This window comes from Dryobates pubescens, chromosome 26, assembly GCF_014839835.1.
Source record: "Dryobates pubescens isolate bDryPub1 chromosome 26, bDryPub1.pri, whole genome shotgun sequence".
Classification (NCBI taxonomy): Eukaryota; Metazoa; Chordata; class Aves; order Piciformes; family Picidae; genus Dryobates; species Dryobates pubescens.
In genome coordinates, this window is record NC_071637.1 from 12,882,972 (window position 1) to 12,954,173 (window position 71,202).

At 48.1% G+C, this 71,202-nt stretch overlaps 1 protein-coding gene across 1 annotated transcript; it reads right to left on the reverse strand.

The window, feature by feature from the left end:
* Positions 1 to 33,663: 33,663 nt before the first annotated feature.
* GATA5 (GATA binding protein 5) lies at positions 33,664 to 46,713 on the reverse strand. The gene is made up of 7 exons (XM_054173519.1): positions 46,646 to 46,713; positions 45,356 to 45,958; positions 43,052 to 43,218; positions 37,146 to 37,271; positions 36,171 to 36,258; positions 35,481 to 35,605; positions 33,664 to 34,315 (listed from the first exon to the last, which is right to left on the reverse strand). Exons 2-7 carry the CDS (start codon positions 45,873 to 45,875, stop codon positions 34,160 to 34,162), a joined length of 1,182 nt encoding a protein of 393 aa, XP_054029494.1. The 5' UTR covers positions 45,876 to 45,958; positions 46,646 to 46,713; the 3' UTR covers positions 33,664 to 34,159.
* Positions 46,714 to 71,202: the final 24,489 nt, after the last annotated feature.

Sequence of the window (71,202 nt, forward strand, 5' to 3'; positions counted from 1 at the left end):
AGAACGTGGGATGCTGGGCTGAAGATGTTTTATATGCTCACTTTAGGCTCTGACTTCAAACTATTTCCCAAATGAAGGATCCCTACCTCCCCTACCTCCCTCCTTTTCCGAGCAACATTTTTGACCAAAGTGCAGAGTTCTCTAGTGGAAATGGGTTCATTTTCTGTCCCAATTGGTAAGACCACTGCAGAACCATTCTTGGTCTTGAAGCTCATTGCTTATAGAGAGACTTTGTTGCTCCGGCTTTTGCTTCGTGCAAGTCTCCTGCATGCACCTTTGTTTGGCTGTTCTTGGGTCTTTGTGTCCTGCAGATCTTCAAGGCTTTGCTACAAGCTCTTTTAGCTTGTTCCCTTTTACTACTTCAGATATTAGGAAATCTTGGGTGGAAGACATCTGCTCAGTGTCTAATGCATTTAGGATCCTCATTAAAGTGATATTCCCCCTGTTATCTTGGGTCTGATCTATGGAGAAGGATGCTGGTCTCTGAACCACAGGCTGCCACATCTCACTAGAACCCCACCACAGCACAGGCTGTACCCCTCCCCAGCCTCACACACCCCTGGGACCTGCCCCTGTTTCCTGCCCTGGCTAGGACAAGGCTGGCCAATGCTATAAGCTGAAAGCTCCCTCACAAGCCCGTGTTTAATATTTTATTTTGCTTCACTGTTTAGCCTTTTAATGTGGTTCTGCTTATTTTTATAGGTTTCCCAATCTGCCCCCTCCCCAGATTGTTTATATTTTTGGAAAGCCTTCTGTTTAGTGCCTGTAATACCCCTGACGTCCTTTAGCTGCAGTGGTCTTCCCTTCCCCAGCTCCTCTGCCGGGACTTAACTGGGATTTGTTTCAATGCTAATCTCTCAAACTGTTTATTAAGCCACCTCCTGATTTATCTGCAAAAGATTTTTCTTTAAGTTATAAAATTTCAATCAAAATTCCTCCAGGCATTTCACATTCCCCTCTTACAATCACTAAATCCTATTTGTTCTCAGCGTGACCCCCCTTGGCTCGCAGCCCGGGCTCGGCCCCGGCGTGGCTAGAGGAGGAGGTGATGGCAGAGAGCGCAGATGCGCCGCAAGAGAGCAGCTCCAGTTAGAGCAGCTCCAGTTGCCCCCCTGCCCCAGCAACCTCCCGCCTCCAGACAAGGAGACTTGGAGAGTTGCTCTGCTGAAACCATTCTTTGCTTTCCACCTCCAGCCTTAGCTGCTAGCAAAGCTTCCCCCTTAGCAGGAGTGAATTTTCCTTGTTGTTCCATCCCCTCGCACCTAGTTCCAAGCCCATAACATGCTAAATAATTCCTCTTCCACCTTGGTGTTTACATTCTTCAGATACTTTCCACTGCTTTTCATGTCCCGACTCATCTGGCCCTTTGCTGGGTTATACCCAGCTCCTTTCATCTTAGCCTGGGGAAGCAGCCTCCCATCCCTTGCTCCCTTCAGCACACCCAGCTCAGAAGTGGCAGCACTGGCCAGGCTGCTTTCTGCCCCCCCAACAAAAAGCCTCATGCACCCATCTCCCAGTCCTTCCAGGATGAGGCTGGCCCAGAGGATAAGCTCATTCCTTGTGCCTGGATCCCTGTTACCCAGCAGCTTTCCCAGCCAGCTCACTCCTTTCGGTGTAAATCAGGTGTAGATAGCACCAGACAGCATTTTATACCCATTTCTCACCCCACAGGGAATACAGCTGCTTTAATTCCTGCTTTGAGAGGCAGCCCATGAAAGCACATGGCAAAGCTTCATCCTGCCAGACCCAACTGCTCTACCCCATCTGGGACAAAAAAAAGCATTTGGTCTTCAGACCTTCTAACAGCTTTTGGGCTTAATTTACAGGAGGAAAACCCTCTAAGGGTCTGGGCCCCTAGTAATATCACATCAAGGGTTCAAACCCTTTATGACTGTATGTTTACTGCAGCAAGGGATTGCATATTTACTACAGTGAGTCAGTAATTGGAATAATGCAGCTCTGCAGAGAAGTGAAAAACCCATCTGCTTAGTTTAATACACTCTATTTCCCCCAAAACACAACTCCTGACTGAAGTGGGCCAAACCAAACAGTTCAGCTACCATACGCAGGACACTTCAAAGGGAAAATGAAGAGAGGCAAAGCCAACATGGGAGGATGAGGAATCCCAGTGGGTCCTTATCAGGATCCCTTTCAGTGGATGTTCCCATGTTTTAGTGGAAAGAATAAAAGGCAACAACAACAGAAAAGCCCTGGGAGCGTGAGGCTAGGCGGCTGATAGAGGGTTTTCCTCTGGCTAGACACCGAGGCTTTAAAAAAGCTGCGGCAGAGTGTGGGATCATTAAACACCTTCGGATTCCTTCCCCACTGCCAATCACGGCATCAGCAACCGCCCTCTCCGAGGCGTCTGCTGATCCCACTTTGAAAACCTCCCCATTTATCACCGCTGGGAGAGATCCTGCTGAGACCGCTGGAGCCTGCTGCTTGTCAACAGGGCACCTTATCTTCTCCAAACATTTACTTAACCCTTTGTCTGGCAGGCCAGGAACAATGGGAGCCCAGCCGTGGCCCCGCACTGGGGATCCCAGTTCCAGCCCTGCCTTGCGCAAGAGCTGCTGGCTCCTGCCTGCTCATGGCACTGGCGGTGGGCTGAGTGAAAAGGATGTTGGAGACCACAGTAGAACCAGCCTCCACCTCCATGGAAAGGTCACTTGCAACACATTGGGATAGAAAATTCCTTTTTAAAGTGTTTCCTACCAGGAGCAGAGGTACAAGGAGCTTTTCAAGCTCTAAGCAGGCAATGAAGCAGACCATCAGTCATCATCAGTAATTCTAACAGCCCCCAAAATCAGCTACATCAGCCCTCAGCTGAGCAACTCTGCTTGAAGGAGTCACAGAATTAAACACTTGTTTTGTCTAGAATAGACCTTTAAGATCATCAGGTCCAAGCAATAATCCAGCACTGCCAGGTCACCACTAAACCACGTCTGTCAGCACCACATCTACACAGCTCTTCAGTCTCTCCAGGGACTGGGACTCCACTACTGGCCACACATTCCAGGCCTTGATGACCCTTTGGGGGAAGACATTTTTCCTCATGTCCAACCTAAACTTGCCCCGATGCAACTTGAGGGCATTTCCTCTTGTCCTATAAGTTTTCACTTGTGAGAAGAGACCATCATCCACATCAGCCCAACCTCCTTTCAGGGAGTTGTAGAGAGACAGGAGGTCTCCTGACAGCCTCCTTTTCTCCAGACTGAACAAGCCCAGTTTCCTCAGCTTCTCCTCACAAGACACATGCTCTAGACCTTTCACCAGACTCATTGCCCTTCTTTGGACACACTCCAGCACCACCTTTAGAAGATGAAGCTGTGGCTGTGTGCCACTCTAAAAATAATATGAATTCACCCTGTACTCATTGCAGAAGATTCCAGATGTGTCTTCATTGAACAACCCATTTCAGAACAGGTTTTCTAATAAACACAGGAGTTTTGGAAGAGCTTTCCTGCAATGTAACAAGAAGTCACAAGGTTCCAGTGGAAATGGGTCAGACACTTGCAACAGGAAAAAACCCATCTCCACTCTTGACTTTCAATGCAACAGGAAAGAAACCCATTGGCCTGGATCCCAGCAGCACAAAGCCTCTGATGTGCACCCAGTCCTGCTGTGCTAGCACTTGAAGAGCTGAACGGCAATGATGAGGTACATGCTGCTGGGAAGGATGCTTGTAAGGACCCACATGAGAAATGTTGCCATTTTTGCATGAGGAACCTCAAAGTCTACACATCTTCATGTCATGACAAGCCTTTAACCAACCCCACAGTAGCTGATGTCAGATACAAAGACACTGTCCAATAAATACAGCACGATAACAAAGGAAGGAAGCTGTAAGGAACCAGAGGACATGGAGGTAGCTCTCACTGCTCAGTTCTCCCGTTATGTGAACAACCTGCAGCAGGCTGGCTCAGCAGCTGTGCTGAGGACAGTAACAAATGGCTGCATGTTTGAAGCTGAGTTTTAAGTCTTTGTTCTGTCATTGTAATGCTTTGTGCTGTTATCTGAGACAAGAGCCGGGGGTTCTCATCTTTATCTCGGAATAAAGATGCACAGATCACAGCAGCAGTTGATGGTATGACAGCCTTGGGAAATCTGGAATGGGGTTAGCAACAAACAACCCTTCCAGCAGAGTCCTGGGGGCAGGCTGATGCTCCTTTCTGAATCCCAGTCTGGATTATGAGATTCCTGGAAGTGTTTTAATGAATTGTCCTTCATGTGGTTGCTTAGTGGAGCTGGGAATGAGGTTGATATATGTTTATGTGCTTCCTAGCACTTCAGCAAGTAACACTATACAGGTGATCTCTCTAAGCCATTTGGGGGGCAAGATCTTCATGATTCTGAGTCATGTATTTGTTATATCCATACTGCCACTTTGTCACATACTTAATTAAGCACATATTCATAGAATCAAAGTTGGGAAAGGTCTTCAAGATCATCCAGTCCAACTGTCAACCCAACTCCACCATGCCCACCAAAGTGTGTCCCAAAGCACCACCTCTACACCCTTTTTGTACACCTGCAGGGACAATGACCCCACCACCACCCTGAACATCCCACTCCAATGCCTGACCACTCCCTTAGTAAAGAAATCTTTCCCAATATCCAAACCAAACATCCCCCAGTGCAACCCAAGGCCATTTCCTCTTGCTCTATCACTTGTTCCATAGGAGAAGGAACTCCCAGTCTTGGGGGTGGGTTCCTGTGTTCTCAACATTGGTGCCACCTGAGGACATGAATGAGTTAATTCTTCAGCAGTGAGTATTTATGTTGAGTGCTAGTGCTGACAAGTGACTCACACTGTTTGTGTAACTATGGCCTTGTGGACACCACACTATTGTTACTGAGACGCTGGCATGGACCTTCAGTAAAGGAAGGGACTCCTCAAATACAGCTTAGGATGCATCTGTGAAATCTGCACTCTCCCAGCCCACGGGAACAAGAGGGGAACAAGAGTGACATGATCAGCCACTGCAGAGCAGAACTGAGCTTAGATATCTAAAGGCCCTCCCTTTAGGACAGAGGACCATGACAGACAGTAAGAAATCAGCAACATGGGCAGGGAGTGTAGAGGCACTCATGGGCGCACATGCAGAGAACGCTGGTGGCCTCGAGGACACTTGCTCTTCAAACATTGCTTACAGCACAGCAGAGACCTGGACAGAGTTAAGCTGCATCCTGAATTTAAGCAAGTGCTTAAATAATGCTTGGACTGGTCTAAATGTCACTGACCTCGATGAGGACATTGCAGTGACAGGTAGATAGGAAAATGGCTTGAACTTTTTCTAGTAAGAACTAAGTCCAGTTCTGGGCCCCTCAATTTAGGAAGGACATTGAGACACTTAAATGTGTCCAGAGAAGGGCAATGAGGCTGGTGAGAGGCCTTGAGCACAAGTCCTACGAGGAGAGGCTGAGGGAGCTGGGATTGTTTAGCCTGAAGAAGAGGAGGCTCAGGGGAGACCTTATTGCTGTCTACAACTACCTGAAGGCAGCTTGTAGCCAGGAGGGGGTTGGTCTCTTCTCCCAGTCAAGCAGCACCAGAACAAGAGGACACAGTCTCAAGCTGCACCAGGGGAGGTTTAGCCTGGAGGTGAGGAGAAAGTTCTTCCCAGAGAGAGATGTTAGCCATTGGAATGTGCTGCCCAGGGAGGTGGTGGAGTCCCCATCCTTGGAGGTGTTCAAGAGGGGATCGGACATGGCACTTGGTGCCATGGTTTAGTAGTCATGAGGTGTTGGGTGACAGGTTGGACTTGATCTTTGAGGTCTCTTCCAGCCTTATTGATTCTGTGATTGTAAGTCCTTCTACATAAAGAAGAGTGCTTTTCAGAGCCATACAGCTCCTCAGAGAGCTAACGTGCTGGTCTTAGACCTGTAGAAAAGTTTAGTGCCAGTTTCATACCACTTTTCATCATTTTTTGTGGACAGTGAAAGTACCAAGCTACTCCAACTGTTATTTTTTTAAACAACTGTGACCAAGAGGTAACTTTTACAGAGCCTCCCCATTTCCCCCTGCTTATGCAGTTTTGGACAAGAAGTGCAGAAGCTTTCTACTGATAAAAGAGAGACAAGATTCCCTTGTCTTATGTCATGCTTTTTAATGGATATTGTGACAGTGAGAGAAGCACATAGAGGCAGGTCAAAGGAGTCGTGTTACATTTTAAATGATGTCTGAGAAAAAAGCACCCACTTCTATCCATTTGCTAAAAAGTCCAAAACAAGAGGAATCCAGGATGTAAGAGGCTCAGATAGCTTTGGATCTGGAAGGGGCTTTTGATGGGGAAGGAAAGCAGACTTTGGATGCGGCTCGTACAACATTTATCCTAAGAAGAGTTATAGGAATGTGACATGTATTTAGCCAGCACGCCTTGAACTATAGAGGACACTGCTGTGTAACTCATGACTCCCATTTCCTCATGTTTTTTATTGAGAAAGGCTCCCTGAAATTGCCAGACATCTGATGCATTTCACTGGGAGTGAAGATAGTTCTTCTGGCACAGAGCACTCAACCTTTTATTTTGCAGAGCGTCGCAGGACTGGCTGGTGAAGTGGCTGTCACGCTGCCATGGCATGCTTTCCCTGACTTAAGTGACATTCCTGTGCCCTTGGCAGCAGCAGACATGTTTCTCCTGTGGTGGAAGCGTTGGGAGGAAAGCCCCGCGTGCTTTGGCAATGCCAGATGGGTACCTGGCAAAGATCACTCAACACCACCTGCCCTTCCTCCATTCCATGGTGCCTCCACTATGATAATGGGAGCCTGCTAGCATGCTTCTCCTAATCCCAAAAAGGAAAAGTGGAATGACATCAATCTTAAGGGAGGAGAAGGACATCACTTTCCAGATGGATGAGTTACAGTATCTCCTGTCTGCATCCTAGCTCAGTGATGGAAGCAGGGCTGCACAGCCACGACGTTTCAACGTGGGCAGGGGTGATTAGATGTGTTGGATACAACTGAGCTGCTAATGCACATCGAGTAACCACACAGTGGGCCCATCAGTACAAACACAAATTTAACAGCAGCAGCTAGAGATAGTGGGGTTTTCTCCACCCCACCCAGCAATGGGCAAACATCTAGCACTGGGTTGATCACACCCCCAGACCTTTGCTGCTGCTTGGAATCACAGAAACATTCAGGTTGGAAAAGACCCTCAGGAACACCAAGTCCAACCAATAATCCTGCACTACAAAGTTCACCCCTAAACCATATCCCCAAGCACCACATCCAGAAGACCTTTAAACACATCCAGGGTTGGTGACTCAACCACTTCCCTGGGCAGCACATTCCAAAGCCTGACCACTCTTGCTGTGAAAATGTTTTTCCTACAGTCCAGTCTAAACCTACCCAGTCATAGCTTGAGGGCATTCCCTCTTGTTCTATCACTAATTCCCTGTGAGAAGAGACCAACACCAGCCTCTCTACAATGCCCTTTCAGGTAGTTGCTCAGCAGATCCTGTGGTGTCTTCTTTAGGTGGAGCAATCAAGCACATATCTGAGCTCCAAGTAATAGTGTAAAGATAAGGAAAACCCCTTTGGGGTCATCAGAAGTACTCACATGGGTTTTGGAGCATGCATGTGGAAGCTGTAGGTCTATGCTGAGCCCTCTTCCTTTCCCTGGAGCTGGTTCTGCTGGAGCAGCAAGCTACCTGCAGGAAACCAAGAATTTACTGGTGATGTGATGGCTGACAGGCCTTCTATGCTATAGCACAGCATGCCTGAAGAGCTAAACTGCCCTCAGGCACTAAACAGAACAAGAGGTCTTTTTCCTCATTTGAGCTCTTTTTGTTTAACTCAGGGAAGAAGATGGGTATCAGGAGGAAACAGCCATGGTACTGGTTTTTTCCCCCTGCAGCTTGCATAAGTTAAATTTCCTCCTTAGTCTTTCATTTCATAACAGATGTATCTACACCAAGACAACCAAATCAAAAACTGGTTTTTGAGTCCAGACCCCTTTTGTCCCAGCCTCAGCTAGAGCAGCAGGTTGTTCTCATGGTTCCAATACCAGGTAACAAGCTGGCTGCTGTGTAAATATCATGAGTCTCACTCCAGCTTGCTGGGTCTGAGATGAACAGAGTGGAATAATAGACATAAAGCCTATGAAATATCAGTGAGGACACCATGGGGCCTTGCCAACCAGTAATTAACTGGCTGCTAGAGTCCAGAAGACCAGACACAGTAGGTTAGTATCCACAAATACTGGCTTCCTGGCTGTTAACATGGCTTTGAGAGGAGACCTGATGGTTGTTCTACCCACCCAAAATGCCCTGCATTATGAACTTAATTTCTTGGAAGATGTTTATGAAGTGAGATGAAACAAAACAAGATACCCAAGACCAGGGGCCATGGGAAGGGTTGTAGCAGAAATAATCCCTTGAAAACTCTCAGCTGCTGCCACAGCCAAGATGGTTTTTAGCTAATGACGCAGACAGGAGTGCCCAGTGATCCCAGAGACAGATCAATAGCTGCAGGTGAAGCTGAATAGGAGGGCTGCTCTGGGCCATGTCCTACCAAACTTGAGCACAGAAACTTTTAAGTGGCATGTCCTCAACAACAGTTTGGGAACATGAACAGAGGGGTCTCAGATCCAGGTCTCACTGGGGGAGGAAGAAGATTTCAAGCCTCTCAACTGATGAATGAAACACCTCTGGCAGAAGCCAAGATTCCTTCAGACACTGAAGCCACATCCCTGAGACAACACAGCAGCATTTAACACAGATGGTGTCTGCTGGGTGCCCAGGAGAAGCAGGTCCACTGCTCTCACTTGTCCTGGGCTTGCTTGGACTTTGAGCCACATTTACTGTACCACCACCACCGGATTGCAAAGCAAAGCTCTGAGAAGTGGCTGATGGATATGCTGCAGCTGGGGGTGGCTGGGGGTAGTGCCTACCCCTCCTTTGGGCCACACAGTGTTGACAGAGCACCTTCTGCTCCATGCAGGGAAGTGCAGAATGAGCATTTAAAGCATAATTAGTCATTTTTCATTCATCATTGCTTCTGTGAACTGGCTCCAGTCTGCTGGAAGGGTCTAAAAACATTATTTCAAGCTCCTCTGCTTTTCATGCATTTAACATTTTTCAAGACACTCTTCCCAGTCCTTACTCACGTTGCTCCTCTACCTATTGTGGTCTTCTTTAAGGCATAATGTAGCTATCTTTTACTTTAATCTCAAAATGGTGAGGAAATGCTACACTGAAAAAAAACCCCAACAACCTAATAATGGGAAATAGGCCCAGCAAATGGAGTTAAGGAGAGATAGGAAGGAGCTAGGGTCTGTCAGCTCCCCAGGGCCCTGCAGGATGCCTGCAGATCACAGACAGCATTTCCCCTGTATCAGATGAGGCCAAACACATTTCTTGATAAACTAATTAAGTAAATGTGTTGAAACAGTGTGAGTGTGACTAGGACCCTGCTCCTCTGCACACTGGCTGGGGATGCTCCCGGGGCAGGAGGCAGTTCTGCAGCAGCTGAGTGGAGTATGGGAGGGGGTGAAGCTTCTTCCTTCCAAGGAGACAGGACCAAGAGGAGTCCGGTTTGGGAGTGGGCTATGTTCAAGGTGTCTGTTGTCCCTGGCCTGTGTCTGCTCAAGGGAAGCTCTGGGGGTGCTCATCCCTGGGGCTGTTGTGGCACTTTGTTGGGTAAAGGTCACTTCAGAGGGTTTGCCTACTATGAAGTGGGGCTGTTGAGGTGGGCTGTGGTTACACCATAGTCCTGGTTAGCTGGAGTATAGAGTCACAGAATGCTGGAATGGATGGAAGAGAATCTTCAAATGGCATCTAGTCCAACCTCCCTGCAGTCACCAGGGACATCTGCAAATAGAGCAGATTGCTCAGAGCTCCACACAACCTGACCTGGAATGTTTCCAGGGATGGGGCTTCTACCACTCTCTGACCAACCTGGGCCAGGGTCTTACTACCCTCAGTGTAAAATATGTATTACTCTCTCTAGTCTGGATGTCCATTTAAATGCAACACCCCTTGTCCTGTCACAACAGGCCCTGCTAAAAATACCATCCCCAGCTTTCTTACCAGCCCCTTTAAGTACAGAAAGGCCACAAAAATGTCTTCTTGGAGATTTCTCTTCTCCAGGCTGAATAACCTCAAGTCTCTCAGTCTATCTCATAGGAGAGAGAGGACACTGCTGCCCTGGGGTACGCTGAGCTCATGCCCATGTCCACTATTCAGTCCCTGTATCGATCCCTCCTCCTCAGCTCACACACCCATACCAGACCATGGCCATGGCATGTTTGTGCCCTTAGATCTATTCCTTCATCCATCACTGAGTTCAGCACAACATCCCTAGCATTCTCTGCTGTTATTTTTCCTGCAGCCAAAAATACTGAGCAGATTCTCAGGAGAGCGCTGCCAGAGCTGTGGAGACCACAGCTGCTCTCTGCCCAGGCTGGGGACTCCCTTCCTCCATCCGTTCAGGGCCAGACCCCTGGCAGCAGCAAGAAGAAATATTCCCAGCCCACATGCTTGCTCACAGGATGAAAGATTACATCCTATCCTTCCTTCTCCTCCCTCTTGGTCCTCCACTGCTTTCCCAATATGATGTTGGGCTGTGTGTATCCTGAGCAGCGCTCCTCAGACACGACAACCTGGACTTGACCCCTGAGGTTCTGGCTCCACTGAGTCTTCCTGGCCGTTTCGGGCAGCAGGAACCTCTGTCAGCACTGGTGATGGATGGGTTCAGTGGGAGAGAGGCCTACAGACATAAAGTCTCACAAACACAGTGACAGGCAAAATTAAAATAGAGCCTGAGCAGCAGCTTGCTATGAACAGAGCTCATGGTTCAGAGCCACAAGAGCCATTAGTCCTTGTGACTGGTTGCCACCATCCTTTTGTAGCCTAGCCTATGCTGTAGATGCAGAGCTTTTTCTCTTGTCCAGGTGTATGTTGGCTTTTAACCTTTCTCACTCTTCATGTTAACCATCAACAGTTGGAAATAAAACAAATAACAGCAAATGTGTATCTACTGTGTTAGGAAGCAGAGGTGTGAGGTTTCCAGGTGGAGGAGCGCTGTGGCAGACACAATAAATGCCTGAGGCTACATTTCTGTTTACTCACAACCAAGGTCCCACAAAAGCTGATGGTCCATGATGGTATCTCCAACTACTTGTTGCAATCAGCCTGGCTTGACTGGAACATGATGACTTCTGGGCAGGCTCCATATCCCCAGGACTGTACTACCTGCAAGCTGTCACTAAACTAGAGGTGCTCTGGAATCCCTGCCCAGCACCCAACCCTTGCAGCTGCCAGTATTCTGGGTTGAGGATTTGCAGTGCAGGAATCCTTGGCGAGACAGCCCAGGGACCAGTCTCAGAGACATCAGCCTCTTGATTTGCCTCTGCAGTGCCTGAGCAGCAGCACAGCCAGAAGAGGAAATGAGGGTAGAGGAGAGAGGATCTGACCTTGTGTTTCTGCCTCCTTTTCCAGATTACGTTGTTTCCCTATAAGAGGCACACACCCTGCAGTCCAAATATTAGCTGAGTTTCCATTTCAGGCAATGCCATCAGCAGCAGACTCGATCCCAGCATGCATTTGTGCCCACTCCCCATTTCATGACATTTTAACATTGAAAGTCTGTTCATTTTTTTAAGACCAGGCTTTCCTTTGTGCGTCCAGGACAGAAGGCAAAGTCATCCCGAGCACCAGTGATCTGTGAGCACTGGACTGAGGGAACATGCAGCTTGTCCCTCCATACAACTGGAGAGACAAGTCACAGCACCCTTTTGCTGCTGCCCCAGCTCCACATGCCAGGACATGAGCAGAGCAATGCTGCTCCTGGGGATAACTCAATTTATAGAATCACAGAACTGGTTCAGTTGGAAAAGACCTCTAAGATCATTGAGTCCAACCACCAGTCTAAGACCACCATGGCCATTAAAACAAGTCCCAAAGTGCCACTTCCACACATGTTGCCACCACCTCCCTGGGCAGCCTGTTCCATTGCCTGGTCACTCTTGCAGGAAAAAAATCAATAAATTCCTAATATCATAGAATCAATAAGGTTGGAAAATACCTCCAAGATCATCAAGTCCAACCTGTCACCAAACACCTCATGACTAACTAAACCATGGCACCAAGCACCACGTCCAATCCCCTCTTGACCACCTCCAGGGACGGTGACTCCACCACCTCCCTGGGCAGCACATACCAATGGCTAACAATTCTCTCTGTGAAGAACTTTCTCCTCACCTCCAGCCTAAACTTCCCCTGGTGCAGCTTGAGACTGTGTCCTCTTGTTCTGGTGCTGGTTGCCTAAACCTCCTCTGGTGCAACTTGAGGCCATTTCCTCTCACTATTACTTGATACTAGGGAGAAGAGACTGACCCCCGCCTCACTCCAGCCTCTTTTCAGGGAGCTGCAGAGAGCAAGGAGGTCTCCCCTAAGCCTCCTCTTCTCCAGCCCCCAGTTCCCTTAGCTGCACCCCATGAGACATGTTCTCTAGACCCTTCACCAGCTTTGCTGCTCTTCTTGTGACCCTTCTTACTCCACCACCAAAGCAGCAACAAGAGCCACGTCGTACAAGCCATTTCCTTCAACCAAGCACAGGAGCTGAAGCCTAATCCTTTGGGAACCCTGATTCTGCCCAGGGAATAGGGGGTGCTGTCAGACAAGGCCTGCCTGTGCTCCTTGCCCTCCTTGCCCTCGCCCCTCATTCACCTGGTGGTTTATGAGGGGTTATGCCAACACACATGAAATTTAATTTCCGGCTATTAAGCCACGCAGCAGTATTGCTGTTTTCAGAGAAATTACTTTGCTTCCAATTAGCGCTGCCCTTTGGTTTATGGTATGTTGTTTTTCTTCAAAACCTTTGAACCAGGTTGCACACCAGCTGAAGGGCATTCTGGGGCTGTTAATAAAGATTAACTCTTTTGAGCAAATAGGCGTCCCCATTCACTCGTGAGGGTTGTGCTGTTGCAAAGGGAAGGGATCCCAGGACACAACAGACATCTCCTTGCTTTCCCTTCCATTTTCTCTATATAGATCTTCATGTTTTCCTCTTCCTGGGGTCCCATTTTTCGGCCTTGCCAAAGGAAATGCCCTTCTGTCCATCACAGGATGTTAGGGGTTGGAAGGGACCTCCTGAGATCATCCAGTCCAACCCCCCTGCCAGAGCAGGGCCATAGAATCCAGCGCAGGTCACACGGGAATGCATCCAGGTGGGTGTTGAAAGTCTCCAGAGAAGGAGACTCCACAACCCCTCTGGGGAGCCTGTTCCAGTGCTCTGTGGTCCTCACAGTGAAGAAGTTCCTCCTCATGTTGAGGTGGAACCTCCTGTGCTGTAGTTTATATCCATCGCCCCTTGTCCTACCACAGGGTGCAATGAAGAAGAGCCTGTCCCCTCCCTCTTGGCCCCCAGCCCTCAGATATTTATAAACATTTATTAAATCCCCTCTGTCTTCTCTTCTCTGGACTAAACAGCCCCAGGGCTCTCAGCTTCTCCTTGTACAGCCGTTCTCCTGTTCCTTAATCACCCTGGTAGCTCTCTGTTGGACTCTCTCAAGTAGATCCCTGTCCCACTTGAACTGGGGAGCCCAAAACTGGATACAATATTCCAGGTTATGGGAAAGTAAGAGCTGCCTTCAGAAAATGGATGTTTAGCAACCACTGTGCTTCTGCTAGAGAAAGACTTTGGATGGGCTTTGTCTAGCTTGCACAGAGAAGAGCAAAGTTATGACACCTATAGGAGGGCAATGGGGCTTATTGTCACCTAGGAAGAGGACTGCAATCAATTTGGTATCTTGTTCAGCCTTGACTCTTCCCATCTCTCTGCATGCTTTTAAACTGCAGTAGGATAGATTTAGGTTAGACAAGAGGAGGAAGTTCTTCACAATCAGGGTAGTGAAACACTGGAACAAGCTGCCCAGAGATGTGGTGAGGTCCCATTCCTGGAGACATTCCAGGTCAAACTTAATGGGGCCCTGAGCAACCTGACCTAGGTGCAGATGTCCCTGCTTACTGCATGGGGGGTGAGGCAAGATGACCTTTAACAGTCCCTTTCAACCCAAAGAATTCTATACCATGACATTTTGTGACTCTTATTCAGCTTTGGTCTGCTTGTTGGGTGTCATCTACCCACATCCTTAACTTCAGACTACCCATCTCCACTACAAATCCAAAGGCAAAAGTGCCCTCAATATTTATGTTCACTCTGACTGGCTTTCAGCTTACATTTATTATTACACTACATTTCTATCTTGCTGCTAAAGGCTGTAGTCTCCCCTGAGCCTTTGTTTTGTCCTTTCATTGGACCTTTCCCAGTTAAAATATTGAAAGTCAAGGGTAGAAAAAAAGAAAGACAGACAGACCTTAGGAAATTTAGCTTTTATTCCTGACTTTCAGCCAAACACTTCCCTAGACTCCATGGGAGAAATGTGGTTTGCAGCATGGGTGCTTGGGCCATACCTCTTCCCTGCAGTGTGATGGGTTTTAATCCAAGAAGGGTGAGAATCCAGAATATGTCATTTTTCCTTCAGTAGATCTGTTTGTATGCTCAACACCTGAATTTTATACACACAACCTGTCCTGTTGTTCTGTACATGGCAGTCTGCAGCTTTGATTTTCCAGCGAGACCACTAGAGGAGGAGATTGTTGGTGTTTCTGATTAGCTCATGGCAGGTTTTCTCTTAGGGCCCTATGCCAGTGAAAGAGGTGATCCCACAGCTAACAACTGCCACTGCTGCAACCTCTCAAAACAATGCTGGTTGTTTATTAGCTTGTTACCACCCGGGCTATGACCTGATGTTAAGCAATAAACAACATCTGGTGGATCTGAGCCACCCACCAGTATGTCTTTCATCTAAAACTCTTAGGATTTCCCCTGGCTCCATTTTTTTCCTCCTCTTGTTGTGTCTGGATGGCATGAAGCATAATTTTACACTTCCTGGGTGCTTCCAGCATTGGTGTTGAGATCCCAGTGCCTGTATTACCCTATGGATGCCCAAGAATCTCCAATTTGGAGTTCCAGAAAAGGATATGGCAATCTGACCTTCATCTTCAGGCTCCAGGGAGACACAGACATGTTGTATCTCTGAAAGCCTATGTCAAGTTCCTGGGGTGCCAATGTGTAGATAAATTAATTATTATTAATTTCAGGCAAAAATAAGTGGGAATTAGACCCATTTGTGAACAAGTTTGACATTTAGAAGGACAATGTGTACCTGATTCTGTTGAAGATGTCCCTCCTGCTCACTGAAGGGGTTGGACTAGATGAATTTTAAAGTACCCTTCTAACCCAAACCATTCCATGGATTCTATTGCAATTCAGGGGCATCTCACCCCTGTTCATATGCAAGCCTAGGACAAGACCCATGTGCCAATGCATTCCTTAATCATACTCATCCCTTCTGGAAGTGTGTGCCTTGTGCTCCAGCTAGTTGAACAGGCTGGTTTAAATAGAACAGACCAGACCAGGTTGGAAGAGACCTTCAAGATCATCACGTCCAACCTATCATCCAACACCACCTAATCAACTCAACCATGCAACCAAGCACCCTATCAAGTCTCCTCCTGAACACCTCCAGTGATGGTGACTCCACCACCTCCCCGGGCAGCCCATTCCAACGGGCAATCACTCTCTCTGTGTAGAACTTCCTCCTCACCTCCAGCCTAAACCTCCCCTGGTGCAGCCTGAGACTGTGTCCTCTTGTTCTGGTGCTGGTTGCCTGGGAGAAGAGACCAACCTCCGCCTGGCTACAACCCCCCTTCAGGTAGTTGTAGAGAGCAATAAGGTCTCCCCTGAGCCTCCTCTTCTCCAGGCTAAGCAACCCCAGCTCCCTCAGTCTCTCCTCATAGGGCTTGTGTTCCAAGCCCTTCACCAACTTTGTTGCCCTTCTCTGGACACACTCCAGTAAGTCAACATCCTTCCTAAACTGAGGGGCCCAGAACTGGACACAGTACTTGAGGTGCCCTGGGCTAACACCTCTGAAAGCTGGTTGACAAAGCAACAAGTCCAAGATCCTGAGTGGGAAATGCATTGAGCTTACCTATTTTCAGTCTGGCCAGAGATCTGCAAGGACACGTGGTGAGCAAAACCACTGCAGCCTCGGTGGGTCTGTGGACATTTAGTGTGAAAAAGCAGCTGGAGAACAATTAAAGTAATTGCTCTGGGCTGGTGTGTGTGTTTCTAATGAGTCCCACTGAAGAGGGACTTATTCCACACGTCTGCATTATTTACACAGGACACCACTATCAGTGAAAGGCCTTATTATCTTCCCTGTATTTGTTTCTGTATCTTCCAGTTTAGCAGCTCTCAGATTCAGTGTGGGTTGGTTTTTTAGGTTGGGTTTGGTTTTTTTATTATTTTTATAGCTTGTTTCCTCTTTAGTGATATTATCATGGAGCCAATAAAAGTGCCTTTCTTCTACATCTGGTCAAGAAAAGATTTTGCTGGGTACAGGAGTTATATTTCTGAAAATGCCTCTGAGTGAATATAAAAAGCTGTTGGAAGCAGTTGACTTTATTGTTGCCTTATGTGCTGTCATTAATTAGGAAATAAAGCAAACTGCATTTTATATCACTTGTAATCAAAATGTTACAGGCTTAATGTGAAGTCTTCAGAGTGCAGAGCCTGAAAGCAGGCTCTGTCCTTGCACAGAGGAGCAGAGAAGAAAAAAGACACAGAGCTGCTTAAAGATTTAAACCCCACAGTCCAGATTTTCAGTGTAAGAAAGGCAAGAGGAGAGTAGCTGCCCTGATGGGGTGGGCAGGCAGAATACCTGCGCCTTGTAGCTGCCCAGATAATCCAGTGGTCACTGTGATTTATTCCACCACTGCAGCAGCACAGGGGCTGTGGTGTCTGAGCTGTAGCTCATAGTCCAGCTCCCATTCTTGGGTACACAAAACACCAACAGCTGAGTGAAGAGTGCAGCCAGCAGGTGGAGGAAGGTTCTCCTTCCCTTCTACTCTGTTCTGGTGAGGCCATATCTGAAGTACTGTGTCCAGCTCTGGACTCCTCAGTTTCAGAGGGATGGGGAAACTACTGAGGAGAGTCCAACAGAGGCTACAAAGGTGTTGAAGGGACTGCAGCATCTCTCTAGGGAGGAAAGGCTGAGAGATCTGGGGCTGTTGAGCCTGCAGAAGAGCAAGAGGAAACTTTATCCTGCTGATCAATATCTGAAGGGTGGAGGTTGTGAGGATGGGGCTGGACTCTTTTCAGTGGTGCCCAGTGACAGGGCTAGGGGCAGCTAGAACACAGAATGTTTCACTTGAATTTAGAGGAGAAACTGCTTTGCTTTGAGAGTGCCAGAGCCCTGGACCAGGCTGCCAGAGAGGTTGTAGAGTCTCCTTCTCTGAAGACTTTCAAAACCCATCTGACATTGTGATCCTGAAGCAGTCAGCTCTGGCTGTACCTGCATTAGAAGGGGAGCCAAACTAGATGATCTCTAGAGGTCCCTTCCAACCTGTTCTATTCTATAGGCTGGGCAGGGACTGTCTTGAGAGCAGCCCTGAGAAAAGGATTTGAGGGTGCTGGTGGATGAGAAGCTCAACATGAGCCACCAGTGTGCACCTGCAGCACAGAAAGCCAATCACATCAAGGAAAGCACAGCTAGCAGGTCGAGGGAGGTGATTCTCACTCTGGTGAGACCCCACCTGGAGTATTGCATCCAGTTCTGTAGCCCCTGTTACAGGAAGGATCTGGAGGTGCTGGAGCGTGTCCAGAGCAGGGCCACAGGGATGATCAGAGGGCTTGGAGCACCTCTCTTATGAGGACAGACCGTGGGAGTTGGGGCTATTCAGTCTGAAGAAGAGAAGGCTCTGAGGAGAGTTTCTTGCGGCCTTTCAGTATCTGAAGGGGGCCTACAAGAAAGCTGGGGAGGGACTTTTTAGGGTGTCAGGGATGATAGGACTAGGAGGAATGGGGAAAAAAAAATAGAATTGGGTAGATTCAGACTGGATGTTAGGAAGAAATTTTTCACCATGAGGAGGGTGAGACACTAGAACAGGCTGCCCAGGGAGGCGGTGGAAGCCACATCCCTGGAGTTTAAGGCCAGGCTGGATGTGGCTCTGGGCAACCTGATCTAGTGTGAGGTGTCCCTGCCCATGGCAGGGGGGTTGGAACTAGATGATCCTTGAGGTCCCTTCCAACCCTAACAATTCCATGATTCTCTGAGCCTCTACTGTTCTATGAATCACTCTTTCCCCTTGCTTTAGGTTAAATAGATGTATTTGTGGTCCCCTAATTTTGTTTTCACAGGGTTCGGAATTTTCCCGAGCCCTTTTTCCTGCCTCCCGCTTCAAACCACCGAGCAGGATAAAATACAAATAATAAAAGAAATACAAACAAAATCCTTAAAAAAGGATTTTTTTTTCCTTCTTCCCCTCCCCCCCCCCCCAGCCTTTCACACTAGGTGCCTTTGTCAAGTCCATTAGGACCGTATCTGCACTTTCCGGAGTTTGAATGCTTTCATATATTTGGCTCCATATGAACAAACTGGTGGAGCAAACATATTAGTAGATCATTTGCCATGTACATGATTCAGATACCCAGACATGTACAAAACCCAGGCAGGGATTAACCAAGTCTGACAGCGCTGAAGTGACTCCAGTTCTCTGTATGTATAAGCGATAATGAACCAAAGGCCCTGTTTGCCTTCAAATAACACATAAAATGATTAATTAGATGGAGGGCATGAGTAATAATCACAATATTATATGCTCTACCATAATGGAACACTGCTCTCTTCTTGCTTTGTTCCTCTAATCTCAGAGAAGCAAATATCCACAGGGTGTTGCCAGCAGAGCTGGAGGCAGATTGCAGTCGCTCACAGTTTATAAGCAGCACTTCTTTCCCATTGTGATTTTATACCCCTGGGACACACAGAAAACCTCTTTAGAAAATGCACGTGGTTGCTAAAGGATTAAAAGGATCTCCAGTGGAAAAGAAAGCAAAGGGCTCTAGCTGCAGATTACAGACTTGAACATGTTCCCATTGAACTCCACAGCAAAGCTGTCTTCAGTTCAAGGTTGGTTCATAACTGAACGTTTTGTCAAGATTTTCTTTGGTAAAAGCCACATATTTTGTCATAGAGATCCATAAAAGTAAAACCCAACAGTTGCTCAATCCCCCATTTCCTGTTTATTCATCAACTTCTGACGCAAGACAAAGCTGCTCTTTTGGCTATTTCCCAAAGCAGCTCTTCTGGTAGAGCGTTGCCACCCTTGAAGATGCTCATGGTGGGGTCAGGCACAGGTACCAGTTGGTACCCAGGCCCAGAGATGGCCCAAAACCAAACCTTTTGCTCTTGGCTAGAGTCGGCAGAGGGAGCAGCAGCCTTGGCTTATTCACATCTCCATGTCCCTTTGAGATGCAGGGTGGATAGCAAATTTCCAGCACAAACTGGAGAGCAAAGAGCAGTAAACAGCCACCTCACATGCTGCTCCATAGCCCACAGAGCCAGGCAGCAGCTGCTGCATGATCCTGCTTCTAAATTGCCTCTGCAGTCAGAGCCCTGTCCTGTATCCCTTCTGTGACCATTTGAGGCTGTGCCTTTAAGAAAGGGACAGCGCTGGCTGGGCCTTCTCTCTCAACCCACCACACCTTCCCCTTACTTCGCTAAACAGCGAACTGAAAGGGGCAAAATCCCCCACCAATACTCAACACCTCTACAATGACCTGTACTTGCTCCTCCAGCTCCTCTGGGAAGCCCACACATTGTATGGCTCCAGGCTACATGCAGAAGGGTACAATGCCCCCAAAGGGTGATTGGTTTCAAAATGAAACCCACATCAAATTACTCAGCTAAACAGCCACTCTATGTTTCCCTCATTTAAGGAACAGGCCCCATTTCTCTCTTTTGCCTATATATAGTTTTGCCATCCTCCAAGTTCAAACATATTCTAGGCAAATGCCAGGTTTTACCTATTTTTAGTTGCTACTGTGCACTCGGACACTTTGGTGTATGGTATTGACTTGGATGTGGCTGGATCTGCCAGAGGGTTTTTCAGTAGGAAGTGGCCAGGGAGCAGGAGCTGTGATACATTTCTGCATTTTGATTCATTAATTAGAGCTCAGCCCAAAGGAAACCAGTGCACTTCCTCGAAGTACCACTTTATCTTCTCCCCTCAGAGACCTTTGGGTTTGGAGGCTGCAACAAAGTGATTGCACTGCCTGCGTGGGAACCAGCCCAGACAATGGAGATTCCCAATGCAGATTTGCTTCTTGCCCCTGTATTTTCCTCCTTCAAATGACTCCCACCTCTCTTTGCTCAGAGATGGCTTGGTGTGGGGGTGCACTTTACAAGCAGGCTGTGTTCAAGTGGAAGCAGAATGAAGTTTTTCAGTCCCCAGAGCATTTCTGTCTCAGCAACATCAGTTTCTGCTGGAGAGTTTTATCTAGGATTACAAAAGGGCTTTCTCTTTCATTCAAAGTAAGCTGTTTCCACCACGACCTCTTGGTCCAACTCTGCCTTTGAAGCACTGCATGCTGGCCATTGACAGACAGTAAGTGGAGATGAGATACCCTCACAAGCTGTTCAAAGCTCTTGCCTGGGTCAGAAAGACCTCAGCAAATCAGAGTGAAGGTGTTCTAGCCTACTCCAGGAGCACTAGTTGGATAAACTTGGCAGAACTGGTCTAACTGTCCTTGAAATAGTTCTGAAGTGCAGAGCCAGACAACTCATGAACATCAGACTTCCATTCACCATTTTTTGACCCACAGCACCCCATTCCCATTGAGCTTTGCCCACCCATCACCTTCCCTTCCCCACAGCCTCTAAAGCACCTTGCACCGATAACCGCATTGCCTGCCAGCCCTGACATTGACACAGACTCCTGTGACTGACCTTGGCAAAGTTGGCTTCTGATGCAGAAGGGAAAATATTCCCTTCACTTGACATACCTCCCTGTTAAAATGAAACAGGCTCGTGCAGAGGAAAAAACCTCAGCCTTATCAGTGTGACATTGTGGAGTCTCACGATCATAATCCAATATTAGTGTGTGATAGGGATTCTGCTGGTGGTGCAGCCTGTAGCTGGGGGGAGATTGGACCTTGCCAGTGACCTCTGCCTTCACCTGCTGCATAACCCCCAGCATGGCCCTGCTCCAACACGGGCTGGTTTTGACTTTGAGAGGAAGGTCTGGGAGCATTCCTCCCCAGCCATTGCCCTTCTGTAAAGTGGTCTGTAAGAGGAACCAGTCATCAGGAAAAGGCAGAGGATATCTGGGTCTCCATCGCATCAGAATCTTCCTGAGCTTACAGCAGGAAGGACTGTGGGGAACAGGGAGAGCGCTGGGGAGATGCAGCAAGGCTGAAGAGCAGCTTGGAAGCAAATCAATGACTCTTCCCATGTAGTCCTCCAGATCTGGCCCTCTCCTCTGCCCTGGAGGCAGCAAACTCATTTGAGTTCCTGCTCTTTATCTTACACTTTCTCAATTACTCCAGTTTTCAAGGACCTCACCTTTTTAATGCAGCAGAGAAGGTGTGGGAGTGCTATTATCTGCACTTGATTCTGCTAATACCTGTCCCCCTTCAGCTTAGGGCAGTGGCTCTCAGGGGGACAGGTCAGCTCCCCTGCTTCCCTTTCTGGGTGCAGAAGGAGGCATTGGGAACCAGGCAAGTTTGTCTCCAACAGACATCACTGAGCTCACCCTGCTCCAGGGTGGCTCAGAGCCTCAGCTGGATGCTTCCCTCCAACACTAACATCTTAAATTGGCAGTGCTCACATCTGAGGCTCCATCTCAAGTCACTGGACCCATATGATCCAACTGCTCTCTTCACCCATGGAGACAAGACTTTTTAAAGCACAGGCTGAGCTGTGATAGACTGAAACCAGAAACAGGGTCTTTAAGGAAAAAAAGAAGTAAATCAAATATTCTGAGTCTAATAAATCATTAAGAACCCACTGAACTGCAGCAAACCAGTGTGGATTTGCACTGCAGAAGCTTTTTGCCCCCCCCTAATAATTCAGGCTTAATATCTGCAGCCACTGCTCAGACTCCAGGCGACAGAAGTTCTGTGGTTCTGTGAAGTAGAGGTGGGCCCTGCTCCTGGACAGGGATGTCAGTTAGAAGCAGGCAGCTTTTCATGGTCACTCTCTCCTCAGAGCATGGCATTGCTTTGCTAAGGAGTATGGAGCCAGTGAGCTTCTACATCCAGAGGGGCCCCATGGGAATAAACTTTGCTCCCTCATGATGCAATCAAATCCCAGCCAACAGGACCCAAATAGAATCACAGAATCATTAAGGCTGGAAAAGACCTTTAAGATCATCAAGTGATAGACGTCAAAGTCATATACTCTGATGTGAACCTGAGCAGCCCTGTGCCAAATGAAGAACTTTGGAGCACTCAAGTGATATACCCTGCAGGGAGGGCTGTAGCTGAGCCCTTCTGGCACACACCAAGCCAAATGAAAAGCCCTGCCCATGGCTGGCAGAGCCAAAGTGGCCACATGTGCCTTTTCATCTGTAATCTCTCTAGCTCAAGGAAGGACATTTAACCTGTTAATTATATTCCCATTACTGCAGCAATTCATTAGTGCAGTGGAATGAGATTCTGGGAGCAGCCTTCTTGTAGGAAAGGGGAGGAGAACAAGGCTGGGGAGGTCTGCAAGGTTAATACAGTGGGGAATTGCTTCATTTTTCAGTTCAAGGCAGATTTGCCTGCGTGCCAACTATTTAAAGGAAAGAACAATTATCCTGGGTGCTAACACACTGCAGAGACAAGCATAACTAGGGGCTGACCTGAGTCATACCCCTAAACCCAAACCAGATTTCACTTTTGCCAAACTAGGGGCAGGAGAAACAGGCCAGAAAATTAAGGTTGGAAAAAAACCTCTAAGATAATTGAGTCCATCACCACCACAACCCCTAAACCATGTCCCAAACTGCCATCCTTGCAGTTTTAACACCTCCAGGAATGGTGGCTCCACCACCTCTCTGGGCAGGCTGTTCCAATGTCTGACCACTCTTGCAGTAAAGAAATTGTTCCTAATGTCCAGTCTGAACTAGTGCTGCTCAGCCAGGCAGCCATATGTCACTTCCCCCAGTTGTGAGATCTAAACCTGAAGTTTACAATGACAGTGGTTAGATAATGCTAGAAACCCTCTTTCCCCCTTTAAACCCACTTGCAGCTCTGCCTGCAAAATATAGCTACAAGAGGTTTGGTTTACAGAATGCAGAATTAACCAGGCTGGAAAAGACCTCGGAGATTATCAAGTCCAAGCTATCACCCAGCACCATCTAATCAATTAAACCATGGCACTATGTGCCTCATCCAGTCTCTTTTTAAACACTTCCAGTGATGGCGAGTCCACCACCTCCCTGGGCAGCCCATTCCAATGGCCAGTCTCTCTATCTGTGAAGAATGTCTTCCTAACATCCAGCCTAAACCTCCCCTGGCTCAGCTTGAGACTGTGTCCTCTTGTTCTGCTGCTGGTTGCCTGGGAGAAGAGACCAACCCCCACCTGTCTGCAACCACCCTTCAGGTAGTTGTAGAGAGCAGTAACATCTCCCCTGAGCCTCCTCTTCTCCAGGTTAGACAACCCCAGCTCTCTCAGCCTCTCCTCATAGGTTTTGTCCCTCCCCAGCTTTGTTACCCTTCTCTGGACATATTTGAGCAACTCAACATCTTTCTTAAAGTGAGGGGTCCAGAACTAGACACAATACAGGAGCAGAATGACCTCCCTGCTCCTCCCGGCCACCCTGTTCCTGATAATTCCTCTTTCTGACAAAGATTTCTATGTCCTATCCAACCCATCCCCAAACAGCAGCACAAGCAGCAGCCTGTTGCTTACCACCTACACCACCAGGGATGCACATGTGAGCTGAAAACACCACCTTTGTCCCTGCCTTACGAGCATCCCTGGTCCAGCCTTGAGGCAGAGCCACACGTGGCCGCTGAGAGCATCCATTTATAAACTGGAGATCCCCGCTCAGCGCTGCGGCAAGGCTCGGCCCCTCATAAATTGTGTTTAAAGGCCCTTTCAAGAGGACAGGCAAATTTAAGAGGGCAGTTAGCTTCTGGCACTTAGATGCATAACTTTATTTGAGTATTCAATTTCCTCCTTCATTCATAAAGTAAACATCTGAGTTATCTGAGAGTGACTGTATACTTACGCAGTGTTTTCTTTAAGCGAGTCAATAGGAGCGAGGCGACATAAAAATGCTTCAGGGAGCATGACACAGGAAAACACAAGCCTTTAAATTATACACATTCAGGAAACGGTCGAATTCAGCATTTTGGATGGAAAGGTTAAAATGTTGGTGCTGAATTGTATTAAATCTTTCACCAGTAAATCCTGTAGGAAGCAGAGCATTTGAAGGAGCCTGCCTCATTCCCAGTGTCTAGGAAAGACTCCCAGAGTTTCAAAGGAAAACGTCCATTAATCTCCTTGGACAAGTGCAATCTAATAAAAGCTGTTGTTAAATTAAGGCAACGCTGTTATTAAGCCTTTTCCAAATTTAGTCTGCTCCCCACCACCACCAAAATCCCTTTTTGTTCCAAAATGGAGCAGCTTTGCTGCCTTTCAGCCTCAAAGGCTCCCATTAGGGTGTGTCCAGTTCTGGGCTCCTCAGTTTAAGGAGGATATTGAGACCCTTGAACGTGTCCAGAGAAGGGCTGGGGAGGGGTTTGGAGTGCAGCCCTGCGAGGAGAGGCTGAGTGAGCTGGGGTTGCTTAGCCTGGAGAAGAGGAGGCTCAGGGGAGACCTTATTGTTCTCTACAACTACCTGAAGGGAGGTTGCAGCCAGGTGGGGGTTGGTCTCTTCTCCCAGGCAACCTGTGACAGAACCAGAGGACACAGTCTCAAGCTGCACCAGGGGAGGTTTAGACTCAAGGTGAGAAGAAAGTTCTTCACAGAAAGAGAGATTGGCCATTGGAATGTGCTGCCCAGGGAGGTGGTGGAGTCACCATCCCTGGAGGTGTTCAAGAGGGGATTGGATGTGGCACTTGGAGCCATGGTTTAGTTAGTCATGAGTTGTTGGGTGATAGGTTGGACTTGATCTCTGAGGTATTTTCCAACCTTATTGATTCTATAATTCTATTTTTTTTTAAGGCAGGCTCCTGTACCATGGAGCTTCACCTACCAGAGATTGGAAGTTCACCTATTAAAGAATGTTTTTATTTGTGACACATCTGCCTTTAAAGGCTTTTGATATAGCTAGATGAGGTTTTGTGTTGGGTATCACCTTAGTGGTATAAATATCCTACTGACCTTTACACAGTGAACAAGGTCTCTGCAGCTTTGAGAGAGCAGGAGTCACGCTCCAGCCCCGAGAGGGCACAGCACAGTGTTGGCAGGGATGGTCAAGGCTAATCAACAGCACCTCAACTACATTCCAGAATGGAGTTGCAGATTCAGGTCCATCAGCAGAACTATCCCATGCCCACTGACTGCCCCCAGAGAGGGCTGCACTTCTCAAACACAATCTAAGCTTTACTAATATGGATCGTAGTTACTCCAAGTCCATGGCAAAAACAGAGTCAAGAAACCAGGGCCATTCCTGTCTGAGCTTTGCTTGTTGTATCCCAGCTCCAACACTGACAAAGTGCAGATGGGACAGATGACCTCTTACATGAAGATGACACCAGAAAGTGCCCTCATCGACACAGGGTTAAAGGTGGGAAATCAAGCTTGAAAGTCTGCTAGAGATCACACCTTTTACTGATGTTAAATCAAAACAAAGCTTTCAGGGGAAGGAAATCAACTGACAACAGGACAGCAAGTTCACAGCCTCCTTCCAAATTAGAACTGAATTAATACTCAATTTCAGTGGAAGACTGGAAAAGGATAGTTACGTGTTTGATTTGTGGGTGCTTTTTTTTTTGGTTATTTCCCCCCCCCTTTTTCTTCTTTTAATAAAAGGAATGTAGCACTTCTGGATCCTGCAGAGCCTGACTCTCTGAAGCCCTGTAACTCGTGGGCTTCTCTGTGGTCATTACAAACTTGGCTGGGAAGGGAAATTCTCAGCTTTCTTACAAAACAAACTAAAAGCAAAACAAACCACTTTTCCTGGTGAGACATTCATTCAATTCTGCAGACTCAGGAAGCTCACAAGATAAGCCTCCACTCTGAGGATACACTCCGAGCCGGCTAAAGCCTAGACCCAAGCTGGCAGTAGCAGGAACACAACACACTTAGTGAATCCGTACCCTAGGCAGCTTGACTCAGTAGGGAAAAGTAATCTAAATCTTCAGTGTTTTCTGCTACCCACTTGTGCACCTCAAAAAGGCAACAGTGATACCAAAAAGCACGTTGGTCTCCCCAGGAAACCCCCCAAGGAAGTCCCCAGATTTCCCATTTCTGAGCAGGGCTGAAATCAGGGATTTCTGACTTGCTTTCTCCCCCACTCCTAGTTTTGGTTCTCAGTGGGAAATTCAGAAGCATTCAAAACCTGAGTTAAGAAAAAGCCTATAAACCTCAAATCAGATTCTGGTTTTGTTTAGGTTTGGTTTCTTATAAAGAGATAAGCAGATTCCTGTTCTATCCAAACCAATTTCCTACTAATTGTGGACTGATCCCTAGCCCATTTTGCTTTCAATAGTCAAAATTGAATGTCATTACCAGAGCAGAAGGCAGCTATTTGAACTGGAAAACATGGATGCTATTGTGGTTTTGGTTTTGACCTCCCACAAGTACAAGAGGCTTTGGCTGCCATTTATTCAGGCTGCCTTAAAACCAAAAAAGAACCACAAAAGAAGCTCCATCCCCAGTGGCCTCACTCAGCATGCTCCAGATGTAACTGATTTTGTGGTTATGCTACAAGCCCCCTCGCCATCACTGTAACTAAAGTGATTGGTGATGACAGACCAAGCCAGAAAGGAAAAGCAAGGCAGAAAAGGAAAAGTCATGAGGAATCTTCACTTCAGGGCAACCATAGGCTTCAAAACATCTAAGAAAAACCACTGTGAAAGGACAGAGACCCTCTGGAAACCCAGAGCTCCCAAAGAAGTGCCAAAATCAGTGCCAGCTAGTGGTAACTCCGATCTGCCCTGGCTGTCATCCTCCCAAATTGTGCACAGCAGTGCTTTTCTTGTCTGCAACTTTGGTGCTGACATTGCTACAAATTTCAAGGGATGAGACAGAGACAAGGGCAAGCCAGACACTCCCTCCCCATGAGCATCTCAGGATGCTGCCCATGCTTTCCTAACCATCTGACTAAGGTGATGGGGCAAAAGCATCTACTACCCTCCTCAGGGTTATTGCAGAATAAAATCATAGAGGTCTTTTCCCACCCTAATGATTCTAAGATCAAGTTCAACTATCAATTCAACCCCAACATGCCCACTTAACCATGTCCCAGAGTACCCCATCTACATTTTTTTTTCTTCAAAACTTCCAGAGGTGGTGACTTCACCACCACCCTGAGCAGCCTGTTCCAATGCCTGTCCCCTTCTTCAGTAAAGAAATTGTTCCCAAAACTCAATCTAAAGCTCCCCGGCGCAACCTGAAGCCATTACCTCCTGTCATATCTCTAGTTACCCAGGAGAAGGGACCAACACCCACTCACTACAGCCTCCTTTCAGGCAGTTGTGGTGTCATAAGATCTCCTCTTTATGGCTATTAACTCTGCAAAGATAACACCAGCTCTAAAATGGTATAGAGGAAAGGAAGCATCATGAGGACCAGCTCCTCGTTTTTGTCTAAAGAGGAGGGCAAGCAGCAATGTCAGTGTCAATAACCTCAGAGCAGAGCCTGTTGGTGAAGCAGCACTGTTATTAAGACTCACTGCTCAGAAATGAGCTATCCATTATTAATACTTTAAATTGCTAAACCCTTTCTAATCATGTTTTAATATGAGGCAAAGCTGTACCATTTAAAAGCAAAGCTCAAGCCACTGCCAATCACTCCAGGGCACGTGGCAAAGCCTGCTGCAAGAATACTGATGAGACCAACTTTCCTGTAAGGAAAGATACTTTTGGAGCAGCTTTGCTAAATCCTCAGCCTCCTCCAAGAGAAGGTGTGTGGGTCTTCATATTTTGGGACTCTCCTGGGAGCCATGGGCACTGCAGATATGTTTACCCTGAATGCAAAGCACAGGGCCAAACTGGCACACAAGGCTCATGTTCACAGACTCTCTTCTGTAGATCCAAGGATGGACTTAGGAGCAAGATTTGCTGTGTACCAATAGAAAACCATCCAAGAACACCATCCCTTTACCTTTTGTTTTTAACATGAACATTCTACAGACTCTTGTGAAACTGCAAGCTCCTTAGAATAGAATAAACCAGGTTGGAAGAGACCTTCAAGATCATCAAGTCCAACTTATCATCCAACACCACCTAATCAACTAAACCATGGCATTATTAATGCATTATTAATCAGGGAGGAAAGATGTCAAGGGCCAGGCTCAGGAATGACAGTCACCCTGTAGCTCCTATCCATGATGACCCTGCCCACAACAGAGCTCCACAGCACGGGAATGCGCTCCCGACAAAGCAAACAAAGGTGGATCTGAACAACCTACCTCCCCAAAAGGCTACTTTATGGTGCCCTTTGAGCAGTGCCTTCCCCAGTTAACATTTATGCTCACAGATCCCTACACACACACAGTGTCTATTATAGCCTCCAGTGCACTTGGGGTGAATGATTAACACTGCTGGTTCCACCTTGCCACTCACCTTAGTCCTCCTGCTTGCTCACAGAGGGTGGTTCTCCACCACTACTTTCCCACCCCGCTTGCTATGGCCATATCACTGAAAGCAGCTCCAGCCCTGCTTCAGTCAGATGCTCCAGCAGCTAAATGCCCATCATCTCCATTCATTTCACAAGCCACAGCTATTCTTCATTACAAGCAAAGAGGGAACAGATGGGAAGAATGATACCAACACCTGAAATAACAGTGACACCAGGACTCTGCTCCACCTCCTATCTGCACCCACCTCTCCTTTCCTCTCATTCAATTTTTTGTGCAGTCCCATGTCTTGCCTTGGAGCAGGGAAAATGTGAGCATAGGTGATGGGACAACAGCTGGAAGTTCCCACCAGTGCTTGCTTTAAGCCCTTTGCTTGGTTTGGAAGGAATAAATAGTAAGAGGCACTGTTACTTTACTTTTTTTCTCTCCATCCTTTCCCTCACATACTCTAAACTGTCCTCATCTGAGATGAGGGCTCCCAAAGCTTTCTCAGGCACGAAACTGGCTAATTTTGCACCCAAGGCAAGACAAACTCCTCTACTTGAATGATAACATTTCCCCACTTCCTCCTGTTTTCCTCTGGATCATCAGGAAATGTAAACAACATCCTGTTAACAGCATGAGAGGTTTACATGGGAGAGATTCAGCACTGTTACCCTGCACCAGCTGAGGAGCTACAGGCAGCTCAGCCTCCCAAGCTTTCAAGCATCACTCTTGACCACATTTGACATCATTGTGAAAAAGTTGGTTGTCAAACCTTCCTTTAAAATCCAATCCTAATACATTTAGTAATGACAGCCTGAAAGAACAGGGAAAAGGCTGTCAGATGCTCCCAGACTCAGTGGCATTAGAGAAGGGCAGGTGAAGCTGCTTTTTGCCAAGTTTGGCCACATAGTCTACCAGTGCTCCTGTCCTCTCAACACCTACTGTAGCCACAGCATGCTACCTGTGTTGCTGGTGTTGGGTAGGAATTGTGTGGAAACACAGGATCTGGGGGTTTCTGAAATCAAAACAAAGTATGGGGATAAAACCTGTGTAACAAGAGCCTTTTTGGTATGTGCCATTTCTCATCAAGCTTCCCCTTGAGAAGGAGCTTCCTTGAAATAAATCCCTTTGCAAAAGGTGTTAGTGCTCCTCATTAAGAGCCTTTTGGGTTATTCAATGCAAATTTGATTCTGAAGGGAGATGCTCTTGGAGGCACCACCTCATATCAACAATCCCTGGCCACAAAGCTTTCTCCAAAAAGGACCACCTGATGTGATGAAAGGAGCAATGCTCTTTGTTTTCTTCTCCTATGCATACAATGGTGAGATTGGATAATTGGCTCTGGTTTAGATGCTGCAGAAGTAAGCAGCCTGGAAAGCAATATGAATTGTTCTGCTTGCTGGTAGACAACCAACTTAGCAATTAAAAACACTGGAGAGGAGCAGGAGACAAGGACTGGGAAGTAGCAGCAAGTTTGCTTCTCTTCACCACCAAGCACTTCCAGAGTGACCAAACAAACCCAAGAGAGCAACAGAACCCCAACAGCCCCCTCAGACCCTAGAGCACTGCCATACCTGGCTCACAGCCTGGCTTCTGCCTTCTTTCTAGGAAAAACCTCTTAGAACCATGCAGTACTTCACAGACTTGCCAGCCATTAGGATGAAGAAAAGAAGCTTCCTCCCCCCATCCTTTTATAACCATGATGGGTCTGTTTCTTAGCTGGCATTAATCAGCCAGAGCACTAACTAACCAGTGCCCAGCTTCACCTGGGGTTTATGTGGCCTCAAAGCTTGTGTAAGGGAAGAGGCAAACCTAATTGCCAGCTGGGTGGTGTTTGCAGCTCAGGCAGAGCCCATTTGGCAGCTGAGCTGCCACACAAGTTGTGCTGAAGGCTTCTGTGACACCCCATTAGAGAGTCAGGGCTCCCAGCAGAAAATAAATGACAGCTTTCCACTTTCCATGTGGAAATCAAAAGGAAACAAAAATTTTTCCCCCCCTAAAGCAACTGCTGGGCTGAGCAATGATTTTATTGTGCTATTAATATGATCATAAACAAGAACAACATGTTTATAGGCTCAAGTGCTTCATTACTCACTCGCTGACTTGGTGAAAATCACTGTGGCATCAGTATAAAGTGCAAAATGGGCCAGATCATTGTAGTCATGTTGTAAAATCATTTGGGCAGGTGACCTTTGAACAAAGGCAATTGATAGCTCCAGGGTAGCTGTACAACAGTAAAGATAATAGCTGTCCACAAGCCACGAGACCTGTCGGAGAGCAAATATGAGCCATGGCTGGGAAGAAAGGAGAACACCAAGGCGAGTAAGAAAGGTTTGGGAAAAAGGAGTGAAAGTTGATCTCCAAAGTGTCTGTCAATCAGCCTTGTTTGGGGATGGGGAGGGGAAGGCCTGGTCCTAGAAGATGATGCTGCTAGGATAGCCTGGGCAAGGTCCCACCAAAGGCAGCTCCAAAGTGGCTGGAGTCAAGCAAGGCCAGAGAGCAGGTGCCCATGGGAAGCCCATACCCTCCAGACCAGCTGGAGAGTCTGGTTCTCCCAGACCTTGGGTTTGGGACTCATCACCTCCACTTCTGTCACTCCAATCATTCCAACTCCTGTAAGCTGAGCTGGGCTGTGCAGCCAGGCACTCAGAAGCTGTAGAAGCTTCTGTGATTTTCCTGTGTTTTTTGTTCACATCTCCTGGGGCAAATGTTCCTCTTTGCCATGTAACGAGGGGCACAGAGGGACATGGATCCCCCTAGGGAAGGTCTTCAGAATGGCAGGTGGGGAAGGTAATGGCTTGAAGGTGCATGTGTCCCACTGGATGTAGCTGTTGCAGGGCTGAGATTTGCACAGGATGAGCTTGCTGGGTGCTGGGGGTGCAGAAGGACAACCTCTCCTCTCCGTGGAGTTGTGCAGATGGTGCTGCCTCTCCCATTAAGGCTGCTCAGGAGACTGAAGTCCACATGGATAACCAAAATTGTGGATGATGCCTTCCAGGGAGTACAGGGGGCGAGCAGGAAGGAAAATTACACACGTCCTGCTTGCTTCACTTCTTGTCCCTCTGCCTCCTTTCGTCAGCCACCAGCCCCCGGAGCATCCCGACGCCCGGCCGACGGTTACCAACAGGCAATAAATAAAACTGCTGGAGCCACTGGTGTCAACATCTTGGCATTGTTTGGGTCTTCTTGTTTGCCTTTAAAATAACTCTTCTCCTCGGGGTCACACAGACAAAAAAGCGAGGACCCCCTGCCATGGTCCATGGAAATCATTTTGCCACAACTTGTCTTAGGCCTTTTATTGCCTTTTGGTTTTCCCTTTTCTTTTTTTCTTTTCCTTTTCTTTTTTTTTTTTTTTTCCCTACAAAGCTTGGAGTTTGGGGAGCTGCTCAGGAGCATTACTCAGGCAACACCCTGGGCTCCTGGTCCCTCTCGCCTGCCCATGTCCCAGCATGTCACCTTGGGTGACTGCCGGTCGCCTGAGCCTGGGCCACAACGCCCACTCTCCTGACTCACAAAAGCACAGTTTGGGATGGATTTGGGGATGGTGCCACCCATCATCCATTTTCCTGACTCACAAAAGCACAATTTGGGGTGGGTTTGGGGACAGTGTCACCCTGCCAGCCCTGTGATGCTAGCTTATCTGCTGTATGGCCATGCCTGGCTCTGCTGTGGATGTTGGCAAGCCAGAGAGCGGAAAAACAAACGGTGGAGATGTGGGTCTGCAGTTCGAGCCTGGCCATACAAACATGGTGTGCCACTGCTGAGCCTGGCACTGAGCTTGCCATGATGCAAGCTGTTAATGAAACTCTGAAGGTCCAATAATTGCTTCTCCAAACACAGCTCTAAACAATGCTCTTTGCTAAAGGAGTGGCTTGAACTCCCACATTACCCTCACAAGGCTACACTGAGGGACCGATTGCTGAGCTATGGCAACACTGGAGGGGACCAAGCACCCCAGTGCCTGGAGCATCTCCTTTCCTCCAGCAAGGGCTGCATAGTGGAAAGCATCATCCTCTATCTCAACTGAGTTGTGACTTGATGTCAGATTCACTCTCTCTCATCATCTTTAGCCTGTTGTTTATAATAAAAATCAAGTGATCCATCTCTTCTGACAAGAGGAAAAGTTGCTCCAGGAAGCCCTGGACAGGTCAACTTCTATATTAAGGAACTATTACTTGACAGCTTCCTGGCCATAAATAGCTGTCCAGCCAGGCTGGGGATTGTATTTAGAAATAACAAATACAACAGGCCATAGAAGTAACTTCATGACCTTGCTTCCACTTCATTTCCCACCCATCTTCCCTCCTCAGTATGGTCTTCTCCTCACCCCAACGCTCCTCAGGAGCTTCAGGGACCACTTGCATGCTCCCAGCAGAGCTCCAAGAAGCTGTAGAAACAAACTACTGCCAGCTTTGGGGAGAGTGATGTAGATTTTACATCACTGATCACCGTGATGATCCTCTGCTACAGCTCAGCTCCACAAAATGATTTTCTACTTGGCTTTCATTAAAATAAGGACAAAAGAATCTCTGCCTTGGAAGGCTGAAAGCTGGAAACCCTCCACTCAAAACATTCCCCAAACTGGATGCAAACAAATACACCTCCAGCACATCCCCCTTTTGGGGTGTGTTTTTTTTCAGTGCTTCAAACTTTTCTCCTAACTTTCGGATGGGCTGACTTCGGATTGTTTTCTAACGCTCAGAGTTGGCAATCTCAAACCAGAACAGGAAATACAACAGAGAGAAAAAAACAACCCCCACCACATTTCAGTATGTTTTATTATCATTATTGGGAGGTTTTGACCATTTTGTTGTTTGTTGTTGTTGTGTGGTTTGCCTGAAACAATAATAGTAATAATAATTAAAGAACAAGAGCTTTGTTTTGGAGCTGGAAAGGGAAGAGCAGCGTGTTTATTTCATGCCTGACTCATCAGCTCGGTGTTGAGACTCTATATGCTTCAGAAGCTAACACTCTAGAGAGATGATTGTCTTTAATATAAAACAGTAAATGTTTAAAACAACCCTTGCCCCTTTTTTCCCCTTTTCTTTTATTTTCTTTCTTTTTTTTCCCCCCTTTTTTCTTTGTTTTGTTCTCTTTTCCTCCTGATGTGGCCAATAAACCTAAGGGAGGCCACAGAGTTTACATTTTAATAAAATTAAGTTATTTGGTGCCACGTTATTGCAGTCTTTATTGGAAAGTGGAATAAATTGCACACAGAGGAGTCGTAGGAAGGAGAAATCACTGCGAATAAACAATAGATTCTGGGATGCATTTATTTGCCGGTTTCATCTCAAAGGAGGAAGGCTTTCCTCAGGGTAACGGAGGCGGCCCTGGGGTTCTGGCCTTGGGGAGGCAACCCTGGGTCACTCCAGCTGAGAATGAGCTGTCAGGAGAGCTGGTGCCACAGCTTGGCTATCCTGGCCCCATCCACCCAGCGTTTTCCACGCGCATCCTCCAAGAGAAACCTGTCCTGTGCTCGACCCCCCGCAGTCCCGCAGCACCGGGGCAGTCCGTCCTCCTGCCTGCCGACTGTTTGCAGGGCCAGCCAAAAACGTTGGTCCCAAGGCTTTCTGCTGGAGGCTGGGGGTTTTTAGGCGAGGGCCAGGGCACACCAGGAGTCCTGCCGGAGTGGCACGCTCAGCCCAGGCTGTGAGGCCATGGTGGTGGGGGAGAAGGTGTAGTCCTCAGGCTCAAATTTGAACTCGCTGTGGCTGCCAGCCAGTGCCTCATCTGACTGGCTCTGTGCCTGCCCAGGAGAGAAGCAGAAAGTTATTAGAAAGCTTGTTATTGTCAAAATGTAGTGGTAGGACTAGGGTGGAGTGTGAACAGGGCAGGTTGTCTCTGATGCTGTCCTTTTGGGGGAGCCCAAAGCTGGGCAAGAAGGGTGCTCCATCTCCAGCAAGTACAGGGATCAAGTGAGGAAGAGGCATCCTGGAGCCCATCTGCATATTTTTATTGACTAAAAATGTCCAGTTTGGAGATATCCAAGCACATGAATATTTTTTAAGAGCACAGCACAAATCAGATTTGTCAGTTTCAACTCCAAACCCCTCTCCCATACCATGCAGCTGGCACTGTGCCAGGCACTTGGACACTGGAGCTCCTCCATGCACACACAACCAGCTTGGGAAGGGCTTCAACCCAGCATAAAGATGGTGCTGGGTCACAAACATTTGGTATGTGGGTTGATTTGGAGCCATTTTTAATGCCACCAAGACAAAATAGCGACCCAGCCCAAAGGAATCCTTGGGGCAGAAGCACGGCTCTGCAGTCTGGGGTCTCTGACAGCATTGCAGCTCAGCGAGCACTGAGCACCTCAGGGCTATAAAGCACAGATAACATCTGCCCAGGGAGCCTTCTCTTGGGAGTTACAGAGGTTTCCACCCTGGCATGATCCCATCAACTTGACAGGGTTGTAACTCCCAGGATTTCATAGAATCACAGACTGGTTTGAGGTGGAACAAACCTCTAAAGGCATCTAATCCACCTACCCTGCAGTTAGTAGGGAGATCTTCAACTAGACCAGGTTGTTTTTAACTTGATCAGGTTGTTTTTAACCCAATCAGGCTGCTTTTAACAAGATCAGGACACAGATCTTGCATTTCATGGCAGGAAATGGGAATTAGACCCAGCTCCGAGTCAAAGCTGTTTTGCCACATCCACGACAGCAGAGCTTGGATGTCCTGGTTCCTGACTGCAAAACAGAAGAGCCAGTGGGGAGCCAACAGGCTGGAGTCCTTCCTACTCTGTCTTGGCTTGTGCTCCCTGCCTTCTTCAATCTGACACAGTCCATCAGCCTGGTGGCCCTCAGCACAATGAACTAGTTGCTTAATCTCATCAAAGACAGCAGCTGCTGAGGTGTGTGGAGCACCCACCAAAGCAGATGATGGCTGTGGGCCCTTGTGCCTTACCTGCGACACCGACACGATGGTTTGTCCAGGATACTGCGAGGTTGTGCTGGGCTCTGACTTTAAAGTGACCGTGCTGTCTGCGTTGGTAATGGAAGAAGGGGAGTTGGTGGCCGAAGTTGTAGACCCTAAAAGACAACCAGTAAATGATGATGAAGCAATGTAGGGGCAGATCTGCCCATAAGGGCATTTGTATTTTAATGCCTGCCATCACATCTCATGGCACAACTCTGTTTTCTCTCTCCACAGCATCTCTGTCAGGGTAATGTTTTGTATTTGGCTGCTGGTGGAGGAAGAGGAGCAGTCTTTCACAGCCAGGGAGTGCTGGTCCTGGTATAAGCTGGATGCTCTGACACTGAGTGTCCCCTCCATATTAATACACTGTTTCCAGCCCTGTATTTTCCTGTTACTCAATCATAGCCCAGATCTTGAACATGACTACACTTGGGCTGGAGCTGGCTGCCCACAACACAGAGGAACCTCATGGGAGTATGACAGCAGAGATTTCCCACCCAACATCCTCCTTCCATGTGATGTCTATGCATAAATACAAGTCCTGCACGCAAGGCAGCCACTAGGGGAACAAAAAACACCCCCACAATATGATTTTTTAATTATCATAATTTCTTGCAGAAGTCATATTGAGCTGAATTGTGCTTCAAGCCCCCATGATGGATCACAGCAGCACTGTACCTGTTGAGGTTTTGCCTTTGGTAATGTTTTTAGGCTTCCTTTTCCTTGTCTGGATGCTTTCCTTTTTCATGGCCAGAGGTCGTGGTACCTTGACATTGATAAAGTTTGGAAGCATTAATATTGTGTTTTATTTATCTCCTCCCCACACACGTGTTGCTCTCCTATTTATGTGCTGTAGGTTCATGCAAAGCACCTAAAGTCCTTGTCCTTCACTAAGTGCTATTTTTCTCTGCAGCAGGCCTTGGCTGGAAGATGTATTAGGCTAACAGCTGAGGTTTTCCCACAAATTCAGTTTTTTCCTTTATTTCCTATTTTCCTTTTCCTGATTTATTAGTGACCTTTATGACAGGACTCTATTAAATTACGCTGACAGACTGAGAGCCTGCAGAGCTCCAAGGGAATGGTCATGGGATAAAGAGACTTTGAGCTTTATGGCAGAAGTTTGAAGAGGCCTCTATGAAGTTTTCTTTTTGGCTGATGAACATATTACCAAAAGTTCCCAGACTCTGTGGATCAATGTTATCAGCCAGCCTCCATGTGGACTCCTTCACATACTTCACACATTCCTAATTACCACATCTAGAAGAAGTATCCTCCTTATCTCTAGTCTGGGTTTGGGGAGTTTCAATCTGCAGCTTCAGAATGCCTGGTAAGCTTTCTTTTTGGGGAGTAACTTTGCAAACAGTCTCTTCCAACCTGGTTTATTCTATGTATTCTATGTATTCTATTTAAAAGAGCCACCCAGTGTCAGAAATCTCTTCTCTATGCAGGTGCTTCCTGAGGGTGTTCTGGTATCCCCTAAGACTTACTCTAGAGAACCTCATCAGACTTTTAACTGTTCAAAGAAATAGGACAAGGCTACAGCTCTTCTGGGTCAAATCTAGAGGCTGGTCCTTCCAGACCTGATATCCTGGCCCTGTTGGGCTGTGATCCCAGTGCCCAAAGGATCCCTCCCAGTGCAGATGTGTTCCTCACCCCGTGGAGCTTCATGTACAACCCGCAGGCGTTGCAGACGGGCTCCCCTTCGGCGTTCCTTCTCCAGAGGGTGGTGTTGGTTGTGTGGCAGTTAGTGCAACAGAGGCCAGCACGTCTGGAGGAAGACTTAAAAACAAGGAAACAAACATGTGAGTGCAGGCACAGGAATGACTAGTTGAGAATTTTCTCTTCATACAACAATAAAATCTCCAGTTACACTGGTTTCCTGGAAAATGTGAAGCACACCCCATAGCCAAATTCAGATCAAAGAAATGACATTCAAATGAGATCACTCTAATTTGCAAGTGCCCTCTATTTTTTTTTTATTATTGAACTTGATAGCCTGGCAAACATCCTCACAGCTCATTTCACAGACTTCCAACAAATCTGCTGGAATTGATCAGGGCTCAGAGCAGAGAAAACTTTCCTCCAGGAGACCCACTCAGAGAGAAAGATGGAAAACGCCAGCCACGCTTTAAGCACATGAAGGAAAAAAATTCCCATGCTTTAAATAAACTCTTCTTCTGCTTTTGTGCACTCAGAACTACCACTAAAGTCAGCAACATCCCAATTAATCTCTGGTGTAAGACAACTGGAATCAATTGGCTGAACTGAGCAGAACCAAACCAAAGTGGCCCGTGATGGGAGGTCATTTTTTGCAAGTCTCGCAGATAATCTGTTCTCTTACAGGCTGCAGAAACACCATGCAAACGTTAATTAATGGCATATTTTGTGAGTGCAGCGATTGCTGGCTCCAAAATGTTAATACTTCCAAATGGAGAAAGAAAATACTCTGGCAGAAGCAGAAAGCTCATTTCTGACAACCGTACTCTGAGCCACTGGAAAATTCACAAGTGTCTATGCAGAGACCTGTCGGCTCAATTGGCATTTCATATGGAAGTCTCTCAGCACTAGGTATCCAAGCTCATTTCAAGAAAAGACTTCACTAAGTGCAAGACACCAGTGACAGAAGTGATATCACAGGCTCTCCACAATCAGGTGCCTGACTCTCTGCTTCAGCCTTGAGAAAAATCACTTTGATTCCTCTCAAAGGCAGATGATAGGTGATGCAGGCAATAAAGAACTCCCTGTTTGTTTATTCTCCCATTATTGCTTGCTATCATGACTGAGCAATATAACGAATGAGGTGGGAAGAGAAGGAATAAAAATAAAGTGTTTTTACAAGGTTAGCAGTCAAATAAAGATCAGCTTTGAGTTTCCAGAGACGCAAGTGACGGGCCCAAGCTTTGATTCCCTCGTTGCTCAGCAAAGAGGTCTCAGCAGCTATTTGCAAATAATGGTGTTGCTTTGGAAATGATCTAGCTTGCAAGAAATAACCAGGCAAAAATAGTCATGCACTGAGGTGTGAGCTGACAAGCATGGCACAGATGAGGGGACAGCAATCCTTGTCCCTATTACAGGATGTGGCGTCACAGCAAGATCCTGGAGCAGTGGCAGAGCTTGCTTAGAGCCTGGTGTTCATCTCTGCAGCCAGGAGAGATCTTAGCCCAAATGGGAGCAGAGGGAGATGCCAAGCACCCAATAGGTGCAACGGTTCTGAGGTCCAAGTCCTGCTGTGGGCGCAGAGGGGAATCTGGAGACACTTAGCCCTGGAATAACAGTGCCCAGTGTGGGCCAGTGAGATCTGTCATCACCTGTGGATGAAGGAAGGCCAACACAAGTGCTTGGGAAAGCCCCAAGATTTCTGGGTCACCACAGGTCCCTGGGAGACAGGGACACACTGTCCCTGTTTCATGTACTGTTTTGTCTGTGGTATGCAGACGAGGTGGCAATAAGTCCTCTAGCTCTGTGGCCCAAGGGCAATGCCAGCCCTGCCACAGCTCTGCCCACCCTGCCAGCACTGCGTTGTGACCTGCTTGTGAGCTTTCTGCTGGGACAGCTGCACCTGCCTCCTGCATCTCCCACACATGTCTTCTGCATCTCCTGCACATCTCTCTGTGGGCTATCTCTTCCTTGCACAGTCAGGAAGGGTAGAGACCATCCTCCATGCCCAAAACATACGATTTAAACTCCAGAAAACCCATGAGAACCTAGCCCTGCACCACAACCTGCCAGATTAGGAAGAAGGAGATGGTCAAGGCTACTGTTGTTCACTGAAGGACAAGGGTACAATACATTATTGCTGGTTTCCCAGCAGTTCCCTTAAAAGAAAATGCATTTCTGCCTGCCCCCACCCAGCTGCCTTTGTACCATTCTGACCTTGTCTAGGAAGTTGTTGACTTCAACATTGTGCTCCAGTGTTTATTTATACAAATGCAGCATACACTCAAACAAAAACTCTTCACAGACCAGGCCTGACAGCCAAGTGCTGCTGATAAGCTCAAGGAATGGTGAGGTGATGCCTATTGAATTGACCGTGTGTGAGCGCTGCTTGGAAAGCCCAAAATTCTCAGAGCTAGCAGGGCAGGTCCCTCTGAGGGAGGCCAAAGACATTAGAGACCTTGCTTCATCTTCTTTGCAAGGGTGCAAATGAAACCACAGAGTTTCACAGGAAAAAAAGGCTTCTGACCTCCAGATTTAATCATTTCCCTATCCCCCTTGCCAGTAGGAAAGAGGTAACCCAGTGCTGATGATAGGAAAGAAGTTGCAGCACAACAGCTGAGATACCTGAGCTCAGCTCCTGCAAGCAGGCAGATCCAAGGCTCAACACCCTCTGAGGTCTGTATTTGTTACTATGGCTCTGGGCAAACATGCACCTTGGAGGATGAGGGAGCACCAGGCAATGGCCAGGAGAAAGCCAAGCCATGGCTTTAAGAATCGATTCGATTGTACCAGAGCTTTCATGTGTCCAATCCCCAATTCCCCAAAAGTGTCCTCAAACTCACTATGCATTTCAACCTGTAAAAAAGGGCAGCTGGAAAAGTACCCTGTGCTGTATCTGCTGCCCATGCAGCAGGTCTGCTCCTCATGCAGCAGCTCTGCTCCTCACACAGGGGAACTGCACGTGCAAGGATGGAGCCATCCATCTTGGTTTCAAACTGAGGGTAGATATAGATTAGATATTAGGAAAAAATTCTTTGCCATGAGGGTGGTGAGACACTGGCACAGGTTGCCCAGAAAAGTTGTGGGTGTCCCATTTCTGGAAGTGTTCAAGACCAAATTGGATGGGGCTGAACTAGTGGCAGATATCCCTGGTCACTGCAGGAGGGCTGGAATGAGACAATCTTTAAGGTCCCTTCCAACCCAAACCATTCTACGGTTCTGTGGCCTCCAGTAGCTGCTCTGGGACAATAAAAGTGATCTGACTTTTAAGACTAAGGCATCATCTTGTGAAATGCACCAACAAATTTTTCCTACAAGAGATACTGCCTAGAGTAAAGGGCTGCTTCCATCCACTATGAGGATAAATCCTTTCTGCTGAAAGCCACAGTGCTTTGAATCCACAGGCTGCAGCACAGCACCTGTCCAGGCTGCACTGGGGATGTTGCCCTTACCCCAAAAAAGAGAAACAAGAAAGGAACTGGAAACTACACTGCTATTGTTTGCAGGAGCAGGCTGAGCACTACTGAGCTGCATGTCCCTGCCGCAGTGTTATTTGGGCCACATCGCCTTCTCCAGGGCTTTCAGTGGGACCTTGCTTTGTGAAAACAGAAGTCAGAATAACTCCCAGCGCAGAATCTACTTACAGAACAAAGGTCATAATGTAAAGGACAAAAGCAACCCTTTTTTCCTTCCCGTGGCTGCATTGTGAAAGAGCAGATTTCATTGCTCCTAGAGCAATGGTGTGTCACCATGGGCACTGCTCTGCTCTCACCTAGCCCATGCAGGTGAGCTTGTAAGCAGGGGAAACACACTCCAGAATGAAAATGATTCAGGGGAAGAAACATCCCAAGCTTCAAGGGTGCAGGCTGCTCCCTCGGTGGTGACTTTGCAGAGCATGCCTGATACCCTCATGTCCATCAGCAGTGTGTCCCCCCTCCTCTGGTGGGACAGAACTCCTTGCTATATGGCATGTCAAACCCTTGAGCAAATCCAAGATTTTGAAATGGTTCATTCCATACTCAGGATGGAAAGTCAAAATTCCCATCCCCTTTTTTAATCCATAAAATAAAACCCCCTCCATTATTTCAGCCTCAGTGAAATATTTCCCCTGGACAAGGCTCAGCTCTTTCATTTGGGCTTTATTATCATTGCACTGATCACCAAAATAATAATAATAATAATAATAATAATAATAATAATAATAATAATAATAATAATAATAATAATAATAATAATGATTTGGAAGTGCTTTAATAACTCCTGGCAAAATTTGCTCATCCAGTGGGAAATGGCCCTTAATTCTGCAAACCAGAGTTCTCCCCCAGAAAAAAATTGTTGAAATGCTTGCTGAAAAATGCCTCACAGGGTGCTATGTGTGGGGCTCTACCAGAGGAGCAGGCAGGGAGCTCGGGGTCCCCAAATCCTGCCTGCACCACGAAAATAAAATCCTCCCCAAAAATAAAAGCCACCAAAGTGAAATCCTCTATAGCAGCGAGACACCTCTTAATCCTTTGAGGAAGAGCCATTAAAAAAAAAAGCCCAAACCAAACAAGAACTGGAAATTCATCCAGCACCACATTTTGATGGCGAAATGCAGAGTTGGATTTAAAGTGGCTCGTGCCTCTCTCTCTCAATGCAGCAGCGGAACGCAGAGATTCTCAGCGCAGCAGCCACCAAAGCCCACTGCTGAGGTGCAGGCTTAATGTCATTGTATTAAAGGAGACCAGGAGGGCTTGGGTGAGACAGGCAAATCCTATCAGGGAATGCTAAGTGTTTCACAGAAATGCCTTGATGTGTTGTGATGAACAGAACAGGGTCATTTGCCACGGAACCACTGCTCATTTCACTTTGCAAATCCAGAGCTGTGCTTCCGGGGTCAGAATCAGAATGAACTATCTTGCTCAGCCCCAGCTGCCTTTATTTTTGGGTTGGCTTTGTTTTGGTTTTATTTTCTTTCAATGGCTTTCTTACACAGAACCTTGTCATCGTTGGGCTATTGCTAATAACTTGGTTTGCAATGCCAAAGAATTAAGTGTGGGAATACACCCCGAGTGAAAGCAAAAGCAGCTCCCGGCTGTTCCCCAGCACAGCTCCTACAAACATCCTGTTTGGAATGATGGCTTCTGATGACAGGCTCGGAAACCAAAACTGTTACCACCAAATTTAAACATCCCAAAGTGATTCTACTGAAAAAAAAAAAAAAAAAGAGGAAAAAAAAAAAAAAAAAGGAAGCTCCTTTCCTCTCTCACGATGGGATCCCAATTGGAGGAAGCCAAATATCATACTGGGGAGAAGATTAATGCTTTAACCTGCAGAGAAACCTGCAGGAACTACCAAAGCCCAAATTTCCCTCTTAAGGTGGGTCGGTGAAGGCAGCGCGGGAACTGAACTGCATCCCGCTCCCATCGTGAGCTGCCACAAAGCTAAGCCAGCTCAGCATCAGTCCTGTCTCCTATTAACTACCCTGCTTAGACCTTCTGTGGCTGCATGAAGAACTAAGAAGTAACAATAATTATTATTACAGAACGAAAATCAACGTGACCTCTGCGGGAATGAAGTTGGGGGCTGCCCGCAGAGTCCCAGATCATAGACAGGGCTGATCGACCCTGACTTAACTGCAGTGCAGCCCCTCCATGCAGCCCTGGGACTCCTACAGTCCCTGCTGCCCTGTCTCAGTGCTGCGCACCAGCCAGCAATGCCCCCCGGCTTTACTCCGTTCCTGACCCAAGTCAGTTCTGCACCACAGCAAGGGGCTCCTGTGGGAGGACCAAGAGCCAAACAGGCCATAACACAAGTAGAGATCCAAACAGCATGGACACCATGACAGCTCCCCAGCTCCTGCCTTCCATTCCCCTGCTCCAGCCACCCCCCTGGTTGTTTCCTGTGGATTTTCCCCCTCTTACCAGCCTCTTCTGTGGCTTGAGTGGCCGGTTGATGCCGTTCATTTTGTGGTAGAGCCCACAGGCGTTGCACAGGTAGTGCCCGGTGCCATCCTTCCTCCAGAGTGGTGTGGACATGGCCCCGCAGTTCACACACTCCCGACCATCCCCCGGGAACTCCTCCAAGTACTCTGGAACAGATATCCAAGGTGTGAGGGTCAGAAACCATCCCCAATGTGCAGAGCCACCCAGGGACCCTGCGGGAGAGGGTCCCTGACCTTCTGTGCCCCGCTACTACTGTGTGGAGCAATTCTTGCTTGGTGGGGAGATTATCTGCACTCTACAAAAGGTGAACCAAACACATTTATTCTCTCCACACGTTCATCCTTTAATATTGTGCTCAAAGGCACCATATTCCCCCATTCCTTCCCGAAAATACCCTAAAGGGCTGAGTTCGACTGAGGTTTCCCTGAGATGGGAACGGGCAGGAGAACGTGATGTTATCCCTGCCTCGGGCACGGCCAAGGCTGCAAAAAGAAATTAAGAGGGGGTCAAAATGAGGCGATTTTCCTGATTTACATTGTGGCTGATCGGTGGGACCCGTTCGGCCGGGGAAACGGCTCGGGGTTGGCCACAGAGCGATGCCGGGATGCGGCTCCGCTCGCTCCGGGGCTCCCCGAGGGAGCGTCACTAGCCTCCCGCGGCTCCCAGCTACTGCTATCGAGACTTTTCCTCACTTTCCCCCCCGCCATGAAAGCCTCGGGAAGAAGCTGCGGAGCTGCCCGCTCCTGAGCCGCGTCTCCAGTCCATCTCTGCCCCGCGGCAAACGGGCGGCCCGGAGCGAAACCGACTGAGGGTCGGTCTCATTCCCTCCGGCCGCTTTCTCTATTCGAAATAATTTCCTAACCCTGCGATGTTATTTACTTCCGAAGAAAATCCGTGATCGTGTTAATTATGATCTACTGAAAAGGAGGAAAAAATAAAGAAAAGAAAAAAAAAGAAAAAAAAAAGGGGGGGGGGGGGGGGGGGGGAGGAGGACGGAAGCGAGAAATGAAAACAGAATTTAAAAGGGGGAAATGGAAAATAATAAATAAACAGTAATAATTACAAAACCAACCAACCAACCAACAAAAAAAAACACAACAAAAACCCCACCACCACACAAACCCTGCAATAATTCATTAAAGGGAGAAAAAAAAAATAGAAGAAGAGTAGTTTATGCTACTCAAGAGCGGTTTACACTATCAGAGAGCAAAAATAAACTGCAGAGAGGATGGAGGCCACTATCCCGGCTCCCAAACTTCCAAATCCAAAGTGCAGCAGAGATTTCTGAACCATCCCCTCCCTCGGCAGGACCGGGGCCATCCCTTCCCGCACAACGAAACGGATTTTCCCAGACAAAGAGAAAATCCTGGAAAGAAAAGACTGCCGAACACCTCTGGTATGGGAGCAGAAGCTGAGCTGATGGCAGCTCGGAGGGGAGAGGGGGTTGCTTCCTTGCTTTAACTTTGTTCTTGGGGTAAAGATAAGATAATTCGGTTCACCACAGTAAAGACGATAACGCAGCTGAGATGCTGAAGTGGCTTTTAAAGGACTTTGCAAATCACCGCAGGAGGATGGTGAAACCCCCCCGCCCGGGGTTATAAACCCTACACACCCTGAGTCCTTTTAAATCAAGTCCCAAACTTTTATTTGCTGGGGGCTTGGTTTGAAAAGGCGTCTTCGGTGTGGAAGGGCAGGAATTGAAGTGAGGTTTATTGTTCAACGCCTGAGTGCGTTTCAGTGTCTGTCCGAAGGCCGCAGCGCAGATGCAGCTGAGGACCTGTTTGGGTGAAGCCAAATGAGGAGCCCGAGAGTCTGTTCAAATATAAACTAATTTACCACAATAAATTACTTAAAAGGGAGGGAGCTATAAATCTGCCCCGCTAATTTAAACACAAGGGTTAGTATTGAAGCACAGGCACAAAGTCGATATTGTGGGAAGGAGATATCGTAGGGTGGAGGTGGGCAAAAGGGTTTGAACAGCCTCTGCTCCTCTGTCCTCCAGGGGAATTGCTCTCCTTTGAAACGTGGTCTTTGCCCTTCGTGTCACACTCCCACACCCCACCTCTGTCCGGAGTCAGCCACACACCCTCAGTGCCCAGGCCATCTCTCCATCCCTGGATAAAATCATCCCCTCCTTTCCCGTCGGGGATGCCAGAGGGGGAAGCTCATCCCATGGCCGGGCCACCAGCCCGGGTGGGGGATGGAGATGGCTCCAAAACGGCGCTGAAAGCCGGGAAACGGCCTCGGTGCCCCGAGGCGACCATGAAGGTGATGGCAACCTACCGAAGGTAGACCTGCGGCCGGGTAAAGCCGCCTGCCTCGTCTGCAGGCTGTGCAGGACGCTGCTCTCAAAGTGTCCGGCCGTCCAGGAAGGCGGTATCTCGGGGGTCACGTAGGTGGGGTAGGGGCTGGAGTAAGACCCGTTAACGGAGCGCACCAAGGCATTGCCGTACTGCTCCCGGCCCCCGCCGCCCAGCAGCAGGGGCCCTTGATAGGCACCGTCGCGGCCCGGGGGGCTACTGCCCGGTGGACTGTGAGAGTAGGAGAAGCCCGACGGCGGGTGAGGGCTGCCGGTGTTGAAAGCGGCGGCCTCGCTGCTGCTCTGCCCCCAACCCGGGGGGTTGGCGAGGTGGCTCTGGTGCGGCTCGCAGCTTTGCAGGTAGGGCAACGTCTGGAGAACGGTGGGTACCCGGGTAGTGGGCACATAGACGGGCGAGCCGGCCGACGAGTGGAGAAAGTTGCTGGAGTCGTGGGAATAAGCCGACTGGCCATGGTTGGGGGCGAGGGCCAGACCCTGATACATGTTCCGTCCTCGGCGGCAATGGAAGCTGCTCAGGACCCGGCCGGATGCACCCCGACGTGTCCGAGGGGTTCACTCAGAGGAACCTGGTGGGGGAAAGATGAAAGCCGCGGACTGAGACTCTGTCAGAGCCCAGGAGACCTCGTCCTGGGGCCCTTCACACCAGCCGGCGTTTACCTGCCTCTTCTCTGCCTCAATCAAGGGCTGCAATTCCTAATTTCTTTTTCTTATTTTTCCCCTTCTAAACTTTCCTCAGGTCAATTCCTCCCGCAGGGGACAACCGCGACACCGGGTCGAGAGCAATGGCAGAGCCACAGAGAGAAATAACCCCCGTGCCACAAGCACCCGGCACTTCCCCACCGTCCCACCGCCCGCCCGAGCACTTCCAAAGGGGCCAAAAACACCTCCAACATTTTTTCTTTCTTTTTCTTCCCAAAAATGTATTTCCTTTCCCGTCTTTTTCCCGACCCCTATTCTGGAGTACCGCTCGGGGCCTTGCCGGCCGGGAGGCTGACCTCTTCCAGCGCGGCCCCTCGGGCTCCCGGGCAGGACTGGAGCGGGATCCCGGCGGCCGCGGGCAGGGGCTCCGGACCGGCAGCACCCACAGTGTGCCCCCATCATCCATCATCCTTGATTACAGCCCCCCTCTCCTCCCATTCTTGTTAAAAAAGTAAACGAAATAATCCTCAGGCAGGCCTCTCCGTGAGGGCTCAAGCCGCGAAGCACCGCAAAGAGCATCCCACCCCCGACCCCGTTCCCGCACAGGTACTCACATGGCAGCGGGCAGGGAGCGGCGCCGGGCATGGCCGGGTGGGCATGAAGCTGCGCTCAGACCATCCAGCGAAATCCCAGGAAAACAGTGATAATAACAAAGATAGAATACAGTTTATGGGGGAGGGAGAAGAAAAACCAAAACAAGCCCCTGACAGAGAGGGGTTGCCCTCCCCCGGTCTGCCGCCTCCCGCAGCCGCTGTGTCCCGTGGGTGCGTCCCTGGCTGCGCCCTGCGGGGAAGTGGCCGCGGCGGCAGCGGCGGCGGCTCTTTACGGCGGGCCCCGGTGCGGGCCGGCCCCCACGTGACGGCCGGCGGGGTTGCCCCGGTCCCGGCCGGGATTGGGCGCCTCTCGCCATGGGGGTGGGGGTGAGTGGAGTGGTGGAAACGGGAAGGGATAAGTCCCCCCGGTTCCGGTCCCTGCGCGGGGGGGTGACGCGCACGACGACTCCCGCGGGTCCGGGCGGAACCGGGACAGGATGCAGCCTCCGAGGGTGCCCCTCACGGCCCCGGACCCCTCTGTCTCCTTGTACGGTTGGAGGTGCCTGCCCGTTCCCAAGGGAGGAGTGGGGAATATCTTCCTCCTTTGCAGACCTCGCTCAGTTTCCGAGGGTCACACCGACACCCCTGGGCGGGAGATGATGCTCCTCTAGCGATGATCCCCATACACCATGGGCCTCCGGTAGATGCTGGGGAACACCGAAAACTTTCCAGTGGGGGTCTCGGGCAGCAGAGGACGTGGCCGTGCGGTTTTCTGCTCCGAGCGAACGCTCAGATTATCCTTTACAATTAAACCCTTACCAGTGTGTGTGTACGTGTGTGTGTGTTTCCTCCCCAGCCCACCCTGCCTTTTTCAAACGGCCTGAGGCTGAGGAGAGCCTTTCCGTCTGCCCCGGCAAGGCGGCTTTGCCAGAGCAGCGCTCCGGTCTCTCACCGTCCCGTCGGGGCCGCCGGGACCCCAGCTGCCAGGGCTCTGCTCTTCGGGGGAAGCATCTAAAAGGCTCCTCTTCTCTGTAGCTCCTTTCGGCCTTGAGATGGGTACAAAAGCCCTTTCCCCACTTTCCCCCTTCCGTGCGACTCGGGAAGGGGCGACAAGAGGGGAAGGAGCGCGTAGTCCCCGCTCAGCGCAGGTAATTTGGCGGATTTAACTCTCCACTAGCCTCTGGAGCAAGGAAATAATTTAATCGTTACCGGGCTTTGCCTCCGGGGCGTGCGGAGAATTTTTGTGTCTTTGGCCCAAGGCATCAGTTCTCTCCTCACAGAAATAAAAGGAGGAAAAAAACTTTGGCGAGTTCCGCCCTCCGCTTGCTCCATCCTCGGGCAGACAGAGCTTTGCCGCCCGCAGGCCTCCACCGACAGGATCAGGCCCAGCTCCGGGAACCCTCCGGGAACCCAGTCCGGCCATGAGGGCCCGGCCCCCGGGGAGCCGTCCAGTCCCGGCTCTGCAAGGACCAGCGCTACGGGAAGGGTGGGAAATTTCGGCTCCAAAATAAACTGGTGTAGGAATGCCAGCTATTTCCCTCGGAATAATGCAACGCAACTAGCTGGAGATGGATTTATTTTCTCGCTAAAGAGAGTGTTTACGGCTTGTAGGGTATCCTTGTGCCCGCAGAGAGAAAGAATTTCAAAAAGGGAAAAAACCCAAACCAAAACAAAAAAACCCCGAACCAAATCAAACAAAAAAAAAAAAGAGAAAAAAAAACAACACAAGAGACGAAAAAGAAAAGAGGGGGAAAAAAAGGAAAAAGAAAAGGAAAGAAAAGGGGAAAAAATAAAAGAGGAAAAAGAGGGAAACAAAGAAGGAGGAAAAGGGGGAGGGAAAGTTATAGAAAAAGAAAATAACAACCCGAGAAAGGTTCTACTCGCTGGAAACGTTCCGTCGGAAAATCAGCCCCAATCCCTCCATGTCTGCGGCTGAGCTGCCGCCGGGGTTTGCTTCGTTTCGTTTCGGTTGTTAAAAGCGGGGCGCAGCCGTGGGCACGCGTGGCGTTCCCGGCTTTACAATTCCAAGCTGTTGGTTAACTGTAATTTATTCTGCTTATTTATTTTTTTTAAATGGGTCCGAGCTGCCCCCTCCGATCGTTCCCGGCGAATTCAAATGTGAAAACATTGAAAGAACAACGAGGCACTACAGAAATCCGGCGGGATTTAGTCCGTGAGTACGGTTTTTCTGGTGGAAAACCTGCCCGTGGGTGTGTTGCGTGCCCGTGTTCAGCCCTATCCAGTTGCTTTGGGTTATTTATTATTTTTTAAACAAATTTCCCGATCCCCTTTCTCTTTACGAAGCCTTAACTCTGCTCACGGCTCTCTCCCCACCGGGCAGCAGAGTCCCGAGGCCGCAGCGATGGGCGGCGGGTTCCACGGGCGGCTCCTCCCGCGGGCGCGGAGCAGCGTTGCGGACAGGTGCTCGCACACCGAGGGGGTTTCCAGCACCACTCACTCCAGTCGCCTTTGGACCGGTCCCGTATATTGATGCTCACCCGGACTGGTCCCACCCGCCAGTGAGACGTGCGTGGGGCTGCCCACGGAAGGGGAGACGCAGCCGGTGTTCTCAACGTGTGTCCCTATGGCTGCGGGTTGGTTGTCTGTAGAAGTTTGGCCTGCACTTCATAACTGGGAGCCATTGCCTGGGTCTTTTTTAGAGGAGGGCCCCTTCCTGGGCGATACTTCAAGTGAAGCGGGAGAGAATGTGCCAGCGTGGCACCGGTGCCAACAGCGATTCCCCATCCGCAGTCCTCCCACTGCACCGGGGGTTGTCACGCCGGGGTGCGGGACACGGGCAGCCCGGGACGTGCGGGCAGTCTCCCGCAAGGACATCAAATGGCTCCCTGATCCACCGAGGGCACTCCGGACTTGGCAGCAAGGCACAGATGCCCGGGACCGGCACTAACACAAATACCGGGGCAGGTGATCCCCTGCTTCCCCGGAGGAGACCATGGACCCGTTCGGAGTGGAGGCGGCCGGGAAGGCTTCTCCTAAGAGCCCGATGTCACCCCACGGGAAGATTTGCCACCGGTGCACATCCCTTACCGGGCTCTCGGTCCCTCCGACGGGCTGGGTCGGCCCTGGCCCTGCTCTTCTAGGGGCATACGGACACAATTTTGCGGGAGTTAGGAAGGGGTTCTCGCTCCTCGTCCCCCCCGTCTAGGGAGAGCCTGGCTCCGGCTGGGTCGCAGCAGGGCCGGTGCAGCTCGGCACAGCTCGGCGCGGCTCCCGAGGGAGCCCTGACCCCTCCAGGTGAGGCTCCCCCGGGCCGGGACAGACTGCCCGGCGCCCCGGCCTCTCGGCTCTAATCCTGCTTCGGCTGATTTGTGAGTCCTGCTCGGGGGCGGACGCGTGGGAGCATCCTGCGCGGTCCCCGAGGGGGCTTTCAGCTCCCCCCCACCCTCCAACGAATAGGAAGGAAAGAAAGAAAGGGAAAGTGGAAGGAGGAAGGCAGAAATCTACCCGATGCTGATGCACCAGGCAGGGAAGAGTCGAGGTGCACCCTGATCATGGAACGACAGTTCACTTTTCCCTGTCGGTGCACCGGGAGGTGACAAATACTTAAATCTGTTCCCTTTCCTCCCTCTGCCTCTCATGGGCTGCAGCATACTCCCCCGAGGCCTCAGCGGCTGCTCTCTGTCTGCTGCCCTCAGGGGTGAGTGAGCCCCGACGTTAGAGCCGAGCTCAACCTGGTGCTCCCTGGTGAGGCTATGCCCCAGGACACCCGCTCAGCAGCTGGTACCGGGCCTGTTTCCCTAGTCTGGCTCCAAAATGAAGGATGAGCTGCCTGTGGGTACATACAGCAAGCTCCCTGTGGGCTACTTTCCTTGTTGGGGATTGAGGGAAGGAGAACAATGGGGTCTACATGGTCTGATCTTCACCCCTAGTTTGCGTCCTTGGTCCCTCATCCCTTCCTCCCTCCATCCTTCCCCCAGCCCTTTCCTACCCAGTCACTGAGGTGGTGGGGTGGCTGTGCCCAGGAACCAGCTCAGGTACCTCCTGGGGTCAATGCAGGGCTGATTCACAGGGCAACACTGGAGAGAACTGATGGACATGAGGTCCCAGACAGTTAGGGGTTGAGGGCAAGGACTGAGCTGCCCCAGCCCAGCCAGGCAGGGACAGGAGGGTTTTGTGCCTGGAAGAGTGAGGGGATGCCAGAGGGATGTGTCTCAAAAGAGTTAAAATAAACAGCAGGCTCCACCAAAAAACGTTTATCTCCTATTATACGCATGTGGCAGTGGCTCTCAGGAAGGGGAACTGTTAGGAGTGGAGGAAGTATTTAAAATCTTTCCTTCTCTTACTCTGAGATCCTGTTTTCTTCCTTAGTCCATAAGGATTCCTCTGGCATGGAAAATAAAAGGGGTCTTGTAGAGCTGATATTGCCTGCTGTCCCCTAAGGATCTGCTTTATGGCGGTGCTTTAGTCTCAGCCATTCCTCCATCTGCCCTCCAGCCAGCAACGGCTACAGAAGCCACCCTGCTGCCTACACTATTTAGAGGGTACAAAATGCAGGCTGCAATGTGTGCCCCCTAAGATGGGTCACTTGGCACGTGCCTCCTATGAGCAACTCTCTACAACTACCTGAAGGGAGGTTGTAGACAGACGGATGTTGGTCTCTTCTCCCAGGCAAGCAGTACCAGAACAAGAGGACACAGTCTCAGGCTGCGCCAGGGGAGATACAGGCTGGATGTTAGAAAAAAGTTCTATACAGAAAGAGTGATTGCACATTGGAATGGGCTGCCTGGGGAGGTGGTGGAGTCACCATCACTGGAGGTTTTTAGGAGAAGACTTGACGGGGTACTTGGTGCTGTGGGTTAGTTGCTTGGGCGGAGTTGGATTGGTTGATGGGTTGGACGCGATGATCTTGAAGGTCTCTTCCAACCTGGTTTATTCTATGTATTCTATGTATTCTATGTATTGTGTGATTTTGGCACGATTGCTCAAAATTAATTTCCCTCCCAAGCTGATTTATGAGAAAGCTCCATTTTTCAGAGCAGTCACTCATTAAATCTTCAGGCAGTGGGCATGGGCCAGGGCTGCAGCACCCACTGCTGGGAGTACACCACAAGGGATAGAGCACCTTTACTATTTTTTTTTGCAGATGGGCAAACTGTGGTCTCCAGGTTTATTTGATTTGCCCCAAGCCCCAAGGACAGGAACATCCAGCTCAGGCAGGATATTCAGCCCGAGGTGAGGCTCAGCACTTCACATGGGGTGAGGATCCGACCCCACCTGGGAAGTTCTCCAGGAGTTTTGCCATGGGCAGAGGCAGGCTGGAGCAGTGAGTGACTCAGGCTCAGGCCATGTGGGCATGCTGGGGGCCGCCTTGTGCATACAACTTTTTTGGCATGTAAATGCTTGTGGAGTTGAAGCTGGAGGGCTCAGCAAGCCACCAGCCAGGCAATGAAAGGCAAAAACCTTCCCTAAAGTGAAATGGAAACTATTTCCCTGAATAAACTCGAGCCTGTGTGCACTGAGCTGGTGGGATGGTGCTGGCAACACCAACCCAGGTCCTGGCAGAGGCCAGTGTGCAAAGAGCTCCACTATGAAACCATTTCCAGAGCCTCTCCAGCCATGCAGTGTTTCCACCACGCTCACCACTGCCATTATGGGCAATAAACGGTGGAAAAAAAAAAGGGAGGGGGGGGAAAAAGAGGCTATTTTGGTATATTAACCTCCCTGTGGCCAGGTGAAAGGTTAAATTCACATGATTCATTGGCGGCTGAGAGACAGCACTTTGTTGCTAGGATTTTGGGGAATGCGGAGGGCTCCAGCGAAGGAGTCTCGCTAATCTTTAAGGGAGGGAGCCAGGCTCCTGTCTGACGGCTGCAGGCCCAGCAGCTCTGTGTTTCATTTCAGACTGTCACTCTCCTATCTCTCAGCTCACTCCCAGCTCCAGCTTGCTGCCAGATCTTGGGAACTGTTAACTCAGACAAATTTATAGATGGAAAAAGAACAGTTAGCCATTGTTCCTGGGGTGGGGGGAGGGAGGAAAGTGAGGAGCTTCGGCCACCAAACTCATGATGTAACTTGGTTGTTGTTTGGTTGGGAGAAACGTGCAAAGGACCTTGCTCTCCCTGTGCCAAGGAAAGAAATCGGGATCATTATGTTACCACTACATGTTGGGAGATGAGATGCTGGTGCCCAAGTCGCTTGGAGACCTCTGTAGAGTGTTCCCATAAAGTGGAATCTCCCAGCTGGACATCTCTGGGGTATGAGCTCATTTTTTTTTTTTCATTTTAAGTCTCGTGGTACTGGGTGTTTTTCCTTAAAGCTTCAGACTCTGGAGTCATGAGATCTAATATCAACAGCAGGGCTCTCACGAACAAAGTGCCTCGCTATGCGGGCTGCTGAGAAGAAAGTGGAAATGGGAAGATCTCAAAGATTAAAAAGAAAAAATAAAAACCCAGTAGGAAAATGTGGAGACCCTCAGATGTGTTATTCTCTAGGAGTGCCATGACTTTCAGGAGGCATTACTGACTTCATCTACTGGGAGAAAAGCAGGAGATCATGATGTTGCTTGACTGGCCCTCTGCTCTTGCTTCCCAGCTGGATACTTTTCCAACCAGCCTTCTGACTGTTTGTTTGTTTATTTATTTATTCACCTACCTATCTATCTATTTATTTATTCATTCATCCATCCATCTATCTATCTATCTATCTATCTATCTATCTATCTATCTATCTATCTATTTATTTATCTTCCCCAATACAACATTAAACCCCATATCTGAAAAACAAGAGAGCATTCACTCATCCTGGTGTTTGGTTTATAGCTTTTGAATGGCCTGTGTCTCCTGAACATGGGTTTCCTTAGGAGGCATGTGTTCCAAAATCAACCAAAGAAAGGAGATGTATTTCCTGGGAGTGTTTACCCCTTACACAAGCCTCCTTGGAGCAAAGCTGTATTTTCACTTCCATCCCCATAGTTTCTGTAGCTCCTTCAACATCTGAAGACATTTCTGGGTTTTTTGTGTGCTTGCTTCCTTGGAGGGAAGTGTGGGATCACAGTATCGTGGGATCACAGTATCGTAGTATCACAGTATCACTAAGGTTGGAAGAGACCTCAAAGATCATCAAGTCCAACCTGTCTCCACAGACCTCATGACTAGACCATGGCACCAAGTGCCACGTCCAATCCCCTCTTGAACACCTCCAGGGATGACGACTCCACCACCTCCCTGGGCAGCACATTCCAATGATGTATGACTCTCTCGGTGAAGAACTTTCTCCTCACCTCGAGCCTAAACTTCCCCTGGCGCAGCTTGAAACTGTGTCCCCTTGTTCTGGTGCTGGTTGCCTGGGAGAAGAGACCAACCCCATGGGTTTGGAGGACTGTTTGCTGCAAGCAGGTATACCTGCCCTCTTCTGTATGTAGCTGCCGGACAAGAGGAACCTGCATTGCAGTGGAATAAACCAACAGGGTTTTTTATAGCTGCTCTGAATCCAGATTCCCATGTTTGGTTTGGTTTTTTTTGCTATTACATGTGTTCACATATGGGGGTGAGAAATTTTGGACTGAAAAAATAAATAGCAATATGTTAAGTGCTTGGTAAATCCAGCCACTTCAGACTGGCTGCACAGAAGATGTTTTCTTCTTCCAAGGCCTGAAGGGCTGCAGAAATTTGGTGGGTTGGTTTGTTTGTTTGTTTGTCTTAACCAGGAGACTTCACAGGTTTGGTCCTGAAAGGGCAGAAGGTGACATGACCCCAAAAGATGACTCCCTCTAATTTCACTTATGGAAGTTTTATTGTGCTCTGCAGTAACAGGGACAGACTTTCATTGCCGATAACATTTCTTCTCTAAATCAGTCTTGATGTGATTGCTGGATGTCTGCTTCAGTTTGGCATCTATAAATAGAAGCACTTTTTTTCTTTCCTGTTGCAGGCTTGGTACGAAGTTATTGACTCCAAACCCCAGCATTACACCAAGGTGCACTTGTTAATACAGATCTGAAATAACCTCTGGTGGAAGCCTTCCACTGAAGTCAACACAGATGCCCTAGGGATGAATTTGAGACAATAGCTGCATTATGGGCTAATTTTCACTTTGTACCTCTTTCCTCCTCTATTTTATGTGTCTAAAAATAACCCTCCATGAGGCAGAAATGGCACTATGACTTCTCATAAGCAAGATACTGAAAGGATGTGACAAATGAGTGGTGCAGTCTTTCCTATCTACTAGAACTAAATTTAATGTTCTTTGCCCTGCTTTGCTGTACTTAATTTTGATACCCTTATGCCCAATATGTTTTTCCTGCCTTTGCTCACCATGTTTGCAGGCTGGGCTTTCCTTTCACAGCTTTTCTGCCACATCTCAGCTGCCTTGGTTTGGCTCAGCAAATCTCCTGCATCTCACAAAACTCCCCTTCCCATTTCTCTCCTTCTCTTGGTCTGCATCTCTGACCTCTCCTAGCCTCATTTTTCACTTTCTCAGCAGCCTCTCAGCCCTCACTGGCTGCATTTTTCATCTGCTTTGGCATGAAAACATGGCTCCAATTAGTTGGAAAGGTGGTGTGGAGAGGAAGAGGTGGAGAGGCAGCTAGTTCAGCTAGAGTGGGAAGCAAAGCACTTCTTTCTCTCTCTGGGCAGCCCCACTGCCCAGGAGATGTGGTGGCTTTCACGGTTGAAAGCTTTGGAGCTAGGAAAAAGGAGGGAAAAGCTTTTTCTTACTTCTCTGAACTTTCAAACACAAAATTAAGCCAGAACCTGAGCTTTGCACCATGCAAGTTTTAGGCATGGAGCATAGCTAGTAGTACCCAGCAGCTTTCTCCCAACACAGTGGAAAGTCCTGTGGTCGTACACCCCCTGGGGGAGGACACAGCATTGGGCCACTTGCAATCTCCTGCTTGCTCTTGAGATTTCACAGAAGCAGGCTGAGCAAAGCCATGTGTTACAGGGAACCACTGGAATGATTTTAAGTGAGCAAAGATAATGCAGAAGCAGAAGTCCTGGCAAGCCTTTATTCAGTTCCCCACGGAAAGGAAGAAAATTATGAGCATGTATATCCCATCTGACTGTACCCAGGCCAATCTCTAGGTAGAGTTTTGCTGTTGTCCGGCTTTTCCAAACCTTCAGCCCCACATCTGGTCTGCTGGCCCCTTCCCACAGCCAAATGTTGGGGTCTTCCTCTCAGGGGCTGTTGGCCAATCTGCATACAATTGGCTCCACGGGTTGAAGCTGAGGTCACCATTGAAGCTGTGTGTTTCCAAGAGTTGTTTGATCAAACAGAATTTACAGGCCAGGACAGTTATTGACAGGGCTGACAAAAGTGATGCTCCAATGATTTACAGTCCAGGTGTGTTGTCAGAGCAAGATATTTACCTGGGATCCCAAGAACTGTTAAAATTTAATCTCTGTATACCTTCTCTGGATTTTCTTTGGTGACTTGAAGGGTCACACCTCCTGGATCATCTGAAGTCACCACCTAATAGCCCGGAGTTTAGGAACTTCCAGGGGAAACAAGAGCAGATGCAGTGATTTAAAAAGTTTTTAATGGGTATAAAATTAGAGAGGTGAACTGATACAGGATGCCCTTTCCTTATCCCAAAAGTACAATTCTGCACAATAAAGCTCTTTGAATATATACACATTAGTCAGGATTATCTCTGAATGTCTAGTGGGCTAAGAATATGGATCCTGGAGACGTCAGCAGGAGGATTCATTAGAGGAGACAGCAAGTGCTTGGAAATGGGAAATGTATTCTCTTATAAACACAGCCTGCACTGGGGCTGACCTTAAGACTGAACAGAATTGGTTAGAGAGACAGGAAAGACAGGGAAGCAAAACAATGTTCATATGCAACTGTCTCCATTTTTTTTTGTAGCAAAACTCATTACTGAGGTTTCTGTAACTTCTCTCCCTGCTCCAGGTGAAGAGAACTCTCATCCTGAAAACCGAGACAGCTGAAAAAGGAATGTCAGCTCAGCCCAAGTTTACTCTTTCCTGGTGAGATGGGAAAGAGATTTCATAGTTTTTTGGGGATATGTGGTGCAGCCCTAGCAAGGATTCCATCTTTGTTGGTGTGCTGGAGCTTTCACAAGACCAAAGCACCACACATTTTTGTCTCACAAACCTGATAGTTTGTTATTGTCTCTGAACTTTTACTGGCCATTTCAGCTCTGTAATATCAGAGTTCAGGTATTTGCATGAATTCTTGTATTTGAAGCAAAAAGATGCTGGGAAACATTAAATCTCCTGTGAATGTGCATGGACACATGCCTGTGGTTGGGTTCCCCTTTGTTACCATCTCTCCTTACTCTCTCATTTGCTTACTGAGCAAAATGAAAGGAGCTAGCCCTGAGTATGAAAGGAACTCAGCAAGCCAACGTTGACTCCTACCTCATATCTATTAGCTGTAAATTACTTTAACATGAGTGACATCACACTTGACTCTTGGTAAAACAGTGTTAAGTTAGTGGGTAATAAAACAGCTTGACACTAATGATGGGTTCTGTCTGATAAATTACTGTCAGTGATCAGATAAGGGTTCTTGAGACTAACCTTGAACTAAATCTGTTTTGTTGCTACATCTTGTGTGCAGTGTTCCATTTCTTACCGTGGGGATTAAAGGCTCAGAGCCCAATCCTGCACCATGCTTGGAGGCAAAAGGGTTGTTCATATGCAGGAGCATTTCCAGAAGCAGCTTCCAAACATCAGGCTCCTCCCAAGAGTGGAGCAAGGCGGGTTTGGCCCTAACCTTGAGAGCAGCTGTCCAGTTACGCAGGCCTCATGACCAGTCTTTCAAATGCAGAAACAGTTTCCAGCAGTGACTTAAGCATCCAAATATCTGATATTTTTCAGTATTTAAAACAAAAAAAAAGAAAAGAAAAGGAAAAGGAAAAGAAGGGAAAGGAAAAGAAGGGAAAGGAAGAGGAAGAGGAAGAGGAAGAGAAAAAAGAAAGGAAAAGGAAAAGGAAAAGGAAAAGGAAAAGGAAAAGGAAAAGGAAAGGGAAAGGGAAAGGGAAAGGGAAAAGGAAAAGGAAAAGGAAAAGAAAGAAAAAGAAAGAAAAAAGAAAAAACAAAGAAAAAGAAAGAAAAAGAAAAAAAAAGAAAAAGAAAAAGAGAGAAAAGGAAAAAGAAAAAGAAAAAGAAAAAGGAAAAGAAAAAGAAAAGGAAGAAGAAAAAGAAAAGGAGAAAGAAAAGGAAAAAAAAAAGAAGAGAAAAAAGAAAAAGAAAAAGAAAAATAAAAAGAAAAAAAAAGAAAAAGAAAAAGAAAAAAAGAAAAAGGAAAAGGAAAAGGAAAAGAAAAAGAAAAAGAGGGAAAAAAGGGAAAAAAGGAAAAGAAAAAGAAAAAGAGAAAGGAGAATAATCATTACACAACTGAGGGGTGGATCCTGAGAGTTTCATTTCTGTATGTGTTTGCTATGATGGATTTCATTATGGCATGATATTTTTTGAACTGTGCATTAGATCTGTCTTGCAAACCATCGATGTCAATGACCTCACTAAGAACAGAGGATGCTGAGCAGCTGACAGGATCAGGCCCTCATTCAAAGAACTTGTTTCACTTGCAAAACTTTGGGAGAAAGCTTTATACCCAAGAGCTGGGAGCTGGCCAAAGTCAATGTAATGCATGGGATTTTGAATATTGTTTGCATGTATTTTCTTTGGAATCTAACCAGGGTGCTGCTCAGAAAAGGCTTCACAAATTGTTTTACATTGTTATTACTATTTGAGGGTCCATTTTCATTTGTCATTCAGGTAACATGCCTGTGAGATAATTTTTCTTTTGGTATAAACCATTGCATTCAAACAGTTACCATCATTCAATCTCATGCCTAATCACTGTTTTCCTGGGCTGTTTATTACCGCTGGTCTGACCCTGGCACACTTGTGTGCTACAAATGGCTTCAGCAAAGAGTTTTCACTGTGCCCAGCCAGCCACCTCCCCCATCTATGAGCAGGACAGAGCCCAACTTGCTTTTAATGCAAGTTGTAATTAATTCATCATTCTGGAAAGTCCATAGCAAGAGAAGAGTCTTTCAGAGGCTGGCTCCAGTGCAACAAAAAGGGCTCTGGTGGAAATCACTGGAGATATCTGGGTCTCCCGAGGAACAGGATTGGCTAAACCGTGGACACTGCATCAGGGATGCAGTTAAGATGCTGCTGCTTTCAGTTCTTTGCTACAATGCAAAATATTTACTGGGGCTTCCAAGTGAGCAGTCAAGTAATGAAGAGGTCAGAGACACAACCTAAATAAAAATATTAATCAATCTCAATATAAGGTTAATGTACTGGTGAGATCATGATTAGTTGTCCACCAAGAAAGAGATGGAGATGGATAGAGATGAGGATGGAGCTCTGGCCATGTCCATGATCCGTGCACATGGGGCTGCTGGAGAAGTCACAGGTGTTCCTGCAAAGCATTTCCAGTGAAGCAAAACCCTTTTTGTTCCGTAGACTTTTCCCATTAAATCCCAATTTTCTCAACATTTTCTTGGCTGTTCAGTTCCATTTGAAAGGAGTGGGCCTTTTTCTTCATGATTCAATGCAAAAGTAATTTCTCTTGGCTTTTTGTTTGCTCATTTGTGTTGCTTCCTATCCCAGATCTTGACTCCCTCTGGAAAAAAAACCAACCAAAAAACCCAAAGTAAAAATTAAAGGAAAGAGAAGGAGAATAGCACTTCTGTTTGGAAAGAAAGGGAGGAGTCTGTGTGGGAGATGTCAAATGAAGCAGAAAATCCCTGGACTTTCTCCAGAAACCCCCATCCACTTGAGCTGTGGATACTATCAGTTTATCAAAACACCCTGTGGTGCATCACTGGGAGAAAGCAGACTGACCCCCACTGGGGGAGGATTTTAAACCATCCCCTGGGTTCATATGCTGGAAGTGATGTTCTGATGTTCTCATCTTTATTGCAGCTCCTGTGTGTGGAGCAAAAAAGGTGCAAGGGGAGATGGAGAGGGGCTGACATCCCCCAACATGCCCTGATGGAGCCCAGAGGAGACTTAGGTGTGGTGGCACTGGGGACACAGAGGAGCTGTGGCTGCCACTGCTCACTGACACTCTGCTGGAGACGGAGCCCTGCTCCCTCCTGCTGCCCCCATGTTCCCACTCACCCCAAAACTCACTCATGCCCAAATCCTCATGGTCCTTCCTATCTACATTGCTTCCATCATCTTCCTGGTCTGTTGCTGTACTGCAGGGAGAAGTCTGGAGCTCTCCTTACTGGTGGTGAATCCACTCTCAACACTGAGGATTTACTTGCAGACCTCCTGTCCTCACACTGCGCAGTGCTGACCACAGGTTCCTGGAGTGTGGATTTGAGGGGCTCTGGAGATGTGAATCCAAAGCTGGAGCTGGTCTGCACCTCAGATTTCTCCACTTTGGAATGGGAAGCTGCATCCCAGCAACATTTGGGTAAGATCTGCAGGCACAGCCTGAGCTGAGGAACTCCTTTCTTCCACCCTGTAACTTGCTGAGCATGAGCAGGGGCAAAGATTTTACATCCCTGCTTCCAACAAACCAGCCCATGAATGTGCCACACACACACTCAGATACATGTCCAGACTCAAACTCTTTTGCTTTCAACATGTCCCTTTTTTCTTCCCTTTCCTTTCCTTCCTTTACCAGACATAACATAGCCCAATTGACCAGAAACACCATCACCACCATGATGTAGAAAAGAAACAATCTCTGGCTGGAGCAGCAGGCTCCAAACAGCTTATCTGACAGATGCATGAGCAGGAAATGCAGCATCATGTCCAATTTATCATACCTTATTCATGACTGTTGCAATGCAGCCCAGCTCTATGCATGATGCTTTTGGTGTGAGCTGGGAGAGGAGAAGGCTCCTGAGAGGTGCTGATTTGGCCCAGCTGAGAAATCCCCATGGGCTTATGTAAAACAGCCCAGGCACTGAGGATGGAAATGTGCCCACATTTGCTTTGCTAATGAACCCTAGCTTGGGCTCAGAGGGACTTGTTTTGGAGGGGTAAACAAGACGAGATGGACCAGAGCCCAAATGGCTCTTGTTTGCTCTGCGTGGCTGCCTCTGGGGTCCAGGGAGGTTTTTCTCTTCTGCATTTGGACCTGGATCTGGTCTCTCAATTTCCCAGAAGCACCTTGGGTCCATCAAGCAGCAAAAAACATTTGATGTGATGACTTCCCCAGGCATGATCAGGACCTCCTGTTCCTGATGTCCCAACCTCCCCCTAGTCAGCCTTATCCTGCAGGAGAGGTTTAGGTTGGTCATTAGAAAAAAATTCTTCCCTGAAAGGGTTGTCAAGCAGTGGAACAGGCTGCCCAGGGCAGTGGTGGAGTCACCATCCCTGAGGGGACTGAAAAACCTTGTAGATGTGGTGCTGAGGGGCATGGTTTAGAGGTGACCTGGCAGTGCTGGATTGTTGGTTAGATTAACAGCAATCTCAAATGCCTCTTCCGGCCAGAACGATTCTGTGATTCTACGATCTTAAAATCACAGCAAGAATGAGAGAACAGATTCTCAGGTGTCATCATGGCACCTTGAGGCTCCCAGACTTGTGCATGGAAAATGTTATTTATCCCCATCTCCTGTGTGCTGGGAGCCTCAGTCAAGGTACCAGAGGTGCATCCTACATGAGCTCTGCTCTGCTGGAGAAGCATTTCAAAGGGTAATGCAGAAGGTTTTATTTTCTTAGGGTTTATAATCTGGTCTGACTGCAGAGCTTTGCAGAGCTGGATGAGGCAGCTCTTTAAGGAAGGGATTGATAAGAGTTTCCATGATGGGATCCTGGGATCAAGGACCCTTTGGGATTGCCTCCATATCTCATGGAATCATTGAATCATAGAATCAAAAAGGTTGGAAAAGACCTCTGAGATCATCAAGTCCAACCTATCTCCCCAATCTGTTTATCAGTTTCAGCAAGCCCCTTTTTCTTATTTTTCCCCTCCTTATTACACTGTGCCACAGGAAAAAAAATAATAGAAATTGAGTGGCAGCCTAACCTGAAGAAAACTCCTCCAGCAGCAAGGACAGGAAATTCAGGATTGTGCCCTAAAACACAACCTGGTGCAAGGTTACAATAACATAATCATTAAGGGCTGCAGGAAAGAGGAGTTCAAACTATTGGAAAAATCCCACCTGGGTGTGTTTGTGTGGAAACACCTATTTCTGCAGGTCAGCACCACTTGTGCAAGAAGCATTTCGCCAAGCTCAGCCCTGTCCGTTAGTTTTAAAGCCTAATTTCTGCAGTTTAACCCAAACGGTGAGCTGTGGTTCCCCTCTCCCCCCACCCCCAGTAGTGCTTAAAAGGATGCCCACAAATTTAATAATAGGCATTCCAAAGTTTCTACATTCCTGCCCAGATTCCAGGGTTTTCCTCTAAGCTGGCTGGCCCTACTGTAAAAGTTGGCCATAAATATCTGTCTTTGGGATAATAAAAGCAATGTTTATATTCTTGACAGAATGCATTTGTGAACTTACAGTCATTAGAGATGTAAACTGAAGGCAAGAAGATAACCTCTCTCCCAAATGTTCTATTTATTTCTGTAAAGTAATTTGTATGATTTATCTTATAGACTAAGGTTTATGGTTCACTTTGAACTCCAGGTTCTTAACTCAGCAATTGCCTGTTTGGGCTGAAGCGTATAAGTGATGGCATGACCCAAAGTGCTAGATGAAAGGAAAAAGACAAAAACAAGGCAGGCTCCTGGGATTTTAACCATCATTTCTATATTCCATTGACATCCCTGGGTTAAATATTTTCCTTCAGAGGCCAATATGATCATTCCATCTGTGTGCCATATCTCCCGGTGACAAGGCAAAGCGCAGAACGCGGGCATCTTCAATGAGGCATGCCAGGATGCAACCAACGGGGAATGTGAGGAGGTCAAACGCTGGGCTTAGTCATAACTCCTGGTTTACACATACTCATAAGCAAGGCAGCATCTATTTTGTGATTCATGAAAGAACTATTTGATCTGGGTTTGTGCATTGCTGCTGTACTGGGCTGGAAAGCCCTCGAGTGTTTGAAACTGGCTTCTAAGTCATGTTTGCAAGGGATAATATTTAATAGCAAGTCGACACAACCTTCCTGACTTTGCAAAGTCTAAAAAGAAACAGAGATGGGACCTGCTCCATTCATCCAATGCCAACCAGCAAAAGCTGTTAATGTAACAAGAGAGCTCCTACAAGAGGACACAGTCTCAAGCTGCACCAGAGGAAGTTTAGGCTTGAGGTGAGGAGAAAATTCTTCCCAGAGAGAGTTGTTAGCCTTTGGAATGTGCTGCCCAGGGAGGTGGTGGAGTCGCCATAGCTGGAGGTGTTCAAGAGGAGATTGGATGTGGCACTTGGTGCCATGGTCTAGTAGTCATGAGGTGTTGGGTGACAGGTTGGACTTGATGATCTTTGAGTCTTTTTCAACCTTGTTGATTCTATGATTCTATGATTCTACAACACTCAGGTTTGAGGCAGATGGACAATATGGCAATGTGTCTCAAAAGGCAGTGCTCAGTGCAGAGTGGGGCTGAGGACATGGGGTGGTCCCATTTTCTTGTTTGGTTTTGTGGTTTTATCACCTTTTTATAAGTAATGACTCATTCTGGCAGCTTGTAAGAAGGCAACTGTATGTGATCTGCTGAAGTGCTTAAGGTTGGCTTAACTCTGCTCACCCTTGAGTGTGTCTTTCTGCCAGTAGGAACCACATCATTAGGAAGAATTGCTGGATACAGCATAGGACCTGGTTCCCATCATGTTGTGGGTGTTACGAGCTGTTCCCAAGGGAATACTGGCTCTCATTTTGCCCTGATTTTAGCAGATTCCTAATATAAGGATGCAGGCAAGCATGACTCATTTTTCAGCATCTCCACATAGAATAGAATAGTAGAATAGAATAGAATAGAATAGAATAGAATAGAATAGAATAGAATAGAATAGAATAGAATAGAATAGAATAGAATAGAATAGAATAAACCAGGTTGGAAGAGATCTTTGATATCATCGAGTCCAACCTATCATCCAACACCATCTAATCAGCTAAACTGTGGCACCAAGCACCCCATCCAGTCTCTTCCTAAACACCTCCAGTGATGGTGACTCCACCACCTCCCTGGGCAGCACATCCCAATGGCCAATCTCTCTTTCTATGAATAACTTCTTCCTAACATCCAGCCTAAACCTCCCCTGGCACAGCTTGAGACTGTGTCCTCTTGTTCTTGTGCTGGTTGCCTGGGAGAAGAGACCAACCTCCACCTGGCTACAACCTCCCTTCAGGTAGTTGTAGACAGCAGTAAGGTCTCCCCGAGCCTCCTCTTCTCCAGGCTAAACAATCCCAGCTCTCTCAGCCTCTCCTCATAGGGCTTGTGCTCCAAACCCCTCACCAGCTTTGTCCTATCCATAAATTTGACTTGATGATCTCTGAGGTCTTTTCCAAGCTAGTTGATTCTATGATTATTGTTGTTACTAGCAACAAAACCAATAATAACTATAATTAACTAATTAATTAATCCTTATATGAAACATACATGAAAAAAAATAAACCAACCCAGGGAAGTCAACCTTCTCATTTTGTTGCATTTCTTCTGCTTATTTTCAGAGCAAGGGCATACACAGGTGATTTGAAGCAGATTATCCTGCTTTGAAAAACAGTTGTGTAGATACTTGGTTGTTCTGAGCTGCTCCAAGGTAGGGCAGTGCTGGAGCATCATTCCTGCTAATCTGGGTGAAAGCTGGAGGTCAAGTCCTGCAGCCTTAAGGAGGAATTTCTGCAGGGATTCCCCAAGGCTACCAACCTGCATTAAGCCGCCAGAGAAAATGGCAACCAAATAAGTTGTGTGTGCTAACATTAGCTGATGGCAGAGATCTGGAGAGCAGGGTGTTGTCCCTGCACCCTGGGTGTGTTTGGTAGCTGACCACACTGTGCATGCTAAGCCAGCACCTTTGAGAGGTGTCAGTAAGTCTAGGAGCTATTTATTAAAGGTGCTGTCTTTGCTCTCCAATTCTCACCCAGATTAGCAGGAATGATGCTCTTTGTTCCAGATAGGAAAGCTGGAAATTATGGAAGCTGTTTAATCTCCTGGCTAATCGTTCACACACACAATTACCTGCCTTCCTCAGCGCTTGTGCTATCTGTCCTGGCTGAATAGGATTTCTGAGAGCGAGGAAGAGTTGCGTGCTAAGTGCTGGCTGTATTTTGGTGCCTTTAGTTATCAATATGTGGAATTCTGTTCAGTCCTGGACGTGAAAAATCCGTATCTTATCTGGCCTCTGCCAGGTCAACATTACTCACAATTCAGACACCATTTACCCTGCAGGGCTGAGACCCGTGTGATGCCTGGCTCTGACCAGTACTATTATTCACTTACTCCTGAGAACACTGTAATTAATCAGAAATACATGTTAACACCCTGTCTTCTCTCCCCTGCCTCCATCAAATATCCCCACCAGCCACCCAGCTTCTGAAAACCACTGGATTAAGCCCTTACTGAAGTTAATGGGGAAAAGCTCAGCAGGAATTCATCACACTTGGGGTCAGCCTTCTGCTTTTTTCTTGTCTCCTAAGGTAGGCAGAAAGCCTGGAAAATGGGAGCTGGGCTAGGAGCTACCAGTCGTGTGTGTGTGGTGTTTGCTGTGCTGGGTCTGGTCATTGCTTGCTGCACAGAAGTGAAACAGAAACTTCGCTGGAGCTGGTTTAAGTGGAGACAAAGTTTGATACCCAAGCTGCTGTCCTGTCAATAAATTATTAAACAGTGCAATAAAAGATGGCAATGCACAGTTTGGAAACATCATGAAGTGGTATAAAAAAATCTGTTGTTTGTGGTAGCCCTTCCTCCCTGATATCACATAACACATCATACTTAAGAGTTTTCCTACTGTTGTAGCATCACAGGTGTCATCCAGCAACTAGCAGGGATGACAAAAAGGACACTTGTGGGCAAGTCTGAGCCTCCCAGATCCAGGACACCCACTCTTGCTCCACTAATCTTCTTCTCCACCCAATTTCTTCAAGACTAGCAGGAAAACCATCCCAAGGCAGGGGTGACCGAGGTGCCCCTCACCTCAGGAGTGTGAGCTGTCCTGCCCAAATTCCTCTCAGCAAATTCATTTAGCCTGAAACATGGAAAATCAGAGGCAAGAGCTGGCCCCAGCACTGAGTTCTTGGAAGCTGGTGCCGGTGCAGGCAGGAGCAGCCTGTACAATGGACCATCTGTTTCCCTCTGTTTTTATTCCCAGATTGGATCAGCCAGGCTAAAGAAAATAGAGCTGGAGTGCCAGTGCCTCAGCCCTGGCTGCACGGACATCAGGGAGGGTTAGAAACACGTAGCCTCTTGCAGAGCAAGTGGGATGGAGACAGCTCACTGCTCAGCTTGAGGAATTAACAGGGGCGTGCCTGAAAGGTGAAAATTAGACCAGAAATCAGGGGGGAAAAATGAGAAATCCCTCAAACACTGAATGTTGCATCTTTCTTTTTGAGACAGCTGCTTCCCCCCAGCTGTGGGTGATCCCAAGTTTCCTATATCTCAAGCTGCACCAGGAGAAGTTTAGGGTGGAGGTGAGGAGAAAGTTCTTCACAGAGAGCGTTGTTAGCCTTTGGAATGTGCTGCCCAGGGAGGTGGTGGAGTCACCGTCCCTGGAGGTGTTCAGGAGGGGATAGGATGTGGCACTTGGTGCCATGGTTTAGTAGTAAGGAGGTCTTGGGTGACAGGTTGGACCTGATGATCCTTGAGGTTTCTCCCAACCTTATTTATTCCATGATTCTATGATTCTCTATTTCCCTGGCTGTAGGAGAGTTTGTTGCTCAAAGATGGGGTTGTTTCTCCTAAAACTATACTTCTTTGCCCCAAAATTTCCCTGAGCAGGGTGTGGAAAGGGCTCTGCCTGGGTCCCAACCTGGCAGGCTGTGAGGGGCTTGGTGTTCTGTGTGGGAATGGTTTCATCAGTGTGGGGGTAACTCCTGGTGGCCTGGATATTAAGCACACGATTAAACACTGTGTTCTTTAAAGCCTTAAATACAGAAAGAGATGCAGGCTGCAAGGTGCATGAGAAGGAATTTTGGTAGGATTCAGAACCTTGTTGAGGGTCCTCTGCATCAGCAATGCTTCAGACTCTCCTGGGTCAGGTGTGGAAATGCAGATTTTCTGCATATGTCCAGTTTTGGGCTGGGAAAGCACATTTTTGAGTAGGGTAGATCCCTGCTACTGCACACTCTGTATCAGCTTTATATCAAAGCTCTAATGAGGCATGAGGTGGGCACGAAATGGGATTAATCTGCCCCAAAATCTTGTTCCACCATCCAAACAGCTATTAGGTGGTAACCCAGGGGTGACCCCCTTGGTTGTCCTTGTAGCCCCCTTCCCCATTCCTACCCCACTGGTGTCTCTCTACCAAAGGACTGATAAGCTGGGAAGTGATGGCTGTTTTCTCTCTTTGGGGCTGACCTGCAGCTGACCCTGCTCTTGACAGGTCACACTGCAAAGACAGCAGGTCCTGGCGGGTCTCTGAACTGGCATTGTGGGGACAGTGGGACAGAAACACATTGGGGCTGTCTTGGACTCTGGGGAGACCTCTCAGGTGGGGGATTAACGGGTTTGCAGTGGATCATGTGGGGAAGCTTTGGGAAGTTGCAGCTGCCTGCTCCTGTCTCCTGCTATGTGCACTTTCCTCATCCATGTGCATGTGTTGTGGGCATCTTTCAGCATCCCTCAGGCACTCATTGAAGGAGAAAAATTGGTTCAACAATGTCCTGGCATGGTCCTTAAATTTTGTGTGTAAGAGTGGACATCTCATCGCATTGAGGGTACAACTGTATGGCAGCTGGCCTGTAGGACGTGGGGCTGCAGCCCAATGGCCGATTCCTCCTCATTTTGGAGGCAGGAGGCCCCCGTGTCACAGCAGAACCCAAACACCTCCCTGGGATGATGGAGAGAGGCCTCATGCTGTGAGCCCTGCTTGGGGATCTTCTCTTTTCTCAATACCTTTGAATGCCTGAACCATCAGCGCTTGCCGTTTCGAGCCCTTCTTGGCTGGGTATAAACCCAAGGGGAATAAATGAAAGCTGAGAGAATTGCACAACGACACAACTCCAGGAGCAGTGGAAAAGGAGAGAATGTGAATAAATAAATAATAAATAAATAAATAAATAAAGGCAACACCACTTGTTGCAAGATTGAGGGCTTTATCATCCGGGCTGGAATCGTTATCATTAAAAGCAAATATTGCAGAGCAGAAATATCTCTGTTATAAAGTCATATGGGAATTTTGCACTAAAAATAACCTGTGCTTCTCCCAGCTGTGCTATGGGAGAACTTCTGGGCCCTAGCTGTAAATGTGTTAGGCTCCCTGTAAACAAATAATATCAATATCTCCTTTGTGGTACTTATACCCTGCATAAATGCAACAGGAAAGGGGGGGGGGGGGAAAGAGAGAGTGAGGAAGCACAAAGAGGTTATAAAGCCTGCAGAAGTCATGAGTGAATGCAGAATGTTTTATCATCAAGATCCTTCCTCTTAGAGGCACAGACTATTTAAATATGTATTTTTAATGCAGTCAGGAAACACAAAGGCAACACAGGGAAGTGATTTTAACTAAACAAGTAATGAATAACTCGCAAATATATCAACAGGGAGAGCACACCAAAAGGGTTGGGAGAAATGAAGGTGCTGAGGGCAGAAAAGCATTCTGCACAATGCTGTGTACAATGGAAACACTGACACTTATTAATAGCACAGAGAGATCTGCAGGAATACTGTTTTGGAGCCATAAAGTTATTCATTTCCAAGCTTTAGGTTGTCAAACTCCCTCTGCAAAAATGACTCTCTTTCATTTCAGCTCCTTTACCACACAGTTTGGCTTCCCCCCCGCCCCTCCACCCCCAGATTAATCTCATTCATGTTTTAAGAATTTATTTTTTTTCCTCTCTCTTAAGTGCTTCAAACAAACTTTTACAAATAACACCTCATTTTGGCTTGTATTGCTCTGATAAATCACTGAAACAACCCTCTAAAATATTAGAATTGGTTGACTCAAGGAGTTTAACATTTAGAATGGAGATAAGAAGCAAAAAGTCACCGAAGGCAGCCAACGGCTTTGAGTCCGAGAGCAAAACCCAGGAAAATCTGTAAAGAGAATTTGTAGTCAATGGAAACACCACTTGAAATATTTACCTTGTCACTTTACAGCATTTTCCCTACAGTTTTGTCTTAGGTCCAGATAAATACCAGCCTCTCTGGCTAACGACCTTTTCCAGTCCTTATCTCCTGCAGCAACCCCATGTCCTTGGATCTCTGATCCTCCTGCCTTTGCATCCGCCGCTTTCGCCCCTGCTGTGCACACACCCGTGCTGGGAAGGGTGTGTGGAGGGACTGTCCTGCCTCTCCTGGGTTTGCATTCATGGCCACCCCTAGCCGGGTCCTGCTGTGAAACCCTCAGCCCACAGTGCTGGGATACTGTGGGGGAGCTCCAGTGGGGGTGTTCATAGTCCAGTTCCTACTGCCAGCTCAACACGTTGCTTCTGTGCTAGCTCATCCATGGGGTGACACTGGGGTTTACCTGCTAGCCCCAGGAGCCCCAGGACTCCCTCCATCCCTATGCCAGCTCTGGAGAGAGGAGAAGCCATGCTGGGCAGCTGCCGGCAGCACAGCTGCTCTGCTCCTGCTGAGCCATCCCATGTGAGTCCCAGACGGGCACACAGCCCTGGGGCTTGGCTGCTGAGCAGCCTCTCCCGGCCATATCTTTTCATGACCCCATTTCCAAATCTTCTCCTGCACCCAGGAGCATGTGCATCCCTGCCTGGGGCTTGGGAGAAACTCACCTACTTATTTAAACCAGACCAAGAGGGTTTGAGGGGATTAAGAGAGGATGTAAAGAGGCTGTTTCTTGCCAGGCTCTGGACAGACTGCAGCTGACCTTCCTATGGTATCCTATAGAAAATACAAGAGCTGCTGTCTGTTCCTGCCTTGGACCTGCCCAAAAAATCATTCTCCTGGAGACACCCAAGGAGCTCACACAAACGTGGTGGGCACTCATCAAACCTTCTCTACCGCTGTGGCTCTGAGAAAACCCGAAGTAACATCATTTCCTGGCAGCTGGGAAGCCTGGTCCTGTATCTATTCCTGCCCTCTGCTTTTTATAAATGAGATCCCAGCATCTCAATGTGCTTTAAGAACTTTCCAAACACTTTATTTATCCTGAAGATCATGCAGGAATAATCAATCCGCCGAGCATCTGGTTCCTTTTGATTTCTTTTTCTTTTCTTTTCTTTTTTTTTTTTTTTTTTTTTTTTTTTTCTTTTTTTCCCCACCCTCTAATCTGGAAACCTGCTGGGGAAGCAGCAAGAGACACTTATGATACTGAGGATCTTCATTTATATGGCTTATTTGATTAAAGCCAACCTCCAAGTGCATCCTGCTGTTAGAGCAACAGCTGAGCAGGGGCAGAGAAAGAAGGGAAGGAGGCTGGGCAGCGAAGAGAGGTTCATCGGAGCAAGTAGGCTGAGAAGAGGGACAGATGTAGAGGGGAAAGGACAGCAAAAGGGGCAGCTGAGGACAGAGGCTGTGCATGGGCAGGGAGCAGAAGAAAGGTGAGCATGGGGCAAGGACACACAGGTAGAGGGGTGGAGAGGAAATCACGGAGCAATAAGGTTTTTCCATTGCAATCCTGGTGCATGTGCTGTGAGGCGAAATGGCACTTAAAGCTTTGGGGTCTCAACAGATGGGGCCAGATCTACTGCCCACAGCAAATGTGGCTGCTGCTGGGTGAACTCCTGCAAATTTTCTGCAAAAGTTGTACAGAAAAAAACCCTCTGTTGTAATGAGAGCACCTTTTTTTTCTTCTTGTTTAAGTTTAGTTATTTCAGATGACAAATTGAGCCCACAGCTTACCCTCCATGATGGTAGAGAAAAGACCCTTTGTGAGACTGTGGGTTATAATCTTCTCACTTTGGAGAGATAGAAATAGGTCTTAAAACCTGAGGTCAGATGGGCTGCTGGGTGTCTGACCCATCATCTTATCCCTACCAGGAGACACTGAACCTCACAGCCCCAGAATGCATCCCAGGTAATGGAGCTGCTTCTACCCACCCCTGCTCTGGGCAGACCATCCCACCTCTGTTGTATTAATTGGCTGTAGTTGGGGCAGGCTCCATGAGCCCAGTGTGTTTGAAGGTTAAAAGCAAAAGTCCTACCCTCTCCCCCTGGCTCAGGGGCTTTCACCCTGTTTTCTTGGAAGGGCGACGATCTTTGTGAGATGGCTCCCGTCCACGGCCAGCTGTAAAATAAATACATGTGTAAATCAACGGGGCACACTTCAGACTTTGAACTGCAGAGCCAGGGAGCCCAGCTCAGTGTTTTCACAAGCTGACGATTGAGCTCTAGCCCTTTGTAAACTTTTACTGGATTGCCATGGACGTGGCAGGAGTAAACAGTCTGCCTCAGCAATTACAAACACGCGAGGAGGCTGCGGCAGCGGGCGGCCGCCCGGGAAGCCGTGCATGGCACCGCCAGACACGGGGCCGGGTGACTCACGCCCTCCCCAGCCATAAACCCCAAGGGACTGGTAGGAATTGCAGCCTGGCTGGACTGGAACTGGGATCGGGGCCCTTGGAGCAGCTTTGCAGTGGGGGCATCTGGGTGACGCTGCTGCTCCCCGTGCTGCCTTA

What these genes read in the sequence shown, in the direction of transcription:
- GATA5 (XM_054173519.1), bottom strand. Translation starts at nt 45,875, where the DNA reads ATGTATCAGGGTCTGGCCCTCGCCCCCAACCATGGCCAGTCGGCTTAT. An exon ending in TCAAGCCACAGAAGAGGCTG is followed by an intron (nt 37,272 to 43,051) that starts GTAAGAGGGGGA and finishes CTTGTTTTTAAG; the next exon opens with TCTTCCTCCAGACGTGCTGG. An exon ending in CAAAGGCAAAACCTCAACAG is followed by an intron (nt 35,606 to 36,170) that starts GTACAGTGCTGC and finishes GTTGTCTTTTAG; the next exon opens with GGTCTACAACTTCGGCCACC.